Here is a 68,609-nt window from a genome sequence, read left to right on the forward strand (position 1 = left end):
ACTTTTAAGAACTCTCAACACTTGGGTTTTGTTGGCCAGGTGGAAGGCAAAGGCCTGGGTGCAGGGGTGGGTAGGGTGGAGGAAGGAAGTCCTGTCTGCAAAAGAGGCTGGGGACTTTGGTCTTTCCTGGGAAACCAAATATGGGGTGAATATTGGGGATTACAAGTAGGCCCTTGCCGCAGTCTGGCTGGGCACAAAATCACGAGCCACTCACAGCCTTGTAGATTCAAACAGCAATTCTTTATTCCCAAACTCTCACTGGCACTCTACACGCATGTTCTGGGAAAAATCCACCCTCCACCAGGCTCTGCATACCAAATACCCTCTGAATCCCACTGAGGCAGGGGGATATGCCCCATTCCCAGCAGGGTCCACCCTAAACCCGGATCCACCCTAATCCCTGAGCAAGGTCACCTTTCAAATCAAAACTCTCAAACATTCGTGCAATGTCACTGCAAATGACCTGGGTCCAAGGCAAGCTCATTTCCACAATGGAGAGTCCTCCCTCTAAGCAATGTTGGGTAGGCTGACAAGGAAATTGCCATGCATCATTCCTACTTGGCTATGGCTCTCAACAGCCCCTAATCTTCATCATGTGGATTAGGTCCCAACTTCCTTAAGACTCCTATAGCAAAGAATTAAAACCAAGAACCAATAAATGGGATGGAATCAAACTAAAAACTTTTTTTCTCAGCAAAAGAAATAATCTGTGAGGTGAACAGAAAGCCTACATCCTGGGAGCAAATCTTTACCCCTCACACATCAGATATAAAGAACTCAAAAAGCTAAGGGCCAAAAAAAAAAATAACCCAGTCAACAAATAGACCTGAACAGCCACTTCTCAGAAGAGGATATACAATCAATCAGCAAATATATGAAAAAATGCTCATCATCTCTAGCAATCAGAGAAATGCAAATCCAAACTACTGTAAGATATCATCTCACTCCAGTCAGAATGGCAGCTATTATGAAGACAATAAATGTTGGCGAGGATGTGGGGGAAAAGGTACACTCATACATTACTGGTGGGACTGCAGATTGGTGCAGCAAATATGGAAAGTAGTACGGAGATTCCTTGGAAGACTGGGAATGGAACCACCATTTGACCCAGCTATCCCACTCCTCGGACTATACCCAAAGGTCTTAACAGCATACTACAGGGACACAGCCACATCAATGTTTATAGCAGCACAATTCACCAGAGGTAAACTGTAGAGCCAACCTAGATGCCCTTCAGTGGATGAATGGATAAAAAAAAATGTGGCATATATCCACAATGGAATATTACTCAGCAATAAAAGAGAATAAAACCATGGCATTTGCGGGTAAATGGATGGCGTTGAAGAGGATAATGCTAAGTGAAGTTAGCTAATCCCAAAAGAACAAATGCCGAATGTTTTCTCTGATATAAGGAGGCTGACTCATAGTGGGGTAGGGAGGGGGAACATGGGAGGAATAGATGAACTCTAGATAGGGCAGAGGAGGGGGGCAGGGAGGAGGCAGGGGATTAGCAAGGATGGTGGAATGTGATGGACATCATCATCCAAAGTACATGTAGGAAGACTCCAATTGGGTGTCAACCTACTTCATATACTAGCAGAAATATGAAAATTTGTGGTATATAGGTAATAAGAATTGTAATGCAAAAAGAAAGTACATGTAAAAAAAAAAAATTGGGGATTACAGGGGGTAGCACCCGCCTGTGATCCTAGCAATATGGGAGACTGAAGAAGGAGAATCACAAGTTCAAGGCCAGCCTTGGCAATTTAGTGAGAACTTCTCTCAAAAAATAGAAGTGGGATGCAGCTCAGTGGTAGAGCAGAAGAGCACCCTTGGGTTCAGTCCCCAGTACAAAAGTAAATAAAATTGAGGATTATGCTACTAATAGGAGAAGAGGTGTTGGTTGGCAACCAGAAGATTCTACCCCCAAAGCCAAATGTACAAGGCTGTGATGGGGATCTGCAGACATTACCCTCCCTCAGGTCCCTCTCGGGCAGGCTCTGCTCTGGGACAGCGAGGAGTGATGGCCGTGGTTCTTGGGAGTTTGGCTCAGTCCACAAAGGGAAGGAATCTCTTCTAGCAGGTTCTTTTGAGGTGGCCTGAGCACCCTATGGGCAAGGTGAGGTCAGGAGCTGGAAGAGAGTGTCCCTGTGTCAGGGTGGCCTCGGCCTCTGTCCCCTCCAGGGTTCCCAACTTCAAGGTGCTGACCTTCCTTTGGCTGCGCGGGTGGGTGCTCTGGCTCACCCAGGTTGCTGCCTGCTTGGAGAGGGCTGACCAATAGGCGGTCCGGGAGCCCGCTTCCTAGGAGCCCTCAGATGATACAGGCTGCTCGCAGCCTTGGTCCCAGCCCTGCTCACCCTCCCTGCCTCTGGGCCACCGCCTCCAAGAAGCCTTCCCTGTCCCTATGATAAAATGGGAACAAGGCTGTTCTCCCTGTGCCCTGGACATCATGGGCATCAGCATGCCCATGTATAGCAAGAGAGAGGCTTTGCAAGGGGAGGGCTGCTGTCACTGGATTGCTAAAAGCCCTTCTCTGCACCAGAGAAGCAGATTGAGCCTTTGTTTGCTGACTGTCCTGATAACTGACAAAGGGGCTCCATAAATATTTAATAAATGACTTGTCCTCATTGCCGCCTTGAGTTGGCTCTAGGTTTTTGCCGCAGTCTGGCTGGGCACAATTCAGGAGCCACTTGTCAAAAGAAACTAACTTTATTTTCAGAACCACACACGCCAAACAAAACAGCTCCTCAGGAAAAAACCCTCAGAGCCCAACTGCCACCACCGGCTTCCCACAAGCCTCTCACCCACACAAGCCTCACCACCTCCCACAATCCTCCTCCTCTTGAGGCCGATTGGCTGGGTCGTGTGGGCGGAGCCAAAGAAGTCCCCCAATGAGCAGCTCCGTGGTCTGAAAGGGCAGGGAAACAGCCCAATGAGCATCACCGCAGAGGAGCTAATCAGCTAGATGTTGCTGGGGCCGCTGTGAGCCAATCATCAGCTGGCAGTGTGAAAGGGCAGGGAAACAGCCCAATGAGCATCTCCAATGAGCATCACCACAGAGGAGCCAGTCAGCTAGATGTTGCTGGGGCCGCCGTGAGCCAATCATCAGCCAGCAGCTGGAAGTTTGCTGGGGCCCCTTCGGCTGTGGCTCTCAACATCTCCCCCACTCTGTTTAAACAACAAGCATGTGGCTTAGGGACCATGCCTGCCTTAGGTTGTCCAATACTACATATGGTTCTTACCCATCATCGGATGAGCTGACCTCAAGGCGTCAGCCTCCTGTCTTAGGTTGGTACCATTGTAATTGGATCTTACCCGTCACTGACTACCGGTCCAGTATACAGCCACACCTGTGGAGAGGTACCAGCGGGGGGGTGAGGTTCTTTGCCTCACCTCTGTTGGCCCCCAAATTTTAGCTGAACGATCATGACAAGCAGAAGGGAGGAAGATACACCAAGCCAATTGACGGCTCCTTTTGGAAAATTTGTACCACCAATGACATCATCAGCAAAAATACCCCAACACTACCACAAGTCGCTGCACCAACAGATAGTTCACAATGCATACAAGTGACACATAGTCTAGGCAAGTTCTGCAAGCAGTTCAGTGATGGCTATTGCAGAAGCTGTAGATTGGTTTTATCTTTGTCTTCACCGGCACAGGGATAAAGATAGGAATTCTGGCAATAATGGCTAAAGAAAAAATTATGTAACATTCCAGAAGGCACTAAAAGAAAACAATTTTCTTAACAATTTACATTGTCTTCAAGAGAATTATTAAATATAATGAAAAGGAAAGGTGAAAGTAAACAAACAGATCTGTTAACCTCCTTTTTTATTCACATATTAAAACAATCCTTAACAGTTGTTTACCCAATTTAAATTAAACCATTTAAATCACGTGAATAAAAAAAATATTTGGGGCTGGGGATGTGGCTCAAGCGGTAGCGCGCTCACCTGGCATGCGGGCGGCCTGGGTTCGATCCTCAGCACCACATACCAACAAAGATGTTGTGTCTGCCAAGAACTAAAAAATAAATATTAAAAAAAATTAAAAAAAAATTTGGATCAATTTTTTCATGAGCACTCATCATATATGATATATGGACATACGTACATTCAAACATATAACACAAAACACAATTGTGCACACATAATATAATACATACAACACATAACATAATAGTAAAGGCCTTATAACTTTTTACAGGTGAAATCTCCATTGCAATGTTTAAAAACTCTATAGTCAGAAAATAGAACTGATCAGCAAAACATTAACCTAGGTCTGTATGAGCTCAAAAAACAAAATAGAACTTCATGATATGGGAAAGGGCAATAATAAAATAGATATTGAAAAAAGCATCCTGGTTCTGTCGCAGATGTAAGGATAGCCAAATTGGAGTTTTGGATATCAGCTGTTATGGATTTGAGCCAAATCATCTTCTTTTTGGTCTGTAGAAATCGCTTTAGTTAATCTCTCTGGAATCCAAATGGGCTGCTGTTCTCCCTGTGGAAACACACAAACAGGCTCCTGACTCCAGACAATCACTGGGTCAGGACTTTAGTTAGTCTCTCCAGAAGACAAATTGGCTGCTGTTCTTCCTGTGGAAACACACAAGCAGACTCCCGATTCCAGACAATTACTGGGTCAGGACCTTTCCATTGTCCTGTTAGAATATCTTTCCAAAGTACCTTGGGCTTATGTACATTTTTTGGACACATATGCACTAAGTCCTGATAAATCCAAATTTAAAAAGTTTAGAGTAAAAAGGGTTATTTTAAGTTTATCTTTGGGGAATATATACCCCTTCCTAATTCCGTCTTTTTGCTTTAATAAGTACATTTTAATAGTTTGATGAGCTCTTTCAACTATGCCTTGTCCCTGTGGATTGTATGGGATTCCTGTTATATGAGTAATGCCAAATGACGAGCAAAATTGTTTAAAAGAGGTAGAAGTATAACCAGGGGCATTATCTGTTTTTAACTGTTTTGGAACGCCCACAGTGGCAAAATTTTGTAAGAAATGAGCTATAACATCTTTAGTTTTTTCTCCAGCATGAAGGGAGCCCATCAAAAATCCAGAAGAAGTATCAACTGTAACATGCAAATATTTTAATTTTCCAAATTCTGGCAAGTGTGTGATGTCCATCTGCCAAATATGGTTAGGTATCAGTCCTCTAGGATTGATTCCAAGATTAACTTGTGGTAAAAAGGTCACACAATTTTGACATTGTTTTATTATTTGTCTAGCTTGTTCCTTAGTTATTTTAAAATGCTTTTGTAAAGTATTAGCATTGACATGGAACCTTTTATGAAAATTTATAGCTTCTTCTAGTGTAGAGAAAATATGTATGTCATGTGTAGTTTTATCTGCTAAATCATTGCCCAAACTAAGGGCTCCAGGCAATCCTGTATGTGCCCTGATATGTCCTATAAAGAATGGATATTTTATGTCCCAGATTAGACTTTGTATAGTGGAAAACAAAGAGAAAACAGTAGAAGAAGGGGAAATCCTACCAGCATCTTCAAGGGATACTATAGCATTAACTATATACTGACTATCGGAAAATAAATTAAATATAGAATCTTTAAACATCACAAAAGCTTGTAATACTGCATTAAGCTCTACCTTTTGAGCTGATTGTTTGGGTACTAAAAATGTAAAAGTTTGATCAGGTGTAACTATTGCTGCTGTACCATTATTTGACCCATCAGTGAATATATTTGGAGCATTCATGATAGGTGTTTTCCTTGTCATTTTTGGAAAAATTACAGGATGCGATGACCAAAAAGACAATAAAGGATTAGATGGTAAGTGGTTATCAAATGAAACATTAGATTTGCACATGATTATTGCCCAAGTATTTAACTCAGTAGCTAATTCATCAATTTGATTCATAGTATATGGAGTAATAATTTTATTGGGTGAAATTCCAAACACTCCCTTTGCTGCTTTTATTCCTTTGAGTATTAATTGTCCTACAGCCTCAGGATACTTAGTAAGAATAGTGTTAGGAGAATAAGATAAATGTATCCATAATAATGGACCTTCTTGCCAAAATACTCCTGTAGGAATATTTTTTGTCGGTCGTACAATAAATAATAAAGGCAAACTTATATCAATTCTATCCAAATGCATATTTTCCATATATGTTTCAATGATTTTTAATGCCTTTCTTGCTTCAGGCATTAACATTCAGGGTGAATTTTGATCTGATGGACCTTTTAGGATATCAAATAAAGGTCCCAACTCTCCTGTTGGTATACCTAGATAAGGCCTTATCCAATTTATGTATCCTAATAACTTTTTTTTTAATTGTTGGTCTAATAACTTTTTTTTTTTGAGTGGCTTGTTGTAATGGCCAATGTTTTGGCCATTCTTCATGAGAGATGATGCTAAGGTCTGCACCTGTATCCAGTAGCCCATTAAATTCATGTCCTTGAATATTTAGTTTTAGCATGGGGCGAGAATCTAAATTTAAAGAAAGCATAGCCCAATCTACACCTGTGGAGCCTAATCCCTTGGAACCTCTTTCTACAGCACGACTGGAAAATTTATCATGTAGGCTTGGTATTATTAGTAACTGTGCTATTCTATCTCCTGGTGAAATTACTGATATACCCTTTGGAGAACTGGCTATAATTTTTATTTCACCTTCATAATCGGGATCAATTACCCCAGGACTTATCATAAGTCCTTTTAGAGTAGAAGAGCTGCGTCCCAATAATAAGCCTACTGTTCCTTTGGGAAGAGGTCCTTTTACTCCTGTGGGAATGATTTGAACTCCCATCTCTGGAGTTAGTACTGATCTGGCGGAGGCGCAGATGTCCAACCCTGCGCTCCCTCTGGTTTGTCTGATGAGGGATCTGATGGACAATGTGTCCTGGGCACTACCCTGATGGGGTTGCTGGGTTCCTCCAGTGCTCCGTATATTTGTGGTTTTGGGCCCCGGAGCATTGGGCCCTCTGTCCATTTTTTGGCAATGGAGCCCAGTGCCTTTCTCTACGATATTGTGGATAAACACCTGGTCCTTGTTCATTTTTTGATAATGGAGTACCCTCTATGGTGGTTTGAGAACGGCATTCATTAGCCCAATGTCTCCCTCTACGGCATCGTGGGCAAATACCCGGTATTCTACTCCTTTGATACCTAGTTTTGTTAAACCCTCCTCCTATGGGGCAATTCCTTTTAAAATGTCCTGTTTGTTGAGAATTGTAGCATGTTCTTGGCCTGGCATCTAAAGCCTGTTTTACTGAAGCTGCCACAATCTGCCCTTGTTCATTAATGTCTCTGGCATCTAAAGCCTGTTTTACTGCAGCTGCCATGACTTGCTCTTGTTCATTAATGTCTCTACATAATTTAATATATGTGTTTAAATCTTCCTGTTTCCATGGTCTAATGATATCTCTGCACCAACGATTCGCTTGGTCATAAGCCAGTTGTTTTATTAATGGCATTGCTTGTTCTGTATTCCCCAAAACTCTGGTAGCTGTTTGAATAAGCCTATCTACAAATTCAGCGTAAGGTTCATTTGCTCCTTGTATTACCTTAGATAATTGACCTTGTAAACCTCCATGTCCTTGTAAAGTCTTCCATGCCCTAATCGCCTCTACAGCAATTTGTGAGTATATGCCAGGATCATATGCAATTTGTTGCTGCTGATCTTCATAAGGTCCCTTTCCTAACAACATATCTAGATTTCTCTGAGGATAACCAGCTGCTGCATTTTGCCTAGCTGTCTCCTTGCAAAATTCCTCATTGGCAACCTTCCATAACAGGTATTGACCTCCATTTAGCACAGCTTTACACATATTAGCCCAATCTGCTGGCGTCATGTTCAAGTTGTTAATGGATTCGACCAAGCTTACAGTGAAGGGTGCTTGAGGACCATAGGTTGATACAGCCTCTTTTAGCTGCTTCACTGTTTTGAAATTTAAGGCATGGTAAATTCGCTGCCCTCCTACCTCAAATACAGGGCATGTTAATACTTGAGATCCTGTCTCAGGATCCCAACTATCAACTGCGGGGGTTGGGAGCCTCCCAGCATATGGAGGTGGTGCTGTTGATTGGACACTTATGCCCTCTGGTGATAGAATGGTGTTAGTAGCAGTCTCCTGTAGAGGTGGTGCTGTTGGTTGGACACTTACGCCCTCTGATAGAAAGGTGTTAGTAGCAGTCTCCTGTTGTAACTTTTCCCCTGATGGCTTTTTCTGCTCTAAACTTCCTTCCTCTGTCTGACTAGCTCGAGAGACCTTCTCTTTTACTTGAATCTTTTCCTCTGTCTGACTAGCTCGAGAGACCTTCTCTTTTACTTGAATCTTTTCCTCTGTCTGACTAACTTGAGAGACCTTCTCTTTTACTTGAATCTTTTCCTCTGTCTGACTAACTTGAGAGATCTTCTCTTTTACTTGAATCAATATGTCTTCTCCTTCCTCTACCATTGTCTGAATTGAAGGCTTTGGACTAAGCAAACCAGATACAAATGTCCACAATGGCAATGTGCCAACTGGCAGAGTCCCTGGGTTGTTTTTTTCTATTCTTTTTAAATCTTCACCATGATGGTTCCATTGTGATATATTTAACAACTCCTTAAAAAGCCATGGGCTACATTTTTGTATTGTATCAACGTATGCCCTGACTGTTCTTGATTTTACTGAGATGCCTCCTTCCTCTAACAATTTACTTAACAGTCTTTCGGTTTGTTTTTTACTAATTTCTGATCCCGTATTTCTACTATAATACAACCCAACAAGATGATGCCAAACAAAACCGAGACAGCATGAAATAAAAATGGAACCACACAAAATCATTATATCAGCCTTTCTATCCTCTTTTTTTTTAAAGAGAGAGTGAGAGAGGAGAGAGAGAGAGAGAGAGAGAGAGAGAGAGAGAATTTTTTAATATTTATTTTTTAGTTCTCGGCGGACACAACATCTTTGTTGGTATGTGGTGCTGAGGATCAAACCCGGGCCGCACGCATGCCAGGCGAGCGTGCTACCGCTTGAGCCACATCCCCAGCCCCTTTCTATCCTCTTGAAATATCCATCCGTCCTTTCTCCCTATCTGTTCCTCAGATGCAAATAGTTTTTCCTCAGATGTGAGCGGTTTTTCTTCCATCTCACTCATCTCCAGGGACAGGCAACTTAAAACAAAAATGAAGCAAAACAAAAGAGGAATCTTATAATGGCTACCCATCCTCTAGCCCTGCCCTCAGGGGCGAGCAGTTTACTTATCCTCAGTCACTCCCCGTACGGGCCACCAAATGCCGCAGTCTGGCTGGGCACAATTCAGGAGCCACTTGTCAAAAGAAACTAACTTTATTTTTAGAACCACACACGCCAAACAAAACAGCTCCTCAGGAAAAAACCCTCAGAGCCCAACTGCCACCACCGGCTTCCCACAAGCCTCTCACCCCCACACAAACCTCACCACCTCCCACAATCCTCCTGTTCTTGAGGCCGATTGGCTGGGTTGCGTGGGCGGAGCCAAAGAAGTCCCCCAATGAGCAGCTCCGTGGTCTGAAAGGGCAGGGAAACAGCCCAGTGAGCATCACCGCAGAGGAGCCAATCAGCTAGATGTTGCTGGGGCCGCTGTGAGCCAATCATCAGCTGGCAGTGTGAAAGGGCGGGGAAACAGCCCAATGAGCATCTCCAATGAGCATCACCACAGAGGAGCCAGTCAGCTAGATGTTGCTGGGGCCGCTGTGAGCCAATCATCAGCCGGCAGCTGGAAGTTTGCTGGCAGATGGAAGTTTTCTGGGGCCCCTTCGGCTGTGGCTCTCAACAGGTTTTGCTTGCGGGTGGGGGCAGAGAGCCGCAGCCACACCCTGTGCTTCAAACTCAACCCAAGCAACCTAGGCTCAGAGGAGGCAAGTCCCATTCTTCAAGATCACCAGCCAGGAAGCGCGAGGGGGAGATGAGCACTTCCTGAGGGGGGTCTCTCTAGCCTCTGCTGCTTGGAGTAAGAGGGACCAGGCAGGAAGCTTGTGGCCCTTGTTAAGTGGGTGTGTTTTACCCAGTTCCATGCTGGGCCAGGATGACCCGTTCAGAATTCCGTTTCTCTCACTGATCAGGAGGCCCCTCACCTTGGAAGGAGACACATTTTATTCTTATCTCCTCTCCCCTATACCCTCCATGGCCTAGCATGTTCCAGTCACAGGTGAAGGTCTGATGAATCAGCAAATGAAGATGATCTGTGGTGACTCACAGGGGTGTTAGGCCTGGCTCTGCCACTTACTAACCGTGTGATACTGGCAAGTTAGTTAACTTCTCTGATCTTCAGTGGCTGTGGAATGGGGACCTTAGCACTTAGTCCTTCAGGTGAATATTGGCTGGAAGCCATCCATAACCCATATGTGAATTGAGCCATGTGCATGGACTAAAGCAATCTGGAAGCCATTAGGAGGAAAGCCTGGTGTTGGGAACCCCCAGTAGCAACCTGCTGGTTTGAGAACGCCCGGTTCATGTGGCTTCCTACCCAGCTCCACCGCAAGTTCAGCACAGCATCAGAGATGGGGTGACCTGCTGGAGCCACACAACCTCTTGGAGGTGGGTGTGGCTTGCCAAAATGCCAATCAACCTGTTTACTGCAAGACCCTGCCACATGGAGAAGCAAGCACCAAGCCCCACCCTTCCTCCCACCGAAACCTTGTCCAGATGCTCCTCTTCTTATATCTAATATCTGGTTCCATCTCTATTTCTTACTAATTATTTCCGACTTTTATGCCCAGGTGGCTCACACCTCCTGATCAGGAACCTACTTTGGAGGGGTGCTGGTCACCCTGCAATAACTATTGAGGTACAATTGATTTTGGATAGTGGGATTGAATCCACTAAGCCACATCCCCAAACCCCCTTTTTATTTATTTATTTATTTATTTATTAAAGAGAGAGTGAGAGAGGAGAGAGAGAGAGAGAGAGAGAGAGAGAGAGAGAGAGAGAGAATTTTTTTAACATTTATTTTTAGTTCTCGGCGGACACAACATCTTTGTTGGTATGTGGTGCTGAGGATCGAACCCGGGCCGCACGCATGCAAGGCGAGCGCGCTACCACTTGAGCCACATCCCCAGCCCCCAAACCCCCTTTTTAAATATTTGTTTTAGTTGTAGATGGACACAATACCTTTATTTTATGTTTTCATTTTTATGTGGTGCCGAGGATCGAACCCAGTGCCTCACACATGCTAGGCAAGCACTCTAGCGCTGAGCCATAGTCCAGGACCCCCTACCCATTTTTTACTATTTTATTTAGAGACCAGGTCTCCCTGAGTTGCTTATGTCCTCACTAAATTGATGAGGCTGGCTTTGACCTCAATATCCTCCTGCCTAAGCCTCCCAAGCCACTGGGATTACAAGCATACACCACCACACCCAGCCAGAGATTATTTTTAAAAGGTAGAAAGGAGACAAAAGAAAGAAAAAGGACATTATATCTCTAATCCGAAGGATTTGTGCCAAAGTTCGTACCTTTTATCCCCAAGCTAGTTCTCTCTCCCAGGCCTGTCACTCCCACATTTCTGGAAAATCTACAAATCTTCACGATGGTCTTTTACTTGTGTATTTATTCCTGTACTGAGGATTGAACCAGGGGTGCTTTGTCACTGAACTACATTCCCAGCCCTTTATTTTTAAGTTGTGAGACAGGATCTCACTAAGTTGATGAATCTGGCTTTGAACTTGTAAGTAGCTGGGATTGTAGATGTGAAGTCACTGGGAATTTATTCACTTTTGAAAATTTCCCTGTGCACTATTAATTATCCACAGATATAGGTATTTTTGGAATAGATTGAGAAAAAAGAGAAACAAAACTTGCTATTGGGGCACTTTCCCAGTGCTATCTATTGATCAGATAGTGGAGAAGATGCCAACCTAAGAGTCCTGAAAGTGCCGGACTGCCACCAACAGTCTTGTCATCACCAGGCTGATGTCCCCATGAATCTTCCCACCACACCCCTCACCAGGTTTCCTTTAAAAGAAGAGCCTAAGATCCCAAAAGCACACATTGCTCTCCCCACACACATTCCCAAATTCTCTGTTGAACATGAATTCCTTGCTTTCCTAAGTAACTTTCTGTACCTTCATATCTGACACTCGACAACTCTTTTCAGTCACTATGTCAAGGACAACATCCTGCGTTGAGGTCCCCTTCTCCAGGACCTCCTTGGACTCCCTTGGTAGGTGACACTGTCTTCTTGACTGTCAGGGCATGGTGCAGGAGCCTGCGTGCAGACAGTACAGATCAAAGGTCAGCGTCAAAGTGGGGAGGGCCTGAGCTCCAGTTGGTGGAAATGTGGAGTGGAGGTTGAAGCCTTCCTGCAGGGATGTTTGGTGGTCCCCGAGGCCACAAATGCAATGCTGTGTTAGTTCTGTGCATCTGTTTGGTATTTACTGGGTGCCTATTCTGATACACTTCAGGTTTTTTTTTTTGTGAGTGTGTGTGTGTTTTTTTTTTTTTTTTTTGGTTTGTTTGTTTGTTTTGTTAGACGAGGGATGGGGGGTGGAGGAGGTGCTACCAGGGATTGAACTCAGGGGCACTCAACCACTGAGCCACATTCCCAACCCTATTTTGCATTTTATTTAGAGACAGGAGGGTCTCACTGAGTTGCTTAGCGCCTTGCTTTTGCTGAAGCTGGCTTTGAACTCGCGATCCTCCTGCCTCAGCCTCCCGAGCCACGTGCAAACTGTTTGTTTTCATTCTCATAGGTACTATTACATATCCTGTTCCAAAAACAGGCGCAGAGGTGAAGTCTCGGCTAAAGCCGGCTTAGGGCACTGTGGCCTGAATAAACCAAAGAGAAGATCCACCGTGCCAGCTTCGTGGGTCCCCTGGGAACCGCACCTGGGAGCGGGTGCTGCTGCCCAGGCGGAACGTGCCGAGTCCCGCGCTCCGAGGCAGCGGGGCACCGCCCGCCTCCGCCCCGCCCCTCGTCTTCGGCTGGTCCAATCCCACGGCCTTCATGTAAATGAGGCTCTGAGAGTGAGCCTACCACCGCCCAGCAGCGTTTTGATTCATTGTTAAAATGTATGATTCATTGTTAAAATGTAAAGGCCGTGACCCTGGTACTCGCACCCCGCAGCCCCAGTGCGTGGAAACCCGAGCCCAGGTGAGCGTCGAGCGAGTGGTGGAAAAAGGGCGGCTGGGGAGGGGAAGGTGGCTGAGAGATGCGGGAGGAACTGGCTGCCGGCATGGATGGAGAGAGGTCCAGGGGTCCATTCTCCGGGTGGGGCAGGCGTGGCCACTTACGGTTTTCGTTGTTAAATCTAAAGTGCATCTTAGAGAAAGATTCTGCCAACTGATTGAGGGTAGGGGAGAACGGAGCAGCTGGGGGCACGTGGAATAGAGCCCCCCACCCCGCCCCCAGGGAAATGAATGGCGTTCTCCGTCCAAGGCGGTACTCCTTTATGTGGACCAACCGGGAAAGAACCGCCCAGGTGGTGCGGAGCATCTGTCCACCGTCGGCCACTGGGAGCGTGGCGGGGAGATGACTGCCCCGTGAAGATGCCACGGGAGGGCTAGTGGGTGCCCCACCCTGTCCCCTCTGCGATCCTCTCTCCTGGGGAGGAGATGGCGCCTTCCCCTGCTGCCCCCGTGGAGACATGAAATTCCACAGCTCTCAGCTGAGACTGACAACAAAGGCCTGATCCCTTGGGAGCTTTGGAGGAAAGTCACCAGGTCCGGTAAGTATGGGGTGGCAGGGGGAGCCTTAAGGTGTTTGTGTGTTTGGAGTCAGATGTCGCCCCTGCCGTCCTGGTCTCCTTACCGGTGGGGAGGGCTTCTTCCAATCCCTCTCCTGACCCAGCTTTGTTTCCAGAGGCTGAACATTGGAGCCCTGGGCTCAGGTCAAAGCATCAGGGTTTCTTTCCCATAAGCTCTGTCACAAACTTGCTGTGTAATCTTAGGCTGTTTACTTTTGTTTAAGACTTAGTCCTCAACCCTAAAATTACCTGGGTAGCCTTTCGCCTCTCCTTGTGTTTCCCAAGTGAACTGTGTAAGCTGTCAGTGTGACCCTAGGGCCCCTCGATTCCACCTCCAAGAGAGTGGGGCGCACACTGACCTGGATTTGAATTCCACTCAGCCACAGCACCTTGCCTGTCAGGGAACCTCTCTGAGCTCAGTTGTCCGATCTGAAATTAGCATGAATTTGAACTGCAATGCCAGGATTGCTATATAAAAAAAAAAAAGGTATTAAAATTTGAGGGTGCTTGCTGGAATCTCCCACAGGAATTGTTTAAAAGACATACCCCCAGGCCTCACCTCCTGGAGATTCTGACTGAGTGAATCAGGAGAAGGAATAGGGAATCTGCATTTTTTTAAGAGATAGGGGTCTTTCTATGTTGCCCAGTCTGATCCTGAACTCCTGGATTCAAGCAAGCCTCCTGCCTTGGCCTCTTTAGCAGCTGGAAATCTGTATTTCTTTATGAGCAGACCAGGATTGTGTAACGTAGGGTCCTTGGAACACATTTTGAACAACACTGTAGTGAGGGCTAAAAATTCACAGGTCAAATACTTGGCAGTGTGCCTGGGTGCTTAGGTATTGAGAAGTGTTTACTGAGTGAATAAATGAACATGAGCGGATGGATAGCCATGGATCCTTGGTCCTGGGGCTAGGGTCTGAGTGGATGGCTCGTCAGTCATCTGGTCCTTGAACTACTCCCCCTTTCTCCCCAGGCCCCTTCTAGAAGGTCAGCCAGTGGCTCACAGGAGCTGCCCTGGCCTGGCTCACCCAACATGGAGCATGAGGCTGAGAAGGTCTCCTGTGAACCCTTTGAGGCCAATATGCTTACCCAGAGCTGCTGTCAAAACTGCCTCCACCCTGAGGAGGCCCATGGAGCAAGACACCAGGTGAGCTGGCTTTCCTGGGTGGCTGGGGTGGTTTGGGATGGGGGAATCACAATGCCTGGCCATGAACTTGAAGTTGAACCCAAATACTTCCTTCTGGCCAGCACCTCAGTTTACCTGTCGATACAATGAGGTGGCTGAACCATGTTGATGTTTTAAAATCTTTAGTCATTTTCCTCCAGTTTTTGATTTTTACTATAGCTTCATCTAATCTATTACTTATCTTAGATTAAAATCTTTTGTGGGGGCATAATGGGGATTAAACCTAGGGCCCTGTGCAAGCTCTACCTCTGAGTTGCACTCCCAACCCCAAAATCAACATCTTTTTTTCACTTATATGAGACAAAACTTTACACCACCACAAATAAGAAATTAAGACCAGGGCCTAACCCAATGTGTGGCACACACCTGTAATCCCAGTGACTCTGGAGGCTGAGAGGAGGATTGTGGATTCAAAGCCAGTCTCAGCAACGGCAAGGCACTAAGCAACTCAGTGAGCCCCCGTCTCTAAATAAAATACAACATAGGGCTGAAGACGTGGCTCAGTAGTCGAGTGCCCCTGAGTTCAATCCCCAGTACCCTCCCCCAACAAAGAAGGCAGGTTAGCAGATATTGGGTGTTAAAACTACCCCAGAACCTGCCAAAGACTTTCTTCCTGAAGCTGCTGCGAGAGCAAAAGGGTCTTGGTTTTCTTACTCTGCGGTTGGTGTGTCTGATGCCAAGCCCCTGTACGGTAATCCCAGAGCGCCTGGCACACGCACCCCGGGAGGCGTGGGGCTCCTGGATCTCCAGAGGCCCTTCCAGCCTTGACCCCTCTGACTTCGTCGTTCCCTGTGGGGTCTGAGGCTCCTCCTGAGCCTGGCATCGAGCTTCTTGCAGGGGTTTAGATCCGAAAGTGGCCGCGGTGGAGGGTACTCTTCGGTTTGGGAGCCAGCAGGCTGCAGGCGCAGTCCTGGGGTTACCATTTAACGGCTGTGTGGCCTTGGGCCCTTTACGTTCTCTGGCTTTACTGTCCTCCTGGGTCCGTGGGGGCAGCAGGCTCCTCACTCTGGATCGCTGCCAGTACTTATCCTAAGCCGCATGGGGCCCATTCAGTTCATGCGGTTTCTTCTTTACCTCCTTCCTGACCAGAGAGGTAAGCTTGGAGGCTCCTTTACACCAGCCTTGATACCTCCAGCTACAGCTGCCACCTTGTCCCTGAGGACAACAGATGCATGAAAGTGTTGTAAGTCCGTCTCCCATGCTAGTGGCCTCCTCCCAGTGGGTGGGGAGATGCCAGTGTGGATTCAGACAGGTGTGAGTTCCAGCATCAATCTCACCTATTCTCAGCAAAGAGCTCGAGTCAACTCACGTATTTATTCATATTGAATAGGTGCGTAAAATGTGCCCGCCATGATGCTGGATACTGGGGACATAGTGATAAATAAGACAGACATATTCCTGCTTTGTGGGGCTGATAGGGAAATGGAGAGTCAGAAATTCTGCATGTGGTTATTTAGTCATGGTTGTGATAAGTGCCATAAGTAATAGCAAGTGGCAGAGGGTAAATGATGGCACATGGGGAAGGTTTCCCTGGTGACACTTGGCTGCTAGGGAAAGGCTTGCAGGCATTAGCCATCGAAGTTGGGGAAGTGCAGAGGAAGGCAGTAGTACTACTGTATGTGCAAAGGCCCTGAGGCAGAAAGGAGGAGGCACATTGGTGGACTGGAGAGTGGTAATCGAGAGGGAGGGACACTGAAGCTACAGGATGAAGCTGGATGGAAAACAGGCGGAGCCTGGGTCTCACCAGGCGCGGCCTCATGTGGCTTTGTGGACACGCTGAGGATTTTTGGATTTTGTTCTGACAGTCATGGGGATTCACTGAGGAATTTAAATAAAAAAGTGACAATGAATGGTTTTTGATTTGCATTTTTCAGAGTCACTGTGATTTCTGGGCAGAGAATGAAGTTCTGAGAGGCAGGAGTGAATCAGGGACCAGTGAGGAAAATGTGCGAGTACCCATTTGTGCCAGAGAGGACGGGGCTTTGGGGTGGTGACAGAGGACGCCCTGGAGAACTAGCTGATAATCTGGGTGTGGGGGAGGGAGAAGCCCTGGCTGACCCCTCGTTATTTCCGTGGGCAGCTACTTGGGGTGGAGGTCTGCGTGGAGCTGCTGGGGCTGGTGAGTGGGGCTGCTGAGGACCAGGGCTGCACTTAGCGTCAGACCGCAGCAGGAGATGGAACCGTGCCCATTGTTGGGGTCTGGCTCCAGCAAAAGTCTTGGGCAGAGTGTGGGGTGGGAAGAGGAGAGGCCCCCGAGGCCAGGACACAGCTGTTTCTAGACAAGCACTGGCCACTGAATTAGCTTTTAGCCCCAGGTAACAGGAGGCAGAGAATCCCAGAGGACAGAGACACGCAGCCCATGATGGAAGGCAGACACCAGAGTGTGGCCTCCTCCCAGCAGCCACAAGTAGAGTGGGTTTCATGACCAGAGAAGGGTACTGGTACCAAATCCTTTAGTTTCCAGTTGTTCCAATGACAAGACCCCAAGGTGTGAAACTCCCCTGAGCCTCCCAGGGCTGAGCCCGGCCGTGGGACCCAGCTCAATGGAGGACAGAATTCTTGTGTAGCAGATGTAATAGGAAAAACTGACCCCTTAAAATGACTATGCCTGGGATCCCAGCTACCCGGGAGACCCAGGCAGGAGGATCAAGGCCGGTCTTGGTAAGTTAGCAAGACCCTGTTTCAAAATGAAGAAATAAAAATATAAAGAACTGGGATGCAGCTCAGCGGTAGAGCGCTTGCCTAGCATGTGCAAGGCCCTGGATTCCATCCCCAGCACCAAACAAAACAAAATACAAACAAACCTCTTGGCCCCTGAGATTTCAAACATGTGAAACAGAAAAGCCTCTGTTAGAAAGCACCTCCAGACTGAAGGACTGAAGTTTCCTGCCAGACTTCTAATCACAGCTGGGCACAGAGACGCAGGGCCAGGTCCACTCTGACATCTTCAGCTACTCTAGAATAGGTGTCAATGGCCATGTCCCAGGGTGTCCCCATCATCACCAAGAATGACCAACTATGACCAACTGGTCAACAAGGAGTCCTTGGAATCCAGCTCCCACAGGCCCCTGGCTCCGGATTCCTGTCCCTCTATTCATAGCTGAGTCTCCCAGAGGCTGGGAGCCAGGGGAGGGGTCACATGACCTTGTCCAGGTCATAGCCAGGTGCCAGGGGGCAGGCAGTGGAAGGTGGGTGGCTGAGTGGTTGGGTCCTGCCCTTCCACAGAGTCTTGATTGCATTTAGCATTACTCTGACAATTGCCCGCGTCTACGGTTTATTTAATGCTCTTTCGTTGTTATTATACTTACGATGGGCAGGGCAGATGCTGTTGAGCCCTTTACAGATATTAACTCATTTAATTCTCCTGGCAGCCCCTAGGACGTGGCTCAGGCCAGTTCTGCATGACATAACTGAGGCACAGAGAGGGCAAATCATAGCCATGATCCTGGGCATGCCTCCCTCTGCCTGCACTACAGAGACAAGGCCACCGGCTAGGAAGTGGAGGAGCCCAGACAGGATGCAGGTCTCAGACTGAAGCCCGCGCTGACCCCCCAGACAGGCAGTCAGAGTGGGGACTGCCTGGCGGCCTGGGGAGTGGGCAGTGGGTGCGATGGGTTGGGGTGACAGTAGGAGCAGGTGCCATGCCAGGCTGAGGTGCTGCTGAGCCAGGACCCTTGGTAGTGTCCAGCAAGCCACTCCCTCTTTTTCATGCTGCGCTGTCCCCTGGGTGGCCAAGGCGCCGGGCCCGGCTGTGGATCTGACACCTCCTGCTGCCAAGCACTGATCAGATCAGAATCTGGCTGTGGGGCAGGGGTGAAACTGATCCCCTCAGCCTCCTCTGCTGGAGTCGCAGCCAGCCGACACCTCAGCACTCCCAGGCCCTGCCGGGGGTGACTTTCCTGGGTCCAGGAAAGCCTGTGCCCACCTGGGGGCACTGATCAGGCCGCAGCCTCGGCCCTGGACTCCAGTCCCAGGGTCCCCAGGGAGCCCCGCCTGGGCTCCCACCCGCCCTGGCTCTCAGGTGAGCCGCTGGGATCGGGTTCCTGGGTCTCATGTGCCCCATTGTTCTTGGCTGGGCCCTGGCTCATGAAACAGTAATGAGGGGCCCCTGCTCCCGGCCGGCCCCTCTAAGGTTTCCGCTGCCTCTGCTGCTGCCGCCACGGCCCAGAGTCGGGCCGGGAGGGCGGCAGTGCGGGGGCCTGAGCTGGAGCCCCCCGGGGACGAGGGTGCTGACAGCCGCCAGCCGCTGCTGCTACCACAGGAGCCACTGCCCAGGTAACCCGAGAGGAGGCGGGGCACGGGTGCCATGGCCGGGTGTCCCACCACCAGGGGAGGCCCTGCCACTCCAGGCAGCGGGAGGACTGGGGGGGCCCTGGTGGAGGCAAGCCGCCGCCGTTCCCCCTGGGTGAGCCCAGCTCCAGGGCCCAGGTGTGGCCGTGCAGAGGCCAGGAGGGGAGAGGAGTATGAGGGCCATGGCCCTCGCCACGCCTGGGGCCCCAGCCTCCTGTCCTGAGCCCCTGCCTGGCCCTGAGCGAGGCAAATCTCTTCTCTCCTCTGAGATCTCGCTTCCCATCTCGGCCACCAGACCAGCTCTTCTCCCCACAGACCCCTCCCTGTTCGCCAAGCCAGGCATCGTGCACCTGCCTTCTGGCCACCAGAGGCCCTTTTGGGTCACTTCTCTTTCTCAGACATACACGCACTGAAACACTCCTGAATGCACTGCGTGCGCTCACACAAGCACACGCCCCGCGCCCCTAACGCTCTGTGCGCACACACACCTTCAAGAGTCCCATGCACACGTGCGCACGCCACACACACACACCTTAAGAACACACACCTGAGCCTAGGCCCGCTGTATACACACCCGGGCCCTGCCAGCCCCAGCCGGGTCCCTAGGGGCAGCCTCGTGCAGCAGCAGGCGCTCCCTGAGGACATGGCTGAAACCCACCCCGCCCCGTGGCCCCATGCGTGCAGGAGGCACTGAGCCGTCTCTCTCCTGCTCTGCCTCAGGAGCTGGGGAGCCCTTCCAACGTTGAGGCACCCTACTGCGACCTTCCCCGCTGCCCGCCAGCCCCTGAGGACCCGCTCAGCGCCTCCACCTCCGATTGCCAGGGGCCCAAGAGGTGGGTAGAGCCCAAGGACCCAGGGAAGGGCTCCCTGGGGTAGGGTGGCCTCACCACCCCTTCTGCACTCTCCACGGGGACAGCGTCTGCCTGATGCTGCTGAAGGGGTCACGTGGGTAGTCCATGCTCTGGGCACAGGCAGGCAAGAGGCATGCGCCTCAGCCCCACAGGAGAACTCGGACCAGACTGTCCCTTTGGGGTCCTGGGTCTCTGAGCCTACTGTCCCCAGCCCTGGCTGTCTTTCCTGAGGGTCCTACCCACTCGCTAGTTCCCTAGCTCAGCTTCTCTCCAGGGGGCGGCGGCCATGCAGAGGAGGCCTGCGTTTAGCCTAGCCAGGCACCAGCTGTCACCCTCCCTCCTGGCTGTGCACTGCGCCAGTCTCTCCACCCCAGGCCTGCGCTCACCTGGACTCCCCTGGACTCCCCGTGTGGGGTCATGGAACCTGGGGAGGCCATGACTTCAGGATCCAGAAACCTGGGTCCCAGCTTCTGGTCTGTCCCTCAGAGGCTGTGGGACCTCCGGCAAGTGGGTCCATCTCTCTGGGCCTCACTTTCTTTGTAAAATAAGAGGGACAGGTCAGGGCTGGGCGCATCTCAGTGGTAGGGTGCTGGCCCAGCACATGTGAAGTTCTGGTTCCATCCCAGCACCGTGTGTGTGTGTGTGTGTGTGTGTGTGTGTGTGTGTGTGTGTGTGTGTGGCCTTGCTTAGAAACACGTGCTCCTCACAGTAGGCTTTGCTTTTACTTATTCATTCATTTTTTATGGTCCTCGGCCCTCGCTGAGCAAGCGCTCTATTGCTGAGTTACATCCCTCACCCCAAGGTGTTATTTTAAAGAAAAGCTCGGCTTTCAAATACATTTCAGAAACCCTGGGAGAGGGGAAGTCGAGTGGTTTCCCAGCAGGACTTTGTAGGCATGCATCTGCATGGCGGGTACGGGTACGGGGTGGGTTTGGTTGGGGGAGGCAGAGACATGTGTTCTGTCCCAAACTTGACTATAGAACTCTTTTGAAGTCATCACTCATTACCAGCCTGTAGGTCAATCTGTGTGTCCCCATCTTGAAAGACGTCAGCTACATGCCTCCTTGGGTCCTGGCTGCCCTGACTGGCTTCTCTAAAGCAAGGTTTTTCTCTGCAGCTCTTGCCCCACAGTCTCCCACCTCCCTGCATTAGTCCAGCATGAGTCTATCGTCTTATTCTTACTGAGCCTGGAGTCCCCACTCTTGCTCTGGTGACAAGGGTTTGGAGCCCAGGCAATTGTCCTGGTTCACAATCCAGCTGTCCTTTTCTGGCTGTGTGACAGTGGCCAATATCTTGACCTCTCTGAGTCACATTTCCTTCATCTATAAAATGGGAATCATTGTACTTCAAAGGGAGGCTGTCGTCGCACAGCTCATGAGGCCCTGGGTGGCTCCCTGTCTGCAGTGACAGCAGATCCCTGGCCCCTGTAGAGTGTGTTCCCGTGTGCATCTGGGCGGAGGAGTGCTCCCTAATTCCCTATTACTTTTGGGGGGAAAGTCACGAGTGTCTCCTGTCCCAGGGGCCTGTCCCTGACAGCAGGGCTTCCTGAGGAGGACCCCAAAGCTGCCCCCAGGAGCAGGCATCAGGAGCTGGAGGCAGTGCCCTTTCTGGAGGGCCTGGCCCCCTCCCCGAGTGGCAGCTGCTACGAGGACCCCAACTCTGACACCAGCTGCAGCCCTGGCACTTCCACCCATGACACCGGCAGGTCGTCCTCTGTGGTGAGCTGGGGGCTGGAGACAGAGGGACAAGAGAGGATCTACCCCCTGAGCCAGCCCGTGCCTCACAGCAGGAACTGGGAGGGTCTCCCGGCAGCTGGGCCTGGGGTGGTGGGGACGAAGGTGGTTGACTAGGCTCAGTGAGTCACCCGCCCGCCCAGGCTGCCAAAGCCTCTCGGGTCCCAGAGGGCTGGGATGTGGGCCCTGGTCACAGCTGCTGAGCCTATGGCCACTCTTGGCATGGGTTTCCAAGGACAGGACAGGGTCCTCCCGGCAGGGACTGGGCCCCTCCAGTGGTGCGGGAGCAGGCCTGGAGTCCTCTCAAACTCTCCCGTGGAGGGACCGTCAGGGGGCAGAGGAGGCTGGCCTGTCATGAGACCCTCCCTCAGAGGAACCTGGTGGGGAGTGACAGGCTCAGCCTAACACCCCAGCCGGTGCCCCCCAGGTGTCCCGGGCTGTGTGCAGGGCTGGGGGCTCCACCTCCCTCTGTCCTGGAGTTGGTCATGGCCACTAGAGCCACACAGAGGGGAAGTGACAGGGCTGGGATCTGAACCCGACCTCCTGGCTGCGGGGTTTGGACAGACTCTGGGCTCTCTGGCTGCCTGCTGGCCGGGGTTGCAGGGAGGTGGGTGAGGGCACTCAGTGGGCACCTTCAAGGTCAGTTCCTTTGGCGTCCTGTGCTGGGACTGCAGGTGGGGGCCGCCTCCCCCCCCCCAACACCGCTTTGTCCTCCCTTTTCCTGGTAGGACTGCGACACTGTTGAGAGGTGGGCGGAAGTCCCCAGCTGGGACCTGCTCATGATCCCGCAGAGGCCCCAGGAGGGGCAAAGAGCCGAAGGTGCCCGAAGAGTCACCAGGTCCCCTACAAGAGGAGACACTGCAGTCCAGAAAAAGGATGGTGAGTCCTTCTATCAGGCTAGTCCCCATGACCATGGACATGGTAAGGACCTGGAGTTCCCCAGATAGCCACTCACTGGCAAATGGGCCACGGGCAGGGCTTACTTTGGTGACCTGAGTCCTAATAATAGTAAAGTTTCCGTGGAATTAGGGACAACCATGATGGGCAGGCTGCCTGATTTAAATACATCATTTCACAACCAGGTTGGGATCCGTAAGTTGCAAGGAAAGAAACTGGTTGAACATGAATGGAATGACTCACATAAATAAAAAGCCTCAGGGGTGTGACTTCAGGCATGGCTGGATCCAGGTGTTCAGCAGCATCAGGAAATTGGCCTCTGCTTGGCTTTCTTCTGAGGTGATTCCATCCTTAGATAGACCCTCCCCTGACCCTGGCATGATGGCCACCGCTGTGCTAGGTGAGTCCCACCAGCTCATCAGCTTCCTTAGAAGGAGGGTCCAGTCTTCTCTAACCTGAGGCTAGTCTCAGGAAGGGTTCTCACTGGGACTCAGGATGGAGGATGTGCCCACCTGGTGACCAGGGTCAGCTTCTGATGAACCTCATGGCCTTCGATATGGGGAAAGGAGAGAAATGAGGATGACTGTTACCAGAGAGGGGAGAGGCTGTCATCAGGCCGAGCCCACAGGGGCCGTGCTCACCAGAATATGTGCCCAGGATACTGAATCCCAGAGTTTGAGCCCTCCCTTGATCGTCACTGCTCTGTGTCTCCTTGTGTCTGTCTTCAGCAGGGGCAGGATTTGGGGTTAGGGGGCCAGAGCATCTGCATCTGAGCCCCAATGGGCAGTCCATGGGGCCAGGGGTCTGGAAGGGCAGGTGGGGTTTTCACTGAGCCCCTGGTTTCTTGCTCCTAAACATATTGTGGGCCGGATGTGGTGGCGCACACCTGTAATCCCAGGAACTAGGAAGGCTGAGGCAGGAGGATCACAAACTCAAGGCCAGCCTCAGCAATTTAGCAAGGCCCAAAGCAACTTTGCAAGACCCTGTGTCAAAATAAAAATAAAAAGGGCTGGGGATGTGGCTCAGCAGCTAAGTGCCCCTCTGCTCAATCCCTGATACTAAAAAAAAAAAGAAAGAAAAAAACCTCACCTTACAACATGGGTGGGCAGCCTCGCCCTGTGCCCAACTTCATCAGAAGTGGACACCACTGTCCACCTGGTGGCATCTTCCTAAATGGCAGGCCAGGAGCCAAGGCCCAGGACTTGGCCAACTCTGGGATGCTGAGGGCTCCGTCCTCTACTCTCTGAGCTCTTGCCTGTTTGCAGAGCTCACCAGGTAGGCAGGGGACACAGAGCCCACCTGGTGGAGGACGGACACGCAGGCTCCTACCCCATTGTGATCACTAAGGGGCTTGGGAGTGAGGGCGACCCTGGAAGGGCCAGGCGCCGGGCTGCTTCAGATGGTGGGAAGGAGCTGGGCCCCCTGCAGGGGCTGCTCGGCCAGTGCCCACTCTCAAAGGACAGGGATCCCAGGCCCAAGCACAGCTAGAGCTGGAGGTGGCAGCACAGCGTGTACTGTGCATGTGTGCTGAGCGCTTTTCCAAGCCCCATCCCCAGGGCAAGGCCCTTCCTGAAGAGAGCTTGCTGGGGAGGAAGCAGGGGACCAAGTGAACGAGACCATGTGAGGAGGTGACCCAGGGCTGCTCCCGGTGATGGGCGCCTTAAGGAACCAGCCAGGTGAAGAGGGGCGTGCTTCAGGCAGAGGCAGCAGCAAGAGCTGGGGTGGTGAGGGGTCTGTGGCGTGTTCCAGGATCCCAAAGGTAGGCAGGTGCGGAAGCTGCCGTGGGTGGGGGGGGCAGAGCCAGCCTGGCGGCAGAAATTAGGGATTTTATTTCAAATGCAGTAGGAAGCCCTTCTCTCTGTCTCTTTCTCTCCCTCTCTCCCCCTTCTCTCTCTCTCTCTCTCTCTCTCTCTCTCTCTCTCTCTCTCTCTCTCTCTTTCTTTCTTTCTAACTTCCTGTTTTGAAATACTCTTAAACTTATTCGAGGGCCTGGGGTTGTGGCTCAGTGGTAGAGCACTCAGCCAGCATTCATAGGGCACTGGGTTCAATCCTCAGCACCACATAAAAATAAAATAAATATATTGTGCCCACCTAAAACTAAAAAATAAAATTTTAAAAAATAAAAAAATTGTGGCTAGGGATACAGCTCAGTGGGTAGAGTGCTTGCCTTGCATGCACAAGACCCTGGGTTCAATCCCCAGCAACCCCCCCAAAAAATAAAATTTATTCGAGAGTTGCCCAGATGGTATGGGAGGTACATTATGCCTTTTGCCCCGGTTCCCCGGATGTTGGCATCGAATATGGCCACAGTGCAGTGATCTGAATTAAGAAATGAACACAGCGAGGGCTGGGGAGGTAGGTAGAGCACTCACCCAGCGTGTACAAGGCCCTGGGTTCCATCCCCAGCACAAAAAAGAAAAGAGCCGGGCGTAGTGGTGCCTCCCTGTAATCCCAGCAGCTTGGAAGGCTGAGGCAGGAGGATCGTGAGTTCAAAGCCAGCCTCAGCAACTCAGTGAGACCCTGTCTCTAAAAACATATAAAAAAGGGCTGCGGATGTGGCTCAGTGGTTAAGTGCTTCTGGGTTCAATCCCTGGTACCAAAAAATGTTGATTAGTTAATTAAAGAACGCTGGGGTGTGACACTATTAACTAAACTACAGACTTCATTGGGAGCCTCTCGTTTCTCTTCTAGTAGCCCTTTATGTCCACTCTAGCATCCCACATGGCATCAGCTGCCAGGTCTCCTCTGTGTCCTCTCTGGGACAGCTTTCTGGTCTTTCATCCTCCCCTGCAAAACTGTGAGCAGAGGGATCTGGTCATTTTGCTTTGGAAAGGATCTCCCTGGGGAAAACTGTGACATTGGATCCAAAGAACACATGCCTGTGCTACTGCAACCACCCAGGCGAGGAACGGCAGTGGCAGGGTAGAGGGGAGGCTGGAGATGAGAGAAGCGAGTGGGTCTGGACCGTGCTCAGCATGGCCCTGGAGCATCAGCCCATCTGGAACAGCAGTGCTAGGGATCCAGATTTAGGTGACACCCGCGTAGCAAGGGTGGAGGGGATGGAGCTGAGTGCAAAGGAGAGGGGACGTCCAGGAAGGCAGTTGTGGTTCCTTCAAGACAAGACCACAGTGCTGCTCACCTGAGCACCAGCCCAGGGACACAGCTGGTGGCCAAGGAATCAGGGGAGGAGGTGACACCAAGGTCAAGGGGGGGGGCGGGAAGAGATAACTGTCGAGGGAAGTTCATTGGTCCCTAGACCAGCGCTTCTGAAGCTCTGAGGTGCCTAAGTCGTCTGCAATCTGGTCAATGCTGACGGTCCACATGGGGGCAGGGCCTGAGGTTGTGATTCCCTGTAGACAGCCAGTGCTGGGCGGGGCCTCCGGAGCTGGAAGAGCTGGCAGGCACAGGGAACAGGAGCCCTCTCGAGTGTCACACACAAGAGGCTCCTTAGAAGACATCAGAGCAACTCGCCGGAACCCCCTCTGCAGGAAGCAGAACTGGACGGGGAGTTGTGCGGTGGCTTCAGGCCTGGCGCCCCCTGCTGGCGAGCGAACCTGGCTTTGATTTCAAATCCCATCCCCAGAGGAGAGGGAGGTCCAGCCAGCCGCCGTCAGGGGTGCAGTCCTTATGGAGAGGAGCAGGGTCTGCCCCCATCATGGGTCCCTGGGGACAAAGAAAGATAGGGCGTGGGGACTGGCCTGGTGCCCTCCTCACCTTCACCTTCTGCATCTCCCTCCAGATTCGGGCGCTGGGAGCTGCTGTGCCACACAGCACTGGGCCAAGCTCCGGGGAGAAGGCGGGTACTTCTCCTTGGAGCGACAGCACTCAGCCCCTGCCCAGGCTTCCTCTGCGACACCACAGCACAGACCTCACAGCACCACCACCCGGGCCTCTGCTCAGGCTGCTTCTGCACAGCGTGAAGCCCCCCGGGCCTCCTCTCCCCACCGAGTCGCTCAGAAGGACAACCCTAGGCCCTCTTCCACCCAGCAGGACACCCCCAGGGCCTCCTTCACCCAGCGGAATACCCAGGCGACGTCATTGCCCGCCAGAGTAAGCCCGCGGGCTAGCCCCGGAACCTCATCCACCCAAGGAAGCCGTCCTCAACCGTCCTCTCCCCTCAGAGCTGCCCAGGAAGACAACCTCGGAACCTCTACTCAACAGGACAGCCCACAATCTTCTGTTCCCACTTCTCAGCGGGAGACCCCCAGGACATCCTGTGCCCAGCGGGACAACCCCAGAGCCTCCTGTGCCCAGAGGGACAACCCCAGAACCTCCTCCCCGAGCAGAGCCACCCAGCGGGACAACCCCAGAGCCTCCTCTCCCAGCAGAACCTCCCAGCGGGACAACCCTACAGCCTCCTGTACCCAGAGGGACAACCCCAGAGCCTCCTCCCCGAGCAGAGTCACCCAGCGGGACAACCCCAGAGCATCTTCCCCCAACAGAACCACCCAGCGGGACAACCCCAGAACCTCCTCTCCGAGCAGAACCACCCAGAGGGACACCCCCAGAACCTCCTGTGCTCATCGGAACAACCCCAGAACTTCCTCCCCGAGCAGAGCCACCCAGAGGGACACCCCCAGAGCATCCTCTCCCAACAGAACCACCCAGCGGGACACCCCCAGAGCCTCCTGTGCTCAGCGGGACAACCCCAGAACTTCTCTCAACAAAGCCACCCAGAGGGATAACTCCAGAACTTCCTGTGCCCAACGGGACAATCCCAGAGCTTCTTCTCCCAACAGAACCACCCAGAAGGAAAGCTCTAGAACCTTCTGTGCCCAATGGGACAACCCCAGAACCTCCTCCCCCAGCAGAACCACCCAGCGGGACACCCCCAGAACCTCCTCCATCCAACAGAACGCCCCCAGAACCTCTCCTGCCCAACAAGCCAACCCTAAAGCCTCCTGTACCAGGTGGGAGCACCTCAGGAGCACCTACACCCAGCGGGACTCCCCACACTCCTCCTTTGTTCAGCGGGAAGGCCCTGGGACTCCCAGCTTTCAGACCAGTATCCCAAAGGACAACCCTGGACCACCATCTCCCTGCCGCTCCACCCAAAGAAACAGTCCCAGGAATCCTTCTCCCCACCGCACCAACAGAGACATCCCCTGGGCTTCCTTCCCACTCCGGCCAACTCAGAGTGACGGCCCCCGATCCTCTTCTCCATCCCGCTCCAAGCAAAGTGAGGTGCCCTGGGCATCCGTGTCCCTCCGGCCAACCCAAGGTGACAGGCCTCAGACCTCCTCTCCCTCCAGACCAGCCCAGCGGGACCCACCCCAGACTTCTGCTGGCCCCTCCCAGCACACCTTGCCCTCAGGGGCCACCTCTTCTACCCACAATCCTGGCCACCTCAGTGCCTGGCGCATGTCCTTGCCTCTGTACCCTGGGGCCCGTGGGGCACCCCAGTTCTCTTCTGGGCCCTTCCAGCCAACGTGTGCCGTGTGCATAGGACACCGCGATGCCCCTCGAGCCTCTTCACCGCCCCGCTATTTGCAGCACGACCCCTTCCCCTTCTTCCCAGACCCCCAAGCCTCTGAGATCGAGTTGTCCCACCATGACCCGCCCCACCTGCCACCGGCTGTGTGCATTGGCCACCGCGATGCCCCCTGGGCATCCTCGCCCCCTCGCCACACCCAGTATGACCCCTTCCCCTTCCTCCCAGACACATCACATACCGAAAACGAAAACGAGCCCCCGCACCACGACCCTCCTCAGTTGCCCCCACCCGTGTGCATTGGGCACCGGGATGCGCCTCGGGCCTCCTCCCCGCCGCGCCAGTTCCCGGAGCCCTCCTTCCTGCTCCAGGATTACCCCAGGGCCAGCACCGAGAGCCTCGTCCCTTCCACGGACTCTCTGCCCGAGCCCCCGCACAGGCCCGCCCCCGTGTGCATCGGGCATCGGGATGCCCCCTCCTTCTCCTCGCCGCCGCGCCAGGCCCCCGAGCCCTCCCTGTGCTTCCAGGACCCCCCCGGGGCTAGTATGGAGAGTCTGGCCCCCTCCACCGACTCCCTGCGCGGCTCCCCCCTGCTGCCCCCACAAGTGTGCATTGGCCACCGAGATGCACCCCGAGCGTCCTCCCCTCCCCGACACCCGCCCAGCGACCTGGCGCTCCTAGCGCCTTCACCTCCCCCTGGCAGCTCAGGGGGCTCCCGGGGCTCAGCAGCCCCCTGGGAAACCAGGCACAATTTGGAAAGGGAGGAGTACACCGTGCTGGCTGACCTGCCCCCGCCCAGGAGGCTGGCCCAGAGGGAGCCAGGACCCCAGGCACAGGGCAGCAACGGGGGCCGCACCCGCAGCCCTGGCCGCGCAGAGGTGGAGCGCCTCTTCGGGCAGGAGCGCAGGTGAGCCCTGGGTGGGCAGTGGCGTCCAGGGGGCCTGCAGGAGGCGGAGCGCAGGGCAGGCGGACTTAGGGTTATGTTGCCAGAAGCAAGGGGCCAATCCTTCTGCTTTGCTGTCCACTGGCTGAGTGACCTTGGGCAAGGCACTTTATCTCTGTTTTTGCATGTAGACTAGAGTCAGGCAGGCTGGGTTCAAATCCAGGGTCCAAGCCACTCACATCCTGTGTGACCTGTAACATGAGTTCACCCATGTGAACCTCAGTTTCCTCATCTGTCAAAGGAGGGAGAGCAATAGCACATTTATTTAATGAAATTAAATTCTCAGAACTTTTGTTTGATCCATAGTCAGGGATGTTTTATTTATTTATTTATTTATCTCTCTTGCATGGGGAAGAACATGATTCTTTTCTGACAGAGCAAAGAAAAATCACAGGCCCTTTTGCAATTCCAAAAACAGAGATGTTCATTTAAAATGTACAGCCAGAGCCATGTATTTTTATCTTATTTTTTATCTTATTTATTTGGCAGTGTTGGGGATGCAACCTGGGGCCACACCCCCAACCAGAAGCCCCTTGTTTTAAATAAGTGAGCTCACAGACTGGCAGGGTTAGGGTCAGGGTTAGAGTTAGGGTCAGAGGTTACATATGATTTTCCTGGGACATGATGCTAATGCCTGGAGTCCAGGTGTGAACCTCCTTGGTCAGCCATAGCCCAGAGACTCTGAAATCTTTAAACCAAGTTAACTTTCAACTTTCAACTGGTGCCAGAAGGGGAACTGTCCCCCTCATTATGTGGGTGAGATTTCTTTCCCAGCAGTGCTGGCTGCGGAGTTTTCAAGGCCCAGAGCTAGAATTCCATTAGTTGAAGTCAAGGGGATTAGGGGGAGGAAAGCAGGTCTGGAGCCTCAGAACTTCCAGTGAAGTTTAGCATATTTACCAAGTTGTGGGGCCATTACCACAGCCTAGTTTAAAACATATCCCACTCCCTAAATACCTATTTTTTTTTAATGGACACAACACAATGCCTTTATTTTTATGTGGTGCTGAGGATCCAACCTGGGTCCCGCCCGTGCTAGGCAAGTGCTCTACCACTGAGCCACAATCCCAGCCCCTAAATACCTATTATTTAGGTAATATTTGGTGCTTAAAATTCCTCTTTGCTGTCCCTGAGACATTTCTCTGAGATCTAAACCTGCACGAGAAACCTTATCTCTTATTCTTCAAATTTCCTTTTCCAGTACACTTGATCCATTTGATATCCAAGTGACAACCTTTGGGGACTCCAGCATTGGTGTCATTCCTTCTTTGGCATTTATTTATTTATTTGTTTGTTTATTTATTTATTTTTGTTACTGTAACTGAACCCAGGGGCACTTTACCACCTCCTCACCTCTTTTAAATTTTTAATTTTGAAACAGGGTCTTGATAAGTTGCTTAGGGCCTCACTAATTTGCCGAGGCTGGTCTTGAACCTGCAATCCTCCTACCTCAGTCTCCCAATTCGCTGGGATTACAGACATGCGCCACTGTGCCCAACTGATGCCAATTTGTATACCTTTGTTTTATTGAAGATTCAACAGAGACACTGAAATATTTTTATTTTTATTTTTTTAGTTGTAGGTGGACACAATACCTTTATTTTTTATTTATGTGGTCCTGAGGATCGAACCCAGGGCCTCACACTTGTGAGACGAGTGCTCTACCACTGAGCCATAACCATAGCCCAGAGACTCTGAAATCTTTAAACCAAGTTAACTTTCAAATTTGTTCCCCCCGAAATGACTTTTGGAGAGAGAAAGGGGTTTATAACAGAAATCAGGGATTTGTTTGCCCTTTTATTAGCAGTTTAGTTATTCTTGTACAATCTTACATATTTTATTCTGCTCCTCTTCAAAGTAGATTATTTACCTTTTGGTCAAAGTTTTATAACTCTTCTGGGTAAAATTTCCCCTTATGTGGCACTTTTTCACAGGGAATGCCAATTGTCTTCTGAAGACAAATTAAAAAAAAAATTTTTGTAGTTGTAGATGGATAGAATTGCTTTATTTTATTGGTGCTAAGGCTCAAACCTAGTGCCTCACCCACGTTAGGCAAACACTTTGCCACTGAGCTTCAGCCCCAGCCCCTGAAGACAAATTTTTAGACGATGCATTTGTGTAAGGGACAGACTGGAAGTTATGAGTGGGTGGGTGGCGGTAGAGTAGTACTTTTATCGTCTCCCATTCATCCATCCTGCCGTGTTTATTGAGCATCTACTCTGTCTAAGCATTGTTCTGAGCCTGCAACATTTTTCTGGAAGGGCTATCACATCAGAGCATCAGGAGTTTTAGTTTGATATCTTGACCTTTTTTTCTTTAGATACCTTTGGAATCTTTTATTTTAGAACCATATGCGCGTTTTGCTGTCACACGAATTTAAAACAGAGCCTTTCTTCTCTGTGCTAGACTTGATGACGTGGAAATTGATGAGCCCATTTATGCTTCCAAAGGAAACTTTTTAGTCCTCCTCCTAGGGGCCCCTCTGATAAGGAAAGCTGGGTCTCTGTAGGGGCCTCAGAGTGTTCTAGAATCCCTAGGTCCTTCTCAGTGTCTCCCGGGGAAGAAAGAATTCCCGGAAGGAGTGCCCATCTAGCAAGTGAAGTTTGGGAAATGCACACGGGGGAGAGAAGGCAGCTCTGCCCTGCTCCCTGGTGTGGCATTTCCTATCCAGCTCCCCTCCCTCCCAGGAGGGAGAGGCATCCACCAGTCACGCCTGGGGCTTTGCTTCACGGAGCCACCAGACCTCAGTTCTAGAGAAAACTCCCCTTTATGGCTCTCAAGGAGAAAGGAAAGTCGTGCACCTCCAATTAGATTAAAAAGTGAACCTGATGGGGAGCGCCCCAGCTTACACACTCTCCAGGGGACCTGGGCTCTTCCCGGAGTGAGCTGCTAAGAACTGCAGAAAACTCAAACCACAGCCTGGGCGCAGCTCCGTGGGAGGGCGCGTGTATTCAAACCCAAATTGCTCCATGGATCTGATTCTAATGACACTGGCAAAAGCCACGTGACCAGCAAACCCCAACTGCACTTTTTTAGACTCTGCAAAACCCCTTCCGCGCTCCCAGGCTTCTTCAGCAGGATGCGGGGGCAGCTCCCAGGGAGGCCGCTTCCTCTGCCCTCCCTTTTCACTCTAGGCTCATCCTCTTCAGGCCTCTCCTCCCAGTTCAGCTCACTCTCCAGAGACATGGCTCCAATCATCAATTTATTTTCATTATTTATTTTTGAGATGCTGGGGAGTGAACCCAGGGCCTCAAACATGCTAAATACATGCTTTGCCACTGAGCCACCCAGTCCCCACCCACTCCCTCTCTGCTTGCCAATTTAAATGAAGTCAGACTCTCAAACCCCATGAAAATATTCATGGAGTGGCTGGGTCTACGGAGGTGACCTCCTTACTAAGGGAGGGGACAAATGTGCCCAGAGCCTGCTTGATGTTCTTACTTTTCTTTTTTCTTTTTTTTTAAAGAGAGAGAGAGAGAGAGAGAGAGAGAGAGAGAGAGAATTTTTTTTAATATTTATTTATTTAGTTCTCGGCGGACACAACATCTTTGTTTGTATGTGGTGCTGAGGATCGAACCCGGGCCGCACGCATGCCAGGCGAGCGCGCTACCGCTTGAGCCACATCCCCAGCCCTTGATGTTCTTACTTTTCAATGCTCAATAACTGTTTGCTTAAACATTGTGTGCACAGTGCCTGGTACACAATAGGTGCTCAGTAAACCTGAATTCCCACAAGGGCCAGTCTACCTTTGTTAGAGTGGCTAGTGGACTGTTGGGCAGCACGAGACAGGAGAGATGTGGCCCAGGCCTGACCCTGCCTCTCTCCTGGCAGAGTACGGTGACACTGCCCAGCCCCATTTCTCAGAAGGGGAGACTGAGGCCTGAGAAGGTCAACCCTCATTTAGGTCTCTGGACCCCCCACATCTCCTCCCGCTGGGTGGGCGGGGAGGGGCTGGGGCACTGAGGGTGGAACGGTCCCAGTCCTGAAGGCCTCAGGAGCAACTGCATTCGCTCCTAGGAAGTCCGAGGCACCAGGGGCCTTCCAGGCTCGGGATGAGGGATGGTCGCAGCGGCCCAGCCAAGGTCAAAGCCAGCTTCACCGAAGACATTCCAGCCCCATCCCCAGCAGGCAGGTGAGCACTGCCAGCCGCGGCGTCCCAGGGGAGTCACTGCCTCCTCCTCCCACTCCTTGCAAGGCAGGGTCCTGGGCAGGGCAGTCCTCTGTGAAATGGTCAGGTCCCAGTCACGGGTGTCCAGGCCTCCTCCCTCCTCAGGGGCCAGAAGCTCTCGGTAAAATGTAAAGGACCCAAATTAGTCTCTGCAAACAGCCCTTGGGTGCTGGCCCTTTCTGCATTAGCTCCCTGCTGTTTGGAGAAGGTTGGGCTGCACTGCCCAGCTCCAGGGCGCCTGGTCCAGGGTGGGGATTGTGTTTCCCAAGAAGCTCGTAGAGGGCGAGGCCCACCCCAGAGGAACTGGGGATTGGTGGTGGAAATTCCGGCACCCGATAGCTCAGGGTGGAATCAGTGTCTCGGGGAAGGGGGAGCCCGGGGAGCCGGGGAGTGAGCAGCTTCTGCAGGCCTCTCTCTGGAACTGGGGACATGGGTGGGAGGGCAGAGCTGGCCCCCCGGAGGGGAAGAAGCCCAGAGGTCTTGGCTCCTTCAGTCTGCTCCATCCAAGCCACTGTGAGGACGTAGCTGATTGTCCCGGGCCGGCCAAGACAGACAGTGGCCACTCACCCGCCTCCTACCTGTTCCTCAGGTGACCAAGCTCCCTGCCAAGCAGCCAGAACCAGCCGCCCGTCGGAGCAGAGGAGAGCCCCCTGGGTCCAGGAGTCTTGAGAGGCGACTCCAGGCCTCCTCACCGCCCTCCAGGACATCAGCCAGACCCCCTGAGAGGGAGCCGCGGACTGAGAGACCTGCTAAAGGAAGCCGAGCAGTCTCCCAGCAGCCTCTGAGGGGGTGGCAGAGTCAGGAGGAGCTTACGGGGTCCCAGGGCTCTCACAGACACCTGGAAAGAAGTTGGAGCAACCACGAGAAAGGCCCAGGGCCTGAGGGCTGGCCAGGACTTGGGGAGCCCAGCCCCAGGGCTGCCAGAAGCCTGGAGGGAACATGGAGGGGCCTTCCCAGGGAGTACAGGGACGGCTGGGGGCAGTCAGAGGCCTGGAAGGAGGAGCCCCCCAGTAATGGGCTACAGGACCCCTTCCAGGAGCCGGCCCAGGGGGGCTGGGGCAGCCTGCAGGAGCTATCCAGTCCCCACCAGCCTGTGACTCCCCCAGAGAGTTCCTGGGCAGGCCCCGAAGACTTCTCACACCCTCCACAGCCAGAGACACCCACTGCCCTGGGCTGGAGGCGAGAGGGAGCATGCCCACACCTTCCCGGCCCCGAGAAGCCACCTGACCTCGACTGGAGGGACTTGCTGGGCCTCCTCCGGGCACCTGGGGAGGGGGCCTGGGCCCGACTCCCAAGGCTGGACTGGGAAGGTCTCCTGGAGCTCTTGCAGGCCCGGCTGCCCCACAAGGACCCAGCCAGACACGGGGGTGACCCTGCCAGGACTTCAGGACCAGAGCTGGTCCCCCCGGGCACAAAAGATGCCCCAGAGCCAGAGCGACACAGCCAACCAGAAGACTGGATGGAGGCCACCCAGCGTCCCCAGAGCCCGGCCCAGCCACCTTGCCCTGCCTGCATCTCCACCTCCACCCAGTGGCCAAAGACCAAAGTGACAAGTGACCTAGAGACCTCAACTCTGGAGCAGATAGGCCACTTGGGGAGCAGCAGCCCCACCGAGGGGCCCAGCCCCCCAGTGCTGGAGGTGAGTCTGTCCCTCCTCCGAAGGGCGCCAGAAAGTCCACCCCAGTGCAGACAATTCTTAGAAAGGCTTCCCTGTGGCATGACCCCAGCTCCTGCACGTCCCCCCCCCCCCGTACTTTTTGTTTGTTTAGTATTTTTTTAGTTGTCAATGGACGTTTATTTTTTTTTATTGATATGTGGTGTTGAGATTCGAACCCAGTGCCTCACACATGCTAGGCAAGCGCTCTGCCACTGAGCCACGACCCCAGCCCCCCCACCCCCAGGTTCTGTCCTTGTCCTCCCTGCTGATTAAGACGGTCCCAGCTCCCAACACTGGACCCCAGCCCTGTTTTGAGTATTTACTACAAGCCCAGCCCTGGCCCGAATGCTTCTTCTGCCCTTTCTCCCTTGTCTCCACAGCGCCCTGATGAGGAAGGCGCGAGTCTGGAGGAGAAGGACTCCGAGGCCCCGCCTTGTCCACAGGTAGCGAGGGCTCGGGCCGGAGAACCAAGTCTGCCCCCTGGGGGTCACCCTGATGCGTTGAGCTGGACGCTCTGGTCAGGGCCTCTCTGCTTCTGGCCACACAGCACATGGTTTGTGTTGTGTCTGCGGTCCCTACCTGGCCATGCCTGGGACTGCAGCCATGTGGCTGTGTCCCCTCCCCCTGCCCCATGCCAAGTTGCTGAGTCCAGGAGCCCCTCACCTCTCCCTCGGGCCCCTACTCTGCAGACATTGAAGAGGCTGGGGAGTGCTCGCTGGGTCGAGGTGGCTGCCAAGACAGACTGCTTAAATGGGGGCTGTGTGCAGAGTAGGCCCAGCACCAGGCACATAGTAGGTGCTCCCCAAGTCCCCCCCCCCCCATCTCGGTGGTACTTTGTGCGTCCTCCAAGCCCAGAGCCTCTATCTGAAGGTGGGGGCGGGGAGAGACCTTCCACCTGCCTGTAGCTCACCAGGAACATGGCTGTGCTTTGGACACAGCTGCTCTCGGCCTATTCCTGGCCATAAAATGGGACTAGCACTCGCGGCACCACTGGGGTGACAGGAAGGCTCCTGCTCACTCACCCATACAGCCCTCCCCAAGGAGGGTGAGCTTTACGGCATTGGCGTTTGCTGCCATGTGACATCTTGGGTGCTGTTCCATCTGTGCCTCAGATGGACAGGAAGGACTTGCAATGGCCCCCTGTTACAGATGAGGAAACTGAGACTCAGATTCATCAGGCATTGCTGGGGACCTCACATGCAAACGTTAGGAGAAATGACAGTAAAGCCTCCACTCCAAAGCCTGTGCTTTCAGCCGTGGTGTGTGAAGCCCTGAGCCCAGGGTGGGACTGGGGAGGCCTCCCTGGTGGTCTTTCCCTGAGGCTTTGTGTGTGTGTGTGTGTACCAGGAATTGAACCCAGGGGCACTTAACCACTGAGCCACATCCCCAACCTTTTTTTATTTATTTATTTTGAGACAGAATCTCGCTAAGTTGCTTTTACAACCTCACTAAATTGCTGACGCTGGTTTTAAACTTGTGATCCTCCTGCCTCAGCCTCCCAAGCCTCTGGGATTATAGGTGTGCATCACGGCACCCCACCCTGAGACTTTTCTTAATTGGTCTTTTAATGAGCTCAGTGCATGGACATCAGAGATGCAGGGAGAGCCAGCTTGCTCTTGCCCTTGCCCTCTAGCTGCCCCTGGACTAGTCAGGAGGGTCAGGAGACCACAGGCAGCTCAGGGAGGAGGACATGGTGCTGTGTCCCAGGGGCCACTGCGGTGCTGCAGGCTGGACTGTCAAAAGGGAGGCAGGGGCTCAGAGAGTCTTCAGCCTCAGCTCAGGGGTCCCAGGGAGGCTCAGGAATGGTGGCTGGGGCTGCCTAGCTCCTCTCTAAGACGTCCTTGGTGTAGCGTCCAAAGCCTCCTCTCTGGGGGGGCTGCAGGACTGCGCCCATCTCCCGCCTTCGCACATGCCGCTCCCTGCCTGGGTGCTGTTTCCTTGCCTCTTCACCCACCAAACACCTGCTCATTGTTCAAGCCTTCGCTTGGGTGTCCTGTCCTCAGACCTCCCCAAACACCCCACCCCCAGCTCACGATGCTCCCCTTCTGAGCTTGGCAGTTTTGCTTCCCTCCATCTGTCACACTGGGCTGTCATTTCCCCATACGAAACGAGCTCCACAGGGGCAGGAGCCCAGTCTTCTTCATCTGTGTGCCTCTGGCCCTGGCCCAGGCCTGACATGAAGGAGGGGCTCGGCTCAGCGGATGGCTGGTCATGGCTCCGTCGAGGAGCATCTGAGAAACACAGGGAGGCCGTGGGACATCGGGTAGACGAAGGGTGAATGATATGTGCCAGATGTGTGAATGGGATGGATGGGTGACGGACAGATGACCAATGGTGGATACACGGACGCTGGAAGAGTAGAGGGTGCTGCGGGGTGTGCTGGCGGGCTATGGATGGAGAATGTCACAGGGATGAGTTAACGCTGGGTGATGAATGGGAAAGGAGTGCTGGGATGATGGTGGATGGATGAGTAGATGTTGAGCAGACGGAGGAGGATCCACACGTGATGGATGGAGAGGTGTTGAATAAATAGAAGCTGGATTGGGAGTAGGAGTCGGTCGGATGGTGGATGCTGAACGGATGAGAGGGTGGATGACGTTGGATGGTCGGATGGACACTTGGACCCACTGATGCTGGGTGTGAGATACAAGTTGGATGGATGGATGAGAGTGGGACAGATGAGAGTGGACAGACAGATGGACCCTGGGGAAGAACCTGGGTTAATCTGTATTATTTCTCATCTCCAGTTCCAACCAGAGGAGCGTGAGGCGTCAGAACCAGGCAAAGGCCAAGATTTACTGACTGACCAGAAGCAGGCAGACCCGGTAGTTGGGTGATGGGTATGGGCATGGGCACAGGGGAATGGAAGGGAAGGAAATCAGGTGGGAAACCAGGTCATCTGTGCACATGGTGGGGGTTTGGAAAGCTGGACAGCAGGGTGACTCTGGCTTGGAGACCTGGGAGTGGCCGGTCCCGGGGTTGGAAGCCCAGGGCTCTGTTTCTAACTTGCTGGGCTGCCCTACAAAGGTCGCTGCCTTTCCCCAGGCAAACGTGGTTTGACCCTGATGGTCTCTGAGGGCAAGGTCCTTCTGGTTCTGGGGAGCTGGACCAGGCTGACGAGCAGGGTGGGACATTTAAGAGCCAAAGAAGTGTTGAGGAGGGCTGGGTCAGCTGGGCCTGGAGGGTCTCCAGGTCCTGGGGGAAGGGACATGTGATCAGGGGGGTGGGGTGGGAACTGTGAGGCCGCTCTGGGGCCAGGCTGCAGCTGGAGCGCCCTGCTCTGCCCCACCCCTCCCCACAACCTGCCAAACAGATGATTCTCATCACCCTCAGCCTCCAGAGGGCTGAGATCAGAGCAGAGGGGCAGAGGGCAGGCGACACACTGTTCAGGGCTGTTTTCCTGGTCCTGCTCTTCCCTGGGCTGCCTCCTGAAAAACCAGGTGTGACAGGAGAGCATCTGTCTGGCAGCCTGGAGCCCGAGTCTGGCCCTGCTGCTTGGGAGCTGGGGGATCTGTGCACCCCTCCCTGTGCAGAAGAGGAACAGGCAGGGGTCATCCCAGGTCACATAGCCAGTCAATGGCTGGACTTGAACTAGAACCCAGGCTCAAGACCCCACCCCGTGTTCCCTCTGCCTCTGCCCTCCCGCTCAGCTCTCCCTGATGTGCATGCTCCTTGCTAGCAGCTTGCTGGGCCAGTCTTCCCTCTGTGAGATGGGGATGGGACAGGGGACTCTGATCATTATCTGGGCTCTGACAACGTTGCTCTTCCTCTTTTGGAGTAATTTCTTCATACTTCCTGAAGCCACAGCTTTGTGAACAAAGAGGAAATAGCAATACTGGGGGACCCTCTGGTCTCCCAGCCACATGGATAACCTCCCAGACAGCCCCCAGCAGCCCTGACTTCGCAGACAGACGTGCTGACCAATTCACTGGGTCTTCATCTGTGTGCTCCCTCGCGCACATCTGTGTGCAGGGCTGGGTCAGCCGGAGCTGGAGTGCCACCGCAGGCGCGTTCCAAGCTGGTGCTCAGGGTCACGATGGGGGCACGGTAGCCAGTTGGGGCACTCTGTCCTCCAAAGCCTTGCTGGCCTCTGCTTAGAGGCTTCCAGCTCTGCTTCCAGGGAGTGTGGACTCCAGCTGGCCGGGGACACTCGGCCTCTGATCCCCACTCCTGGGATCTGGGGGGCTGGACCAGGCTGTCGGGGAAACAGGCGTATGCACATTCAAGGTCAGCTTGGGCAACTTAGCAAAACTCAAAACCAAAAAGCATCAGGGATGTGGCTCAATGGTCGAGCACTGGCCTAGCACATGCAGAGCCCTGGGCTCGATCCCCAGCCCTGCAACCAAACGAAAGACCAAAGGAAAGCCCAGAAAATCTGGGATTCCAGACTGTGTACCTACTATATGCCCAGCTCCATGCTCAGTGCACGGTGCGCCTGACCATAGTACACGTAGCTCTGCCCCACCCCTGCCCATAACCATGTGACTTTGGGCCAGTCCCTCTGCTTCCCTGGGGTCTGTTTCCCCAACAAGGAAGAGTTCAAAGGGGGGCTCATTTGGGGGCTCTGCCAGAGGTGTCTGCAGGTGTCTGTTCTGTGACTCATTCCTTTCATGTAACCTGGGGTCACAAATCTACTGCCTGATGGCTAGGCAGGTGACAGGAGTAGGGGCTGGGGGACACTTGTATGACCCCTTGGCTCCAGACATTGTTGCTCTGAGGAAGAGGAGCCTAGAGTTCGGCACAGATTTAACGGTCTCTGCGTCTCTAGAACCTAATGTGAAACAGTCTGCCCACATCTCTCGGGGTGGACGCGTGCGTCTGGGACACGGAACCCTCCCCTTGGCAACCTGGGGTTTGACTCTAGGGTGTGGGGTGCACATCCCCAGGATGCTGAGCCCCAGGGGCCCTGTCTGTCAAACACAGTGAGGTGTGAACCAGTTGGAAGCTTCTCTCTCGGGCAGTTCTGGGAGGGGAGAATGACGGGAATGCTGGGCTTTTGAGGTGGTAGAACGGGCAGGGGAGGCTGTGGCCAGGGATGCCCCCATCCTGCCAAAGGGACATGTGGCCAACACTGGACCCTGTTTGACAGGCAGACAAGAGGCCAGCAGAGGGCAAGGCTGGGAGCCCACTCAAGGGCCGACTGGTGACCTCATGGCGGATGCCCGGGGACCGACCCACGCTGTTCAATCCGTTCCTGCTGTCTCTGGGGGTCCTCAGGTGGCAAAGGGTAGGCTGGTTCCATGGGGCTGGAGGGGTGAGGGTGGCAGAGGAGGGAGGGCAGGGAGAAGACTGATGTTAGTCCTAGAATAGTGTGGGGGCTAAGCAGGGATTGGGGCCCCACACAGAAAGAGCTCCTAAGCTCCTGACAGTCTCTGCGAAGTGGGTTTTCTTGCCTCCAGGGCAGGGTGGGGGCTCTTTTTGGCTTTTGGGGTGAGGACAACCAAACAGCCCAGTGACTGAGAGCTTCTCCTTGGTAGCTCCCCCCAGCCCTGTGCCAGGGGAGCCAGGCTGGGGAGAGGGAAAGGCGGGGGAGGCCTGCAAGGGGCTCTGGGATTGCAAAGTGTGCCTGGGTCTGAGCCAGTTTCACAAACATCTGGCGTTACGTAACCATCCCCTGCCCAGAGAGGCCTGTAAACACTCTGGCCTCTGGTTGGGGCTTCCTCAAGGGCAGAGAGGGAGGCATCTAGGACCTGTCCCCTCCTGTCCCCTTCGCTTCTGCTGCATCTCTAGGGGCTGCAGGCTTGCCCATGGCATCTCCTTTATTGGTGACAGGCCAACTCTTGTACTTTGTATAGTCAGCCCCGGCGCTAGCACTAATCCAGGTACCTTAGAGACAGTGTACCCATTTTATCGATGAAGGGACTGAGGCTTAGAGACGTGAGCTGATTGACCTGAAGTCACAACAGTTGGGTGTCCTGGAGCTGATTTTCCGCTTCCCATGTGAGATAAGGATTGCGGCCAAATTTACCGAGCCCTGGTTGCCACATCCATTGGGGAAAATCTGCCGAGAATCTCAGGGCTCAGGGAGGGCTCTGGGAGATCCAGAGGCACAGAGGTTGGGGAGGGTCATCCATTTCTCATCCACATCATTATTCCTCTTTAGGGGATCAGGGCACCAAGGGCAATTGGGCAAACATAGTGATGCAGGTAGGGTGGTACCTTTGAGGCAGGGGCAGGAATTACCTTATCAGACTAGCTAAAGTCACCAACACACAGCAGGTCTGCCAGGAGGGGACACGTTCGTCCTCGGTGGAGAGAAGGAGGAGAGAAGTTGAGGACAGCACCCTGGGGTAATGATGATGGTGATGGTCACCAGCAATGACTGTGTACCTACTGTATGCCCAGCTCCATGCTCAGTGCACGGTGCGCCTGATCATACTTGATGCTCACCACCAGTCACAGTTAGACGCATGTTGTCCATTTTGCGGATGAGGAAATAAAGCACAGAGGAAAGTCACGTGTTCCAGGTCACAAAAGGGCAAGTAGCAGAGCTGGGATTCAAACCCTGCTCTGGCTGATCTCAGAGCTGGATGTCTGCAAACCTGCCCGGCACCTGCTGGTTTCCCTGAGTCCTCACTTGCTGTGCGCTCTGGCCCGTGGCCCCCTTCTCTGAGCCTTACCTTATTACCCTCAATGGAGCAGTGGGTTGAGGCCGGACCGCCTGAGTTTGGGGCTGTGGTCTTTGCCATCTTAAAAACTCAATCCTGGCGTTGCCAGTTGTGTTGGGCTAGCCTGGGCCATGGCTTCTTTATTTGGTGTTTATCCATTTAACCAACCTTCACTGAGGAGGCACTGGGGGCCAAGGCCTGGCACACTCCATCCCCGCCCACAAGGAGAACAGCAAAGTGAGGTCCCTGAAAGGTAACTGTTTAGAACACAGCATGGCCATGACCTTGGCGGAGGGATGTGCAGAGGCCGGGGCACAGGTCTGGGCGGCAGAGGCAGGGATCACTCTGGAGGGAGCACGTGGCAAGGAGTTTCTAAGTTTAACTGGACACTCTGGCTCCCTTTGGCCTGAGGCATGAAGGGTGAAGAGAATAGTCCAGGCAGACATTCAGGGGGTGAGGAGAGAGGAAATGAGTGTGTGCATGCGTGCATGTGTGTGTGGACAACAGGGTGGGAAGTATTCCAGACATGGCAGCCAGGAGGTACAAAGGAGCTGGTTTACCCCAGGAATTTCCAGTAGTACGCCATTATGGACCCTGAATGCGAACGTACCCGTAAGAGGGGGACAGTAGGTGGGCCTGGCTGTGAAGACTCCCCAGGATGAGAAGGTACAGCTGGTCTGTTAGTGTGCATTAAGTGAGGAAAGACTTTGTGCAGTGGAGTGCTCTGGTCACTGGGTTGAGGGTACTAGAAGGTGAATCCCTGACCAGAAAACCAGAGTGTGGGGCTGGTGCTGCTAGTTCCCCAGGCCATGGGCCAGGCCCCTCGCGGTACACGTGGGGTCTTTGGTCTGTTTGTTCCTCACTCTCTTGAGGCCTGAGGCCTGAGTAAAGTACAGAGGAGAGTGGGAAGCCGCACAGGTGCCTGAAGGCCAGTGTCTAGAGTGAGGTAGACTTATCCTCGGCCTCATTCTTCATGGTGGGGAGACTCCTAGCAGAAAATGCTGAGAAAGAACAGCAGGTCTCTGGACCTCCATTTCTTTATCTGTGAAATGGGGATAGTCATTACAAGGCAATAATTTCTTTTAAAATCTTTTTTTCATTTTAAGTGGATACAATACCTTTATTTCATTTATTTTTATATGTTACTGAGGATTGAACCCAGTGCCTCACATGTGCTAGACAAGCACTTTTTCCACTGAGCTACAACCTCAGCCCCACAAGGCAATCATTTTTAACCCCAAGTCGTCAGATGAATCGAAATGGTGGGTAATCCAGGCTCCCTTACCTCCCATGCCTCCCACCTATGGAGGGCTAAGTAGGGATCAAGAGGTTGTTTCACATGCTTTACTTGGATTAAAGCTTAATCCTCATCTCAACCAGATGAGGTAATAGCATTAGTCCATTTACAACGGGTGAAACTGAGGCAGAGTCCAGTGCCTTTCTTCAGGTAACAGTTTGGCTATGCTACACAGGCTACCAGTAGCCAAGAAATTCCTCCAAGGACTCCTCATCTGCAGGCCTCAGATGAGATCTGCAGCCAAAGAGCCTTTAACTGTCAAGAGCTCTGGGAACATGACCGAGGGGTGCACACCCACCCGCAAGAACCAAAAATGAGAAGGATCTGCTTGGCAGGAGGGAGCATTTGGGGAAGCCTTTACCATTCCAGAACTCACTCTGCGTGCCATCTTACCTACTAACAATTCTGTGTCTTACTTTGTGACCTTGGGCAAGTTGGCCCACCTCTTTAAGCTTCCGTTTTCTCATTAGTAAAATGGAAACAAGGAGCACTCCCCTTCAGGTCTATGGTGAGGACAAAAGTCGTTTACAAGGTAACAGGTGTGCCCCTGGAGTCGTTAGGGCTAGATGCTTCGCCCATGTCCCCATCCAATCAAGGCGCGGAGACCTGGTTGGCCCAACGCCCCTAGCTGGGGGCTAGGGCTGGGGGTAGCCAGGGCGGCGAGGAGGCCACCCCCAGCTCCCGCCCCGAGCAGTGGCTGGACGGAGTCACCTGCACGCCGGGCTCTTCCTTCCGCCAGGCAACCGGCTGCGGAGCCGCACCCGCCCTCCGTGGCTCCCTGCCGCCGCCCCCATCCGCCCGCGGGGCCTGCCGCCCTGCCGCCCCCGCGCACCCGTCCCTTCGGGCAGGCCCCGCCCCCGGACCCGTCCCGCGCCCCCATTGGTCCGCTCGCGTCCCCGCCGCTGTTTGTCCCGGCGTTCCCGCCGCCCATTGGCCCGCCCGGGTCCTCCCAGGAAGTTTGAAAAAAAAAAAAGTTTTATGGGCGGATGGAAGGGGCCGGGACTGCGCTGGGGAAGGGCAGGGCTGGAGGAGCGGCGGGCGCCGGCCGAGAGGGGCGGCGGCGGCGGGGTCCCCGCGCCGCGGAGCCCGGACCGAGAGCCCCTTCCACTGTCCCGCCGCCTGGTCCCGCCGCCCCGGGGCGCCGCCATGACGGTGAGTGCCCCGCGCCCCGTTGCCTGCGCGCCGCCGCCGAGGCGGAGCCCCTCCGCTCCCCGCCCGGGCAGCCCCCTCCTCACTTCCCGGAGTTGGGAGGTGGTGTCCGCCGCCAGACCTGCCTCCGCGCCCCATCCCCTCGTTACCCTAGGAGCCCAGGCGACCCCAAGGAGCTGGGAGCTCCCCGTCCCCGGCACCCCGCTCGCCTGGACGGAACCAGTGGCGGGCGCACTCGAGCGAGCCTGTCCCACCTTCCCTGCGACTCCCTAGAAGACCCGACTTCCCGGGGTTGCCAGGGGCTCCGGCCCGTGAGGAGCGCAGACGGGCCTGGCCTGGGTTGGGTTGTCTCCGGGCTGCTTGACTGGGTCGCACAGACCTGGCCTGCAAAGGCTGGCCACCCGTGTGCGCGCTGGCCCGAGATTAGGAGGGCGAGAAGGGCGGCCGGCCCCACCCCACGGCCTGGGAGCCATTCTGTGGCTCTGAAGCTGCGGGATAACATATTTTCCCCCGCTTGGGCTCTGGGGCCTTGAGTGGGGCGACACTGCAGGTGGGGCGGTGGGCACGATGGCAGGAGGTTGTATTTCTCTGGGGGATAAGGTCTACTCAGGCGCTGTCAGTACCTGCGCCTTAACAATCATGTAGAGCCTCATAACTGAATTCATTGTTCCTATTTCACAGCAAGATAAACTGAGGCTTGGGAGGGCCTTGGTGAGTTGCCTGAGGGTTGCCCCTAACGTAAGGGAAGAAGTGCTCCTTTCCAGATCAGTCTGACCAACTGATCATGATGTGCTGGAAGGGAGGGGTGGAGCTGCTTTTGATTTCTGGCTAGTGCATAGGGAGGCTCCAGAGTTTGGTGACCCTCTTGGGGTTAGGATGAGCAGGGTGTGTGTGTGTGTGTGCACGGCACATGCGCATTCTACCTTCAAGTGAGTGAAGTCCTAGTGAGGAGTGGGCTGGGCTGATGGAGGTGGGGCCCATGTGGGGCCCCTGCCCCTGTGAGCGAGATGACCTGGCGCTGCTGCCTGGACTTCCTCGGCCTCTCGCACATCCTGCCACCTCCCTGCTGGCCCTTCCTGTCGACAGCAGCCTCCCCTTCCCTGTCAGGGAGCAGAGGGGGACGTGGGGGGAGGAGCTGAGTCAGTGTCCTGGGGCCAGGGGGAGGTGTTTACACTGCCCACTGGGTGCCTGCCAGCCCCTGCACTGGGTTCTTTCACCCTACCAGATGGAGCCTTTAAGGTCTGCGGTGTGGTCCCCATCAGACAGTTAAGAGAGCTAAGTTGTGGAGAGGTGAAGCAGCATGCCCGCGGTCCTTCTATGGCTGGGCCACAGTTTGTGTCCAGTTCTGTCCCATTTTTTTTTTCCTAGGGAGAGATAAGAGATGTGTGTGGTTGCAGTTCCTGCGCTGCACCCGCTGAGCAAGAGTAGGCTGACAGTTCCTCCCCGCTAGTGGGAGGAGGGCCTTGGGAGGGAGATTCCTGTGATTCTAGAACTTTGTCAGGTGATGGACTGGGGAGGAGGGCCGCGTTATGGGGGAGGGGCATGTGGGTGAAGGCTGGTGTTGGGGATGCTGAGAGCGTAGAGGAGGGCTGGCAAGAGCACCTGGAGGCCCAGGAAAGCCTGGTTGTGGGAAAGGGGAGCCATCACAGGTTTGGGAGCAGACACAGGCTCCTAGTCACCAATCTGGGGCTCAAGTGCTCACCTGGCTGCCATTTGGATATGAGCCTGCTCCAAGCTGCCCCTTCTGTGCCTGACCCATCTCCCTGGCCCCCACCCATGACCGAGCAGAAGGCACAGTACTGAGGGCTCAGAGGCTGTAGGAGCTGGTGATCTGGCGCTGGACCTGGGGTTGGAATCCTTGTCTGCCACTCTTGCCTTAGTCCCAGCACAGCTTTTCAAGGAGCCTGGCTCCCCAGCCATCACTGGGCGTCAAGTTATATGCTTGTTCTCTTGTTTACGGTCTGCCACTCAAACCCACCAAGGCAGGGGCTACAGCTCTTGTTCCAAGCTGGCTTCCTGCCCTAGAACAGTACCTGGTGCTTAAAAAAAAAAAAAAAAAGGTGCTTTTTGTTTTTCCTGCAAAGACTCTTTGAGCTCCAGTGGGGTCTGGGTGAGCAGCCCACCAGGGGGAGAAGTAAAGGTCTTGACACAGTGGGGCCTCTGTAAGGGGCTGTGGATGAGCGGCTGGTGGGTGGTAAGTATGGGGAAGGGGGCCTCAGAGGTGACAATTAGGGCAACTCTTGAGGCACCAGTGGGGATTTGCTTGGCCGGCAGACGAGGGCACCTAGTATTTCAGGCTGAGGACAGGAGCAGGTGTGAAGGGCTTGGTGGCCTGGCATGATGTGGGCGCCGAGGCTGGGGGAGCCAGGTTGGGACAGCAGGTGGAGGCTTTTGTCACATCCTGAGGCAGTTATACTTCGTTTTGGAGACACCTGGAACCAACCCTGCAGGTCTTAAGCAACCCTATGACACTAGGCCTCTTTGAGTGAGCAGTATGCTTAGAGGGGTCCGTGGCCTTGGTCCAGGCAGGAGGCAGGGCTGACCGGTGGCCAGGGTCTAGGAGGACAGCCGCAGGAGCCTGTGGCTACTTCCGAAAGGACAACGAGAGCACTGAGCATCCTGCAAGTGCCAAAGGGTGACTGGCCGCAGAGCCAGGGCAAAACAGGAGAAATGGAGTTGGCCGTACCTTTTGAACCTGGCCCTAGGTTTCTGTGCCAGAGATTTAAAAAACTTGCTTTGGCTGCCTCCTTTCTCGCAGGTCGCCGTGCTAGGTCATGCCTGACATGGCTGTACTGGTCTGTACTGATCTCTCAAGGGTCACCAGGCTGCTCTGTCTGCGGCAGGTTCCGGCCTTTTGGAAGGCTGGGGGAGGGCAGGACCCTCAGTCACTTGCCATATCAGGCATCCGGGGCTCCAAGAGGGATGTGTCCTAGAAAGGTCACAGCTGTTCCACTTTCCAGGCAACCCTCAGAGCCCCTGCCTGTCATTGCAGTGGGGGGGGGAGGGGGGGATCCCTGGCTCAGCCTCTTGGGTCCGATTGGCTGATTGGCTGTCATCTGCTCAGCCCATCCAGGGGTTCTCCCCTGGGGCTTTCCCCTGGATCAGCTCCATGGGCCCCGCCCTGAAGCACAGGAATTTAGGCCGGGGAGGCAGAAGAGGTGTGATTGGCAGCTTTTTCTGAGGCCTGCTGTGGCCAGGCCCTGTGGAGGGTCTGAAGGGAAGTAGAAGTGTGGTCACTGGTTTTCAGGCTTGGTTTGGGACAGGTGGCTGACGGGGCAGGCAGAACACAGAGCAGACAGGACAAAGCAGCCCTGGGGCTTCCTGGCTCAGAGCAGAGCCTGTCTCCTTGCTCAGACAGGTAGCAGGGTGAGGCCGCCAGCCTTTGAGGTCCCCTGACCATGGCCATGGATAATTCTGGATGTCCAGGCTGCTGGCCCAAGCCCCTCTCAGCCAGCTTCCTCCACCTGAGGAGAACAGGGCTCCCTGGGAGTAGGACGGGTCAGGAGAGGTGGCCAGGTCAGGTGGCTCTGGTTTCCAGCTGTCGCCGCCCACCCCACAGAGCCGTGCCACCCGGCTCCCTCCAGGCAACCAGATACCTCGGCTGGTAAGCTGCGATGCAGGTGCTGATAGGTGGGCTCAGAGCCATGGCAACAGGTGGCTGCCTCCTCCCTGTCTGCCAGCCTCCCAGCCTGTGGGACTGAGACTGCAGAGGGACCAGGACATAAACAAGAGAGGACCCCTACAGGCAGGGACGGGCTGGAGGCTGGCACCCTTCACATGGACATGGTCAGGGATATGCACGGATGTGCAGCTTCTTCCTGTAGGCCTGAGTGGGGTGTCTAGCTGCAGGCTCCCCAGGGAGCATGCTGCAGCTGGGAGCCCCCCGGCCCCAGGGTCGTGCCCCACTGGGCAGCACCTGGCAGGTAGGGCTTGCCAGGACTGAGATGCTGGGCCTTCCCAAAGAGACCTGGGGACCAGAGGGTTTCTGACCCCAGCCTGGGACTGCTCCGTCTTTAAGGGTCTCCAATAGATGAGTAGAGGGTGGGACTAGGGGGACCCCAGAGGATCGGAGCAAGGGGTGGGCAGAGCTTTAAGGTGCACACCTGGGCTGCCTCAGCCTTGTCAGAGAGGAAGGGACAGCTTGCTCCACTGTTGCTCTGTGTTGTCCTCTGAGCCCCTGGGAGACTCTACAGGCAGAGTCCCCTCACCCCTTCTTTCCCCATCTTGGGATAGGAAGGCTGGTGGGAGGGGAGCTTGGACATGGGTGGTGTATATCGGCCACTGGCCACTCCCTGGGCTCTCGTGCCAGGTATTGGGGAAGGGGCCAGGCTGCCTCAGTGGTGGGGAGCCCACCTGCATGTGGGGTAGGTGTTACCTGGGCCCTCAGCCCTCTCCTGGTTTCTCAAGACCTCAACCTTACCGGGGTTGGGGCAGGTGGGTGTAGTACCCTGTCCTCCCCAGCCCGGGGGCTTCTTGTTGGGCCTGACCCCCTGCCTCCTCACCCCCCACAGCCCGACCTGCTCAACTTCAAGAAGGGATGGATGTCGATCTTGGATGAGCCTGGAGAGGTAGGAGGGCCGGGCCAGGGGAGAGGCTGGCTTGGGCTTCTTCAGGGCCTCCCTGTCTTCCCAGCCCTCTAGAGCCCTGGCCTCTGGGGGTGGGAGTGGGGCCCAGAGCGAAAACCCTGGGGGTACATTTCCTGTCCAGGGGAGAAGAGGGCCTGGGTCGTGCCAATGGGAGGAGTGGGCATTGTCCTCCTGGATGATCTGTAGTATGTGGGTCACCCGGAGTGGAGGGAGTAGAGGCCTCCTGGTCCACACACCAGGCCCCATCCTCTGGTCTCACCAGGGGCCGTTGTCCTCCCACCTCACAGTAACTCTGACTGGGACTCCGCGGGGTCAGGCAGGAAGGTCCACAGAGATCGCCGGGCCTGACACATGCAGATCCCCAAGACTCAGCCGTAGGGTGGGGCTCAGCACAGCTCAGGAGTCTCACCAACCTGGGGCCCCCGCTGGTGGAGCCAGAGCCGTCTCTAGGCCTCAGCAGCTCCGTCTGGGATATACCCGTGATGGGAACTGAGTGGACACAGAGGCACAGAGATAAGCGTGGACAAGGTCCCCACAGCCCTGGCACCTACTGGGGTCTCAGCTGATGACCCCTGCCTTTCTCTGTCATATCTGTCTTTGGAACCAGAGAGGACAGTGACCATTTCACCAGCTCTGCCCTTTCGGCTGCCAGGCCTGCCTGGGAGTGAGAGCTGGCTCCCCGCCACCCAGCCTGGGAGGGGACACAGCCTACCCCAGTCTGCATGTGCCTGCGGCTCGGGGCTGCCTGCAGCCCGCATGCCGGGCAGGGCTCCGGGCCAGGGGGGACCTCATTGTGTTTCCTGCCCACATGCTTTATTCCCTCCAGCCCACAGCCTTCCGTCCCTGCTGCCTGCCCGCTGTCCTCTGGTGGCTGCTTTCCAGACTCACACAAGGCCTGGCGCCCTGCCAGTGACCCTTCCTGGCTTCCCCACCCAGGGTCCCCAAGGGCAGGAGGATTATGGGCCCGCCCAGAACTGGCTGTTACTCATCCTCTTTCACAGGGTTTTGGAATGTCCGAGCTGGAAGGGCCCTGGGAGCCCAGCCAGCCCAGTCCCTAGGTGCCCAGGCAGGAGAAGACCCACCAGGGTGGTGGTCCCCTCCTCTCCTGGCAGCACCTTGGGCGGCCCGGCCTAGAACTCGGGACTGAGGCCCATGGCGCTCCTCCCTTCCATCTCAGAGCAGACCTGCAAGGACCAGAGCCCCATTGCCACAGCACCTGCCGCTCTCAGAGAGGCATCTGAAGTCCCACTTAAGGAGGGCAGGGTAGCTGAGCCAGTGGCCTCTTAGGACCACTCTCAACAACCTCAGCCAGGCCCGTGCCAAGTGAGAAACACAGGGGTAGGTACTTCTCGCCTTGCCAAAGGCTTGGGGACTTCTTGGTAGCCCCAGAAGACTGAAGCTCAGAGAAGTGCAGACAGCTGCACAAAGGCACTCAGCCAACAAGGGCACAGGCACACCCCAGGTCCTTGGATGTGACACCTGAGTTCCTAGGAGATACTGAGTGGGAATAAGTGGGGAGGTCATCCCTGACACCCCTGAAAACTGACTATGGCTCAGAGGAAAGGAAACTAAGTGCTTGAATCAGCACAGGTAGGGCTTGATGATGGGGAGCCCCAGGAGGGCTGGGGCCTGGGCGACACGCACTGACCCTGGCAGGACACGGACTGCCCGTGGCATTCCAGTAGAAAGGCCAAAGCCCAGAGTGTATCTCGTGCCCCTGCCGCTTACTAACATGTTTTGCCACCTGACCCTGGACTAGAGGAGATGGGTACCACAGAAAGATGCCCAAGTCATCACGTACAGGTTGGCGGAGCTCACACAGTGCCTGTGCCCAGCTCTCTGTCCCCTCCCCTGGGCCTCTTTCTCCTGTCTGGGAAGTCTTTGTCCCTGATCACGGTGTATGAAAAAAGCCTGGGTGATGTTCTGGTTGCACTTAGCCCCTGACTCTGCCAGGAAGTGGCCTTACCCAGGACACGCCCCTCCCTCATCTGCACCTGGGAGGTACTTGAGGCTCTGACTCTCTGACCCGGCTGCTTTCCCGGGTCAGCCATTCTGATGGCGTGCACAGCCCCCCCATCAGCCAGCAGGATGGCGTGCACAGCCCCCTCGGTCCACCTTCCCGCAGCCTCAGCCCTTTCTCACCTCCCCTCTCCCCAACAGTGGAGGAAGCACTGGTTCGTGCTGACAGATTCAAGCCTCAAGTATTACAGAGACTCCACAGCGGAAGAGGTGAGGCAACTGGGTGCCCACAGGCCCCAGCCGGGCTCGGTAGACTGGGACTCCCCAGGCGCATGTGACCCTGCCATGCCTTCTGCTCTAGGCAGATGAGCTGGACGGCGAGATCGACCTGCGCTCCTGCACGGACGTCACCGAGTACGCAGTGCAGCGCAACTATGGCTTCCAGATCCATGTGAGGCTGAGTGTGGCTGGGGGAGGTGGGGAGGTGGGCAGCGTGGCTGCCGGCCCCAGAGGAGGTGTTGGTATCAGATGTGACTCCCCCATTTATGCAGAGACCCTCTCCGCGGAGCCAGTCAAGCTTTGGTGCCAACACCTGGGAGTTCTGGGGAGAGCTTGGTGCCAGGGGCAGCTGCCCAGGCTCGTGAAGGACGTTTGCGCCCTCTGCAGACCCTTTGCTTATCACCTTAGACCCCCTCCAGGGAAGGAAGGGCCACCCTTCCTGGGTCAGCAGGGAGATTGTAGGTTGACCACGTGTTAACCTACTGTGGTGTGGATTGCAGACCAAGGATGCTGTCTATACCTTGTCGGCCATGACCTCAGGTATCCGGCGGAACTGGATCGAGGCTCTGAGGAAGACTGTGCGTCCAACTTCAGCGCCAGATGTCACCAAGTAAGGGCTGGGCTGGGCTGGGCAGGTGTCCCTACCCTCACATCTTGAGGAGTGGAATTCTGGGAACTCACCTGACAGCCTTGAGACTGAGCCTCCTGGGCCTCGGTACCTCTAAAACAAAATAGGGAGCTGGGCGCTATGGCACACTCTGTAATTCCAGCGACTTGGAAGGCTGAGGCAGGAAGATCACAAGTTCAAAGCCAGCCTCAGCAGTTTACTAAAGCCCTAAGCAATTTAGTGAGAAACCCTCAAAAAATAAAAAGGGCTGGGGATTGGCTCAGTGGTGGAGCATCTCTGGGTTCAACCCCCAGCACCAAAACATAAGCTAGGCAAGAACAGCGGGGGTTCTTGACATTCGCCCGGAAACACATTAAGGATTTGAAGTCTGACCTCTCCCCCTTCATGTCTCCTACATCCTGTAAGAGTGGGAAGGGGATTCAGCTCTTGAGAGAAGATGCATTGAGTCAGAGGTCCCTGCCAGGTGGCTCTTCCCTCTCTGCCTTGGGGGCCATACCTGCACCTTTTGTAGGGGAGAGACTGGGTCCTCTGGCGTCTGTGCAGTCCCCTCCCAGGTGGGGAGCCCCTGCTCCAGGCTGCCGGGGTAGAAGGGTGGGGTTCTTGTTACCTGGTGGCAGAGCCTTCTGTGGGGCCAGGACTTGAAGCTGCTGGGCAGCAGGAAGAGAGCCTGCTATTGAAGAGGGCTGAGGTGAGTCCCCCAGCCTGGCCACACCCTGGCGGCTCAGCATGGACCAATGACTTCCCATCTGAATTTCAGATTTGTCATCTGTCATGTTGGGCTTTATGTCTGCACACATGTGCAGATGTGCCCAGAGCCTTGGTAGACTCCCAGGTCCAGTGCAGCGGAGTTGTTATTCAGCATACAGGCTCATGGCCTTGACATAACCACTCAAGACACGGTGGCTTAAGCCAGATAGCTGTTCACTCCATTCTCCAGATGAGCCCCAAGGTGTGGAGTCTAGCCTGGTGGGCTGCTCTGCAGCCTCTGTGCAGAGCTTGGGCTGTGGCTCAGAGGCCCTGCCAGGAGCCAGGATCCCCCAGCCCGGTAGAGAGAGCAGCTTCTTGCACCTGCTGGTGGAATGCAGTCTCATGGCCAGGGGTTGCTGCAGGGGCTGCTGGGAAGTGTAGTTTTTGGCTGGGTGACAGTGTACCCGCCTATACTGTGGAAGAAGAGAACTGCCAGTCACTTAAAAGTCCCAAAGTCTTCACCCCATCTGTAGTGACCACAGGCACCCCTCTTCTGCTCCACCACAAGCCCCTTAAACCCTGGGCCTTGTCTTTTTTTTTAATATTTATTTTTTTGGACTGGGGATGTGACTCAAGTGGTAGCGCACTCGCCTAGCACACGTGAGGCACTGGGTTTGATTCTCAGCACCACATAAAAACAAAATAAAGGTATTGTGTCCACGTAAAACTAAAAAATAAATATTAAAAAATAATTATTTTTTAGTTGTAGTTGGACACAATACCTTGATTTTATTTGTTTATTTGTATATGGTGCTGAGGATCAAACCCAAGCCCCAGCCCCAGCCCCTGGGCCTTGTCTTATACGTTTTTTTGTTTGCTTTTGGTAATAATGCACTGGCCAGCATTTGCGAGGGCTTCCTGGTGCGTCCCGCTCTAAGTGCTCAGTCAGTGCTGTCCCATGTTACAAATGGATAACGAGGCTCCACTGAGTGGCAGAGCTGGGATGCCCCCAGGGTGTGTAAACAGTGAAACTCAGGTCCTCGGCCTCCAGGTTGGGTTGCTTACTCCCCTGGGCCCTGTCCACCTCCTGGCACCTGAGCCGCCCTCCGAAAGTGCTCCTGGGGGACCGAGTGGGCAAGTCCCACCTGAGAGTGCCCTGCTGTGCCCTGCCTAGGCTTTCGGAGTGCAATAAAGAGAACACGCTGCACGGCTATGGCTCCCAGAAGGGCTCCCTGAAGGCTGGGGAGCAGCGGGCCGGCCCCCGGAAGGCGGATGGGCCTCGCCAGGCCCTGGACTATGTGGAGCTGTCCCCGTTGACTCAGGGCTCCCCGCAGCGGGCCCGCGCTCCCGACCGCCAGGCCAAGCAGGAGGAGCTGGAGCGGGACCTGGCCCAGCGCTCGGAGGAGCGCCGCAAGTGGTTTGAGGACAGCCGGGCCCCCGAGGTGCCCGCCGGTGAGGGGCCGCGCAGGAGCCTGGGCGCCCCGCTGACGGAGGACCAGCAGAGCCGGCTCAGCGAGGAGATCGAGAAGAAGTGGCAGGAGCTGGAGAAGCTGCCCCTGCGGGACAACAAGCGGGTGCCGCTCACCGCCCTGCTCAACCAGAGCCGAGGCGAGCGCCGCGGGTCCCCAAGCGACAGCCACGAGGCACTGGAGAAGGAGGTGGGCCCCTGCCCGGCCGCGCCCACCACGCACGCACGCACGCCCTGGCGCTGCTCTGGCCTAGCTCCCGGGGTGGGGGGTCGCCCGATCTGATGCCCCGCTTCTCGGGAAGGGACCCCTCCCCAGGCTGGGCCGCGTTAGTCGCGTGTGTATTTTCCGCTTCTGCCCTTAATTTTAAGCCATGGAGGTGGAGAGAGGTCACCAACTGTGCATCTTGTACACCCCAGGCCTTGTCCTTGGTCCTGGGTCCGCTTCACTGGTTACTCAGTCGCCGGGCAACCTGGGTCCCACAGTGCAGGCCTTTCACTGGTGGCAAAACAGACTTAAGGTGCCCCTGCTACCTCCCCGGTGTGGGCAAGGTCTGTGCTGTTCCCAACCTGCTTGGACTTCTCTGGGCTGAACTCGGCCATCCAGGAAACAGCCCAACCGTCCCCTTGCCTGCACCTCCGCGCGAGTCCCTCTCAGCCCCCCGAGCCGTGCCTAAGCACCTGGAAGCTGGAGGCCTGTGGGCCCCTCCCTGCCTCCCACCAGGTCCCTCCTGCTTCTGCGCCCGCTGACCTGGTCTCCTCCCCTCATAGGTCCAGTCTCTTCGAGCCCAGCTGGAGGCGTGGCGCCTCCGAGGGGAAACCCCTCAGAATGCACGCAGGTCCCAGGAGGATGGCCACGTGCCCCCAGGCTACATCTCCCAGGTAGGGCGCAGAGTTGTTTTGAGGGGTTGGGGGCAGGTTCCTGGTTGCTGTGTTACCAGAAAACAGCTAATGTTTTGGGAGCCCTTCCTGCCCGTTGGAACCGTGAGGCATTTGACATGCGTCATCTCATTTAATCTCCCCACAGCTGGTGGGCATGATCACTGTGCCCATTTTACAGACAAGGCCACTGAGTACTGAGAGGTTATGTGACTTGCCCGAGGTCACCCGACCTGCAAGTGTCAGAGGTGGGATTTGAGCCTGGGTCCAGCTGACTGCAGAGCCTGTGTGTGAGTCCCCGTGTGACACTCTGCACTTGGACCCCTCCCCTACATCACCCTGGGGAAGTGGGGAGCCAGTGGCCCTGGGAGTTGTTCCTTAAACACAGGGAAAGCCTGCCTGTGCCTTCCAAGGAGGTCTGCAGGACACGGCCCCCCTTAGTGGCCCTCTGGGAGCACACTGTCCTCCCAGGACAGCGGCTCTCAACTGGGAGGGATTTTTGTCCCCCAGGAAGAGTTGGCTGTGTCTGGAAACTTGATTGTCACAACTGGGACGACTAGCTCTCCGGAAAGTGTGTGTGTGTGTGTGTGTGTGTGTACACATTTATTATAAATATTCCCCATATAAAGGATGTTTTTAGTATATAACTTACAAATAAAAATGATGTAATACTTTTTATTATGAATTCCATATGGCAGATGGACTTGTCTCAGGGCTCCGGTGACTTCTCCTGCCGTGTCCACGTGTAGTTGTAATGTGTGTGTTGATGGATATGTGGTTTATGCTAATGAATAAGAAGACGTACATTGAAACTTGGTAAATGTGAGCAAACTTCTTTCCTGAATCAGATAATAGTTTCTACTGAGAATATTCTATTAAGAATATTTCTCCAATTTTTGGTTCTGTGTGTATTTAAAGCTATCGATGACACACTTCAGAGTCTAACCTGCATCCTTTCCGCATTTCCTCGTCACTGGCTGAAGTCTGTAGTTGATCCATGAAGCAATAACCTGAGCTCTGACTTGTGACGCGTTCGGGTTTCCGGGGTGTAACACTCCCATGTGGCCAGTGCCACGAGTCCAGCCCAAGTCCCTGGTGTCTTGGAGCAAGGGTCTGGGAGGAAACACTGCAGGATAGGTAGCGCTTGCCCTTCTGGCACCATCAGGCACACCCTCAGGACGTACGCGTGCTAATAAACACGGGGAAACAATTAGGGAGTGATACATCCTGAGTATTTTTGTTTATAATGTAATTAATTTAATGGTGAATATATAAATTTAATCTTTTGAAATGGTCTTGCTTAGTAATGAAGTCATAAAATTCCTAAAAATTTGATAATCAGCTGTCTGCGGTCAGCACGTCACTGCCTGAGGAGCAAAAAACCCTGGGGTCCAAGACCCTGGGAGCAGGACCCTTCTGGAAGCTTCCAGTAGGGGAAGGGGGAGGTCACCACCGGGGGGATCCAGGAAGGCTTCCTGAGGGGCGGGCGCTGATGTGAGAGTGGTGTGGGGGGGAAGGCCGGCCGCTGCCTCTTGAGGGCCTCCAAGGACAAGCTGAGAAGTTGGCCTGGGGAGGTCTGCCAGGGACACGGGCAGGTCTGGAGAGGGCAGAGCCCAGGCAAGGAGTGGGCCAGGCTGGAGGGCAATGGGCTGGAGGGCATCGAGAGGGGGAGCCTTGTTGGGCTGGGCCCTGGGCAGGCCAAGGGGAGCCCTCGAGACTGGCTGCTGTGCTAGTTGGGGCTACCCAAGGCCGAATTGAAGGTGACGAGTTCAGTGAGGGAGTGGGGTGGGGGCTGGTGAAGAGGGCTAGCCTGGGGTCCCTGGGTTTGGGGAGGAAGGACTGGGGGTGCAGGGGAACGGGTATTGTCAAAGTGCCTTGGACAGGGCCCCTCTGCAGGCTGGGCCCTCACTACAGCCTGGGGCGCCTGGAAGACCTCAGAGGCCCCCCCAGGGCTGGAAGCTCCAGGTGCTCTGGGTGGGCCCTGGAATCCAGCAACTCCGCCTCATCTGTTCTGCTATTAACCAGCTTTTGATCCATTTGGAAAGTGTTTCTGCCACTAAAATGAAGCTTGAACAGCAGCGTCTGGCTTCTGACTTACAGATAGAAGGGGCGTGGCCTGGGCTGTCACAGACCTGGGCTCCAGGCCATCCGCCCTGTGTGTGCTCCAGAGGCCTGGCACTCTGTCCTCTCGGGATGGGACGGGCGGGGAGCAGGCGGATTGGGTTCAGCTGAAGGAAGGTAGTCGGGATGGAAGGCTTCGAAGAAAGAGAAGTTGTCACGTGTCCCCCTCAGGCACAGGACGAGGTGGCTAGATATTCAGCGGGCCCTGGAGAGATGTCATCTGGGGAAGCTTCCCCAGCCTGGTGTCTCAGGCCGAGCGGGCGCCCTTCCTGTGGGGCTCGGCACCCTTGAGGGGCCTGGCTTCATGCGCTGGGACTTCAGCCCCTCCGCTGGCAAAGGAGACCCCTCCAGCCCCGGGCGGTGGTGCTGCAGTGTCTCTTCACTCACCTGGTGTTCTTGGAGAGGTGCAGCCAGTACCGGGACCTGGGGCCACTCAGGAAGGTAGGTCAGGCAGCACCTCCCCTTCTAGTAGTCCTCTTCACAGGCACCTCCTGCGGTTACCCCACATGCTCAGCTGCCCTGCCTGCCTGCCTGCCTGCCTGCGCTGGCCCTTTAAGAATGCAGGCTTCCCCCAACAGTGTTGACCTTGTCCTCCTGTGCCCAGGGGTCCCTCTGCTCAGGGAGCCTCGTGGGTTGGTCTTGTGAGTTTGAGAGAGGCTGAAGCTAAGCTCAGAGGGTGGGGCTCTGCAGATCCACTTCCTAAGGAATCCATTCTGTGGGGCTCTGAAGCCATGTTCTGTGGTCCTCAGTAGGGGACATTGGGAACACAGCAGAGAGGCTCAGAGGGCAGACGTGCCTCTCCCACCAGAACACCTGCATCCAGGAAGCCCTTTCCCTCCCTGCAAGAGGCCTGCTGCAGCCGGGGGACTTGGGGCTGCGCCTGCTACAGGGTACACTGAAGCTCTCCTGGCTCCGAGCAGTGCTTTCCTGCCTGGCTCCTCCCTGCCTTTCTTAATTACTGGAAACATTTTCAAAAAATGATACAAGAGCTGGATGCGGTGGTGCACGCCAGTGATCCCAGCAGCTCGGGAGGCTCAAGTGGGAGGATCACGAGTTCAAAGCCAGCCTCAGCAATGGCGAGGCACTAAGCAACCCGTGAGAGCCTGTCTCTAAATAAAGTACAAAATAGGGCTGGGGATGTGGCTCCGTGGTCAAGCACCCCTGAGTTCAGTCCCTGGTACCCCCCAAAAGATGACACAAGAGACATGTTCACATTTTCAAGACGTTCTCACTGGGGCTGGGGATGGAGCTTGGTGGTCATAGAGCACCTGCCCGGACCTGGGTGAGGCCCTGGCTTTGACCTCCAACACCACAAAAATAATAGTAATGACTGAAACAAATTGAAAGGTTAGAAATGAGCGTGTCCCTGCCTCTCCCACCCCAGTGACCATCGCACCTCGTCTCCATCTGTCTCCTCTGGCGCAGATGACCACAGACAGCGCCTGAACAGCACAGGTCTCCGCTGGTTGGGAGGCTGGAGCCTGGCGCGGTCTGGCCGGGCCACAGGACGGCCTTCCCCTCCGTGGCTCTTGCCACGTCCCACTTCTGGTGGCAGGCCTGTTCTTGGCTCCTGGTCCCTTCCTTCATCTTCAAAGACTGCAGAGGGGAAGTCTGGTCCTTGTCACTTCATGCCCCAGTGACCACTCTTTCCTGGTCACATCTCCCTCGGCTCTTGCTGCTCCCCTGTGATTGCACTTGGCCCCATAGTCCAGCCTAGTCTCCTAGTTTGTGGTCAGCTGACCAGTAACCTGCATCCCGCGCAGCCTTGACTCCTCTTGCCATGGACTGAGACGTAGTCCCAGGGCGTAGGGCGTGGACATCTTGGGGTGCTGTTTTCCTCCCTCCCACGCCCGTCTCTGTTTTCACACACACGACTTGGACACAGAGCCAGGTGTGCTTTGCCTGTGAGCGGGAGCACTTTGTGTGCATGGTCACGTCCAGCTTTCATGGCCTGGCTCCTGGGACACCCTCCACAGCAGCTAGAGGGGCATCTGTGTCCTAGCAGCTGCCTGGAGTCCTTCAGAAGGTGCCCTGCCATCATTTATTTAAGGGTCTCCCATTGGCATTTAGTTGTTTCTCGTTTCCATCTGTTGCCAGCCTTCCACAAGGAATACCCTTGGCCCCGAGTCTGTACACGTGTGGCTTCCTGTGTGACTCCCTGTGTGACCACTTCAGAGTTGACCTGCTAGTCAAGGGATAAAATTGTTCAAATGCGGTGACACAGGGCCGGGGATGTGGCTCAGCTGGGAGAGGGCTGGCCTCGCGTGCACAAGGCCCTGGGCTCCATCCCCAGCACCACAAAAAAACAAAGCCAAACAAACATTTGTGCAGTGATGCGCAAATCCACCCGCATGTGTCCGTCATGGTGGGCACTCCTAGCCGTGGGCATCACCAGTCTTTAAAACCCCTGCCCCCGTCTACAGAACCCTGTTTGGTATTACGTCATGAACTTCAGCTTGTTTGCTGAGCATCCTCTGTGTGCTGTGCCCTGGCCTGGACCCCAGGGCTCAGAGGTCCCTGTTTGGGGGTGTTATGTTCTGGCAGAAGCAGAACTTTTGGAGGCAGGGAAGGGGCTGCCCAGGGACAGAGCTATAAGAGGCATCTTGACTGGGCCACAGGCCAGGCACGTTCCCTAGGGAGAGGACAGGGCATTCCGGGCAGTGGGAACAGCATGAGCTAAAGCTCAGAGTATGGACGTGCCCAGGGTTGCGTTCTCATAGCGGGTTGCTGGGAGGGATGGGTCACAAGGCCAGCCACGGGACAGGGACTGGAGCCTGCAGGGTGGGGAGCCCTGGAGGGTTTGAGGCCAGAGAGTGGCAATTGAGGCTTCTGGGTGAGGAGGGTGGGCCGGGTGGCAGGTGCAGCTGGTGGGCAGGTCCAGGTACTGCAGAGGAGCCTGCCGGAGGCTTCTTGCCTGGAAGGGCTGCTGGCCTGGGTAGTGACGCAACCTGTGACCTCCTGGCCTCTGGCCCACAGGAGGCCTGCGAGCGCAGCCTGGCGGAGATGGAGTCCTCGCACCAGCAGGTGATGGAGCAGCTACAGCGGCACCATGAGCGCGAGCTGCAGCGGCTACAGCAGGAGAAGGAGTGGCTGCTGGCCGAGGAGACGGCGGCCACGGCCTCAGGTGAGGACGCGCCAGGCTCGGCCTCCACACTGAGCCTCCCGACGGAACTGGGGAGGCTCTTAAGAGGCAGGGTTTCGGTGTCGGGCTTGGGAGGCGGCGTCGGCAGAACTGGTTTCTGGCCCTCCTTTGAAAGGCGAGACTGAGACGGGAAGTAACTGCCCCGTGGGTTGGGACTGCTTTCCCTCAGGGCCTGTAGCCCCTGGTGTCCACCTCAAGTCACAGGCCCTGTCCTTATAGGTGTGCCCACTCTGTGTTGGCCAGGAGATGTCCTTAGTCCTCACTGCTCCCCAGAGCAGCCCGTTTCCCAGGTGAAGAAGCTGGGCCTCAGAGAGGCTGCTGACTTGTCCCAGAAGGCAGAGCTGGAGGTGGCAGAGCCAGGGTTGGAGCCCCGAGCACACGACTGCAGTCACGCTCTGAGTCCCCCGGTGCCTTCAAGCCAGAAGCAGCAATTGCCCAAGGTGGCGACACCTCCTCCCCCTCCACTGCACGCCTGCGGTGTGTGCTGGCACAGCCTGGCACCCAGGGCAGAACGTAGGAGCCATAAAAGAGGCCACATGATGCGGAGCTGCAGCCGCCAGCTCTGGACATGGTGCTTCATGTGCAGCCCACGGTCCCTCGTGCTGGGCCTTGGGCTCGGGGGCTTGTGTTTGGGGAGGTCACCCTGTGTGGGCGCCATTGCCACCCTCACCCAGCAGGATCCAGGTGCCCCCTGTGATCCAGCAGTAGAGCTCTGCAGTGAGATGGATGGAGTGGCATTTGTGTGACAAAGCAAAGACCATGAACAGCCTCACGTCCCTTCCCATTGGGGACCTCCATCAGAAGAATGATAGGAAACTTTCATTTCTGTGCTCAGAGCTTTTGGATTTGGGAATTGTGGGTAAAATTACAGATGGAGACTTGTTTAAACCTCACAACAACCCTTTGTGGTGTGGAAAAGTACTCGGGCCTTGGGAGCTCATGGTCTGAGAAAAACAGCCAGCTAATGTCCGCTCTGTGCAGGGCCTTGCTCTAAACGCTCTATGCACATCCTCCAGGAGTGGAGTCACAGCTGATTCCCCACTTTCCAAATGAGGCACAGAGAGGTTAAGTCACCTGCACAAAGTCACACAGGTTTGTGCAGACTGTCCAGCTCCAGCTCTGTTCCTTGAGCCTGGGTGAGGCACACGGTCTTGCTCAAGGGCCCTCGGGGCTCTGCAGGGATAGTCCACCATGTCGGGTCCAACCCCACAGTTACTAACAGGAGGCACCAGTGGTTAGACATTGTGGTCTCCCTACGAGAGTCCATCAGACAGGATTCATCTTCCGTGACAGGCTCAGAGAGGTTGAGCACTTGCCCAAAGCCACTCAGGGCACAGCTGGACTCTGAACCCACTTCCTGGTCTTGTCTCTACCAGTTCATGTGGAGGCTGAGAGGAGGCTGGGGTTGGTGCCTCCCCTCTCCAACCTCTCCTCCCCTCTGCCCCGTCCTAGCCATCGAAGCCATGAAGAAGGCCTACCAGGAGGAGCTGAGCCGCGAGCTGAGCAAGACGCAGAGCCTGCAGCAGGGCCCAGACGGCCTCCGGAAGCAGCACCAGTAAGAGGGAACAGCCCTGGAGCCCGTGGGCAGAGTCTGCCTCGGAGCCAGGACCCTACTGCCCGCTTGGCAGAAGACACAAGTGTGCCCCGTGGAGGCTCCTGCCCAGTCTCACACAGGGACAGCAGGGCCACAGCCAGCCCAGGCCAGTGCCCGTGACAGCTCTTCTGGCCTGTCTGAGCTGGTCTTGACCACCTCCCTCCTCCTCGCCCCTTTAGTGTCCCCAGGCCTAGGCAGTATCACCTCCCAGCCACAGAACACAGTTCTGGAATTGGGGGACTCTAGAGGCTGTCGCCACCACCCTGCAGCCCAAAAAGGCTGTCACCGGCCCCCAGGCCCCAGTGGGCCGAGGGCAAGCTGGGGAGGGACCAGGAGTTCTGGTCGCCTGCAGCTGGCCGCCCTCCCTCCCTGCAGGTCGGACGTGGAGGCTCTGAAGCGGGAGCTGCAGGTGCTGTCGGAGCGCTACTCGCAGAAGTGCCTGGAGATCGGGGCGCTGACGCGGCAGGCCGAGGAGCGCGAGGACACCCTGCGCCGCTGCCAGCAGGAGGGCCAGGAGCTGCTGCGCCACAACCAGGTGGGCCTGGCCCGGGGGCGGGGCTGCAGGGGCGGGGCAGGGCGGGGCCAGCACCCGCCTGACCGCGCCCCCCTCCAGGAGCTGCACACCCGCCTGTCGGAGGAGATCGACCGGCTGCGCAGCTTCATCGCCTCGCAGGGCACCGGCAACAGCTGCGGGCGCCCCGAGCGGAGCTCCTGTGAGCTGGAGGTGAGGGGCTCCCCGACGCCAGGCACGGTGGCCCCCCGCCGGGGCCGTGCAGAGAGCTCCCTGTGACAGAGGGAGTCACCTGCAGCTGGGTTCCAGCCTCCAGGGTCGGGCCCGCCCATCCAGTCCTGTCCAGCTGCTTTCCTGAGCCACAATGGCTCCTCTGTAGGATGGGCCAGCGCCTCCCTTACTAGGCAACGTAGAGTGGGAAACTGCATGAGATCCAGGGTCACCCCGTATTGTAATAGTAACAAACAGGTACACCAGGCCCCCCTGCAGCAGGGCACTTGGGTAAGTCCTTCACCTCTGTGGTCCAACCTCCCAACCCTCGAGAGTTCCATATCCTCTTGGACAGATGAGGAGCAGACACGGGGAGGTCAGCACTTTCCTAGGGTCCCCTACTCCTCCCTGCAGGAGCAGGGCTTGAACCAGGCAGGCCGACTCAGAGCCTTTAAGCTGGGCTGGGCTATAGCTCGGTTGGTAGAGAGCTGGCTGCGCAGGTGCAAGGCCCTGGGTTCAATCCCCAGCACAAAAAAAAAAAAAAAAACACCAAAAAGCTTTCAAGGCTCCGGGGCCCGGCTGGGATTGCAGCCCCCCGGTCAAGTTAGCAGCCCTGCCCCTGGGCCTTGGGGGTAGCCTGCCATGGTCACCTAGCTCTGGTTGACCATAAGTCCACAATACAGCCTCCTTTTGACCTCCTTGCCCCCAGCAAGGAAGGCCTGGTGCTGGGTTGGGGCTGCAGGTATGAGATTCCCTTGCACTTGTTGTGGACAGGGCGGGCGGCGGGGAGGGACAGAGGAGAGCGGGCTTCGCAGGGAGTCCACCCCGGATGTGGAGCAGGCTCCGAGGCAGCGAGAGGCCCTCTGGGTGTGCTGTGGGCCTGGGTGCTCTGGCCTCCTGGCTCACCCCAGCGCCCCGTCCCCAGGTGCTGCTGCGAGTGAAGGAGAATGAGCTCCAGTACCTGAAGAAGGAGGTGCAGTGCCTGCGGGACGAGCTCCAGGGGATGCAGAAGGTGGGCACCGGCCCCTGGGGCCTTGGGAGACACTGGGTGCCAGGTACCCTCTAGCTCCTCCTCTCCTCAGGCTCTTCTGTGTGTCCCATGAAGGTGTCATTATCCCAGTTACAGACAGAGAGACTGAGGCCAGGAAAGGGAAGTGACTGGACGAGGCCCACACTTGCTTTCATTTATTCAGCAGGGTTTTGTCTGCTTACTATTATTGAGCACCTACTGTGTGCCAGGCACCATGCTGGGTCCTGACAGCGAACAAGCAGACCAAGATCCCTGCCCCTGAGGAGTGCACACTCGAGTGAGACCCAGGCCACGTGGCTAGGTGCTGGGGTGCTGGGGTGCCTGCCAGGTCTGCGCCTGTGGCCTGGCTGGCCCACCCTTGGCTACTATGTCCTGCCCCAACACACTCTGCCAGTTTGGGACCAGAAGTGGATGTGTTGGTGGCTCTGGGCGTGTGTGAGCAGCATGGGGCTCACCACACTTGAAGAGCCAGCCCCGGCACTGGCCAGGCTGACCTGGTTCTGGTCCCTGCCACTCACTGCCCTGTGGTCTTGGACAGAGCGTCACCTCTCTAAGCCTCAGTGCCCACCCCAGTGGGATGAGATGACAGTAAACCTGTGTCTCAGGTAGGGCTGGGAGGGGTGGCCCAGGAGGGGCCATAAAGGGGCCAAAGTACCAGGCTGCAGAGGGCCTGGCCACCTGGCGCTGTGGTCAGCAGCAAGGTGGGCATGTGCCCAGGTCGGGCCCAGGAGGGGGACCTCATAGCCACCCCCTCCCCCAGGACAAGCGCTTCACCTCGGGAAAGTACCAGGACGTGTACGTGGAGCTGAACCACATCAAGACACGGTCAGAGCGGGAGATCGAGCAGCTGAAGGAGCACCTGCGCCTGGCTATGGCCGCCCTGCAGGAGAAGGAGTCCACGCGCAACAGCCTGGCGCAGTAGAGTGAGCAGTGGGCTCTGTGGCGGGCAGCCGTGGGCCCGGGCCTGGGGAAGGGAGCTGCACCCACCCCTCCTGCTGCCGGGCCACCTTCCCGCTCTGTGAATGGTCACCCCCTGGCCACACAGGGTTGTCCCTGGGAGCTCAGAATCAGGCCACGGGCTGCACTGAACTTGTGTGCATAAGTTTCTCCAGGGCCACTCTGTGGCCTGATTGGGCCACCACGGGGCTAGTGGGGATGCAGGAGTGCCACTTTCAGGCGCTCTGCCCCTCTCCAGAGCCGCAGGCCAGACCTCAGGGGTGCATTGTGGGGGGGGGGGGCGGGTCCCGCACACCAGGGGATCTCCTCACTCCTCTCCCAGGGCCCGCCTGCCTGAGTGTCCTCTTCCTCCCCGGCCGCGCAGGCCTCCCAAGGCACACGGGAGAGGCCACTGGCTGTTAGGGAAGCCAGGGTCTGGCGCAGCCTTCAGGAAGGGAGGAGGTGGAAGGACCGACCCCAGGTGGGCCTGCAGCTGGGGCTTCCTGGTTCTCAGCACCCCGCCCTTGCCTTCCAGGTTCTTGTGGTCCAGTCCAGCTGCAGACCCTCCAGCCCAAGGGACCAATAGCCCTCTTTCCCTGATGGATGGAGTCAGAAGCCAAGCTTTCTCGCCACCCTGTGGGCCGCGCATGCACGTGTAGCAACACACACACACACACACACACACACACACACACGTGCACACTCTGCGGATCTGAGCGCGCCCTGCACTGGGTCTTACCTGGCACCTTCTTCAGGATTTTATATGTGAAGAGATTTTTATATAGATTTTTTCTTGCAGAACACTTTATACTTTTTAAAAAGCAATTCCTGGTGGTGTGTGCCCCAGCACTGAGTCCCCTGTGTCTAGTCCCCTGCTGGGGCGTCGGCTGTGGCCCTGCCTGGCGTCACAGAGGAGGCCCAGGCAGCAGCCAGGCAGGTGGCCCTGGTGAGGAGAGGCCGCGAGCCAGCACCCTCCTACTGCCTACCTCCCACTAACTACTTCCTGCCCTGGGTGGACCCACACCCTGGGACTCTGGACAGAGGGACCGAGGAAGCCAGCAGCTGCCCCACGGCCCACCTCCTCCTCCAAGGAGTGCTGGGCATGGAAACGCTGGCGCCACCCATGAGGGCGCTTCTCTCCTGCTCTGTGAACCTCCTTAACTTAATAAAACGTTCCAGCAACTCCGGTTCCCTGGGTGGCCAGGCAGCGGGGAATGGAGAGTGGGGTTTCTTCAAGTGGCTTCTTCACCAGCGCCCCATAGCGCCCCACCCTCGTGAGTGGTGGCGTGTGGCTTCGAGGGTGGAGTTGAGAAGCCAGTTCTTCCAGGAGGCAGGATGTGACATCTGAGTGTCCTGCAGGCCCCGCCCTGACCTGCTGGAGCAGTCTGCTCTCCAACACAGCCCCTGGGGAACCATCAGCACCCAAGTCTGGCATGCCCTGGGGGAAGGCCCTGCACCCAGGCCTTGCAGAGGGTGGGAGCTGAGGCTGCCGCTGGCCGTGACCCTGGCAGGTCATCCTCTCGGAGCCTCACTTTGCTTTTCCATTAGAGGGTGTTTCCTTCCAACCCCGTTCCTGCATGGAGGATTGACCTAGAGCTCATAAAAGCTCTGAGCAAGGTGGGCATCGGCTGGCCATGGCCATGGTCACACTGGGCTGGGAAGAGGCCCCGTTTCTGAACCATAGAAACACACGTTGGGTTGGGTCCCAGAGGCCTGTGGGAACTCGAGAGCCCTGCTCGGCCGGCAGTTGCTCTTGGAAGCAGCTTTCACATACGACTTTTCCAAATGGGAAAGTCAAGGAGGGATTCTAAGCAGAAAGAGCCGCAGGAACAAATCCTGAGCATATCCCTAGTGTGCCCTGGAGGAGAGTGACAGGAGTGTGCTCGCGGAGCAACCCGGGGAAACGTGCCAGCCCCTACCTTGGATTAGCTCAGAGATGGCAGGAAGGCAGCTCCAGCCTGTGAGGTGCACGGAGGAGTGGGGTGGAGAGGGTCCTCGGGAATGTGTCCCTTGCTTTTTTTTGGGGGGGGGGCGGGTACCAGGGATTGAACTCAGGGGCACTTGACCACTGAGCCACATCCCCAGCCCTGTTCCTTGCTTCTTAGAGGGGGTACAGGAAAGAAAGCCCCCTCGGCCTCTAGACGGCATTGAGTGAAGTCCTCATGCTGCCGCATCTTGTGTCATCCCTTTGCTGGGAATCAGAGAGTAGTCAGGGTCCCCAGGCCATCAAGTCACCCAGGCTGAGGGCTAACCTGCCTCAGGACCTCTTAGGGGACGGGGAGCATCCCCCACCACTCAGATGGAGATCTGCAGCTGGCAGCCCCACCTGAGAGGACCTGAGCCCTTCCTCTCCCTCCTCATCCCGCCACCTACCCAGGCGGCCCTCACTGCGCCTCCACCGCGCCTCAGTCCGGCTCAGGACCACCATCTCACCTGGGCTGTGGCAGTGTCCTCCCGGCTGGCGTCCTCCCCTCCTCCTCCCCAGGGCTCTGGGTGAGTGGGACAGCCCCAGGCCAACGTGGGAAGCAGCTGGCCGGCAGGAGTCAGGAGGTCCCAGGCATGGCCATTAGAAGGCCATGCGCCTGCGGCTGGGATACCCAGGCTAGAAGGACTGACCCTATCAAGTGCTGGCGAGGACACGGCGGGGCTGGTTCTGCACAGCTGGTGGGAGGGCGCTCTGTGAGCCACCCAGGAAGCGGCCAGCGTTTCACTCCTGCGCACACAGCAGAGAGGAACCAGCGGGAGCCTGCGGAGTCACGAGCCAGCGGCTTCATTCAAAGGAGCCCAAGTCTGGGGACATGACAGTTGTCCATCAACAACAGGATGAACAAGCTGGGGCGTGTCTGCACACTGTGACACTGTACGGCAGTGCAGAGAAGAATCCCCACTGCACACAGAAACACGCTCGATGAGCAGAAGAGCCGCAGAAGACCACGTGTTGCAGGATTCGTCTGCGAGAGGTCCAAGAGCAGGTCATGCAAAGCGGGGCCTGGCGGTGCCCGCCTGGAGTCTCAGCCGCTCGGGAGGCTGAGGCCGGAGGATTGCCAGTTCAAGGCCAGACTGGGCAATCTGGCAAGACCCTGTCTCCAAGTGAAATAAAACGGGCTGGGTGTGGCCGAGCTGTGCGGCTCTTGCCTGGCGTCTGGAGGCCTGGGTTTGATCCAGGTCACAGAAAACACCACTGCACAAAGCAAACAGTCGGGTGCAACAGCCATCAGAACGGTGGGTGCCTTGGGGCCGGGGGAGGGGCGCTGCTGGCAGATGGCACAGAGGAAGCTTATGGTGCCAGAAATGTCTGTCTCTCGAGCTGGGTAGGGTCACAGGACTGTCACAGGGACACCAGGTCGTGTGCACTCCAGTTGGGCTGGATGTATAAAATGGCTGCTTGAAACAACAAACAAAACCAAGCCAGGGTTCAGCAGGTGGCCACCTGGAGGACACCGTGACACCCCCCCACCACCCCCACCCCCCCACCCCGTCACACTGGGAATTGGGCCAAATCCACGTGGTTTGGTGGCAAGTTCTGGACAACAGCCTCAGGCAGTCAGGCCCAGCTCCGGAAAGAGAAGGGTCAGCCCTGCGGCCACCCCGCCCACCCGCCGGCCAGCCAGCTCTGGCCTGAGTCACCTCCCGCCCTGGGCCATATTCCTCCTTGTGTTAGAGGGGCAGTAATGTCCCCGGGGCTGTGTGGTACTCAAGTGCCCACTGCTCCAGTGCTCCGCGGCCTCTAACCAACCCCACGATCTCGCGGCCCAGGAAGCCCTGTTCTCATGGGGTCCCTGGGCGAGCCGCTCTCCTGGGCAGTCCTCTGGTGTCCTTTTACGGTGGCAATCGAGTGGTGGCAGGGGCTGGAGTTGCCAGGAGCCCCCTCTGGTGCACATCAAGGTGGCTTCTTCGCTGGGGGGTCGGTGCGTCCACCAGGACACGTCCCTCCCTTTCTCCGCGTGGCCATCCCTGGCCTCCTCGCCGCACAGTGGGACGTCTGGAGCCCCATTTCCTACCCTGGGGCCTCCTGTCTCCTCCAGGTCAGGCTTGGCAATGCTGCAGCGCGGCTCCGACCACGTTGTCCAGGCTGGTTCCAGGGGACAGGATGACAGCAGAGTGCAGGGGCAGAGATGTGGCCCATCCAGAGCCATGTGGCTCCTGGGCCTGTCCCCAGCAGCTCCCCCCAGGTCTGTGGGGAGGAGTCTGCACAGCCCCCTGACACCTGGTCCCAGGGTCGGTCTTCCCTCTCCTGTCTTCTCCCCTCTGTTCTCCCGTGACCCCCTGACCCCTCATCCTTGGCTTTAGTTATGAGGGTGTAGACACCCCCAGCCTCCGTCGTCGCCAGGAAGCCCTAACCCTGGTCCCCATGGCTCTCGCAGCCCCTGCCTGTGGCACATTCTCTCTGTTTCCCCCAGACTGTGAGCCCAGGGCCTGATTCACGGGGGACAATTCAGCTGGGGACAATTGTGCCACCTCCTGCACAGGCTGTTCTGGGGATTAAGGGAGGGGAGGAGTGGGCAATGCTTCTGCAAAGTCCCTGCCACAGCCAGCGGTGACGAAGGTAGATAACGTTGCTGTCAGGGCAGGTGGGGGACCAAGAGACAGCCGGGCTGTAAGACCCTGGCTCTGATTCACTTCTGTCTCCAGTGCCCAGCCCAGGGCACGCAGTCTCAGCTGAGTGAGTGTTTGTTGACTGA

At 55.6% G+C, this 68,609-nt stretch overlaps 2 protein-coding genes across 4 annotated transcripts; both read left to right on the plus strand.

Annotated features, from left to right (window-relative positions):
* Positions 1-14,726: 14,726 nt before the first annotated feature.
* On the plus strand, positions 14,727-28,992 carry LOC308658303 (TRIO and F-actin-binding protein-like; the record flags this gene model as incomplete). The annotated part of the gene is made up of 7 exons (XM_081310864.1): positions 14,727-14,840; positions 19,012-19,154; positions 19,229-19,307; positions 19,890-20,002; positions 21,540-21,738; positions 22,482-22,632; positions 26,390-28,992. The coding sequence occupies 7 exons, from the start codon at positions 14,727-14,729 to the stop codon at positions 28,990-28,992; spliced, it is 3,402 nt and encodes a 1,133-aa protein (XP_081166990.1).
* Positions 28,993-43,714: 14,722 nt separating this feature from the next.
* Positions 43,715-65,109, plus strand: LOC308657829 (TRIO and F-actin-binding protein-like). 3 transcript variants are annotated; one of them, XM_081309996.1, is made up of 14 exons: positions 43,715-43,903; positions 48,412-48,468; positions 50,647-50,715; positions 50,807-50,896; positions 51,225-51,334; positions 53,214-53,697; positions 54,276-54,386; positions 59,481-59,628; positions 61,099-61,201; positions 61,616-61,775; positions 61,854-61,964; positions 62,887-62,973; positions 63,752-63,914; positions 64,463-65,109. In XM_081309996.1, exons 1-13 carry the CDS (start codon positions 43,730-43,732, stop codon positions 63,911-63,913), a joined length of 1,866 nt encoding a protein of 621 aa, XP_081166122.1. In that variant the 5' UTR covers positions 43,715-43,729; the 3' UTR covers position 63,914; positions 64,463-65,109. The 3 variants fall into 3 exon arrangements, with proteins under 3 accessions (XP_081166122.1, XP_081166124.1, XP_081166123.1); XM_081309997.1 differs by lacking the exon at positions 43,715-43,903 and adding an exon at positions 47,660-47,823; XM_081309998.1 differs by lacking the exons at positions 59,481-59,628; positions 61,099-61,201; positions 61,616-61,775; ... (2 more) ...; positions 63,752-63,914; positions 64,463-65,109 and adding an exon at positions 54,532-55,808.
* Positions 65,110-68,609: the final 3,500 nt, after the last annotated feature.

Source organism: Spermophilus citellus (genome assembly GCF_964194105.1).
Source record: "Spermophilus citellus genome assembly, chromosome: 10".
Classification (NCBI taxonomy): domain Eukaryota; kingdom Metazoa; phylum Chordata; class Mammalia; order Rodentia; family Sciuridae; genus Spermophilus; species Spermophilus citellus.

Coding starts and splice junctions, on each gene's coding strand:
- LOC308657829 (XM_081309996.1), top strand. CDS start 43,730: ATGGGCGGATGGAAGGGGCCGGGACTGCGCTGGGGAAGGGCAGGGCTG. Junction 43,904..48,411: donor CCCGGGGCGCCGCCATGACG/GTGAGTGCCCCG, acceptor CACCCCCCACAG/CCCGACCTGCTCAACTTCAA. Junction 50,897..51,224: donor ACTATGGCTTCCAGATCCAT/GTGAGGCTGAGT, acceptor TGTGGATTGCAG/ACCAAGGATGCTGTCTATAC.